This window comes from Denticeps clupeoides, chromosome 6, assembly GCF_900700375.1.
Source record: "Denticeps clupeoides chromosome 6, fDenClu1.1, whole genome shotgun sequence".
Classification (NCBI taxonomy): domain Eukaryota; kingdom Metazoa; phylum Chordata; class Actinopteri; order Clupeiformes; family Denticipitidae; genus Denticeps; species Denticeps clupeoides.
The window spans coordinates 24,475,094-24,547,182 of NC_041712.1; the positions used below are offsets into that span (position 1 = coordinate 24,475,094).

The 72,089-nt window shown below is 45.2% G+C and overlaps 2 protein-coding genes and 1 non-coding gene across 6 annotated transcripts; all 3 read right to left on the reverse strand.

The window, feature by feature from the left end:
- Window positions 1–1,412: 1,412 nt before the first annotated feature.
- On the reverse strand, window positions 1,413–1,574 carry LOC114793221 (U1 spliceosomal RNA). Its single transcript, XR_003750218.1, has one exon. It is a non-coding gene; the product is annotated as a U1 spliceosomal RNA (small nuclear RNA).
- Window positions 1,575–5,492: 3,918 nt separating this feature from the next.
- postna (periostin, osteoblast specific factor a) lies at window positions 5,493–21,271 on the reverse strand. Its single transcript, XM_028984458.1, has 23 exons — window positions 21,140–21,271; window positions 20,747–20,845; window positions 18,511–18,575; window positions 17,994–18,151; window positions 17,288–17,452; window positions 17,045–17,191; window positions 16,819–16,960; window positions 14,962–15,174; window positions 13,935–14,063; window positions 13,707–13,855; window positions 13,344–13,480; window positions 13,059–13,189; window positions 12,017–12,147; window positions 10,016–10,118; window positions 9,855–9,922; window positions 9,724–9,769; window positions 8,675–8,716; window positions 7,515–7,643; window positions 7,358–7,423; window positions 6,303–6,362; window positions 6,126–6,212; window positions 6,013–6,048; window positions 5,493–5,931 (listed from the first exon to the last, which is right to left on the reverse strand). The coding sequence occupies exons 1-23, from the start codon at window positions 21,253–21,255 to the stop codon at window positions 5,876–5,878; spliced, it is 2,475 nt and encodes an 824-aa protein (XP_028840291.1). The 5' UTR covers window positions 21,256–21,271; the 3' UTR covers window positions 5,493–5,875.
- Window positions 21,272–36,506: 15,235 nt separating this feature from the next.
- On the reverse strand, window positions 36,507–51,123 carry trpc4a (transient receptor potential cation channel, subfamily C, member 4a). 4 transcript variants are annotated; one of them, XM_028982968.1, is made up of 11 exons: window positions 51,046–51,123; window positions 49,740–50,134; window positions 47,395–47,913; window positions 39,787–40,123; window positions 39,429–39,568; window positions 39,023–39,345; window positions 38,693–38,888; window positions 38,371–38,565; window positions 38,087–38,128; window positions 37,880–37,969; window positions 36,507–37,778 (listed from the first exon to the last, which is right to left on the reverse strand). In XM_028982968.1, exons 2-11 carry the CDS (start codon window positions 50,118–50,120, stop codon window positions 37,245–37,247), a joined length of 2,757 nt encoding a protein of 918 aa, XP_028838801.1. In that variant the 5' UTR covers window positions 50,121–50,134; window positions 51,046–51,123; the 3' UTR covers window positions 36,507–37,244. The 4 variants fall into 4 exon arrangements, with proteins under 4 accessions (XP_028838801.1, XP_028838802.1, XP_028838800.1 ...); XM_028982969.1 differs by having other exon boundaries at window positions 49,740–50,137; window positions 51,046–51,104; XM_028982967.1 differs by having other exon boundaries at window positions 50,692–51,104.
- Between the last annotated feature and the right edge of the window lie 20,966 nt (window positions 51,124–72,089).

Sequence of the window (72,089 nt, forward strand, 5' to 3'; positions counted from 1 at the left end):
GTTTCTGCACGGATCTGAAAAGAGCTTCATTGTTAAGTTAGATCACTTTCCATTTTTTCATTATTAAAAGCAACAATCGATCTAAAGCATAAACTGTGCAATTAATTGTGAATAATATTTAATTTCAATGTAATTTAATTACATTGCTTGTTTAAATATTTACGATTAAATGTACAAAATTCGACAACCATTAGATTTAACCAACAACAAATCCTGCGAGCTCTGACACAACTTTATTTCCACCTTCATTATTCATCTTCTCACATTTGGAGGCCACATGGTGCTGAAGTTCTTAACACACACAACAGCGCACAACTGCACATGAACTGCAGCCATGATGGTTCCTCTGCTTGGCCAGCTCAGCTCTATAAAATCTACTGGCAGGGGCTTCTGGGTAGAAGGAGGTGGCTGGAAGTCTCTCCCCTCCGAATTATATGGGCCTGATGTTCCTCCAGCAGAGTACCTGGCAGGTAAAAGCAGGGCTGACGTACGTCTCCTTTCTTTCTTTCCCCCTCGTCCCTTCGTCCAAACAAGTCTGATTCATACAGCTAATAAAAATCTGTCTATGCACAGGCTCATCTACTATTAAGTACAGCTGCTGTTATCCAGAGCAACTTAATGCTTTATGATCTCTATCATTAGCTTCAGTAGAACCCGATCTGCAAATACCACTAGATTAAAAAATTTAATGTATATAAGATATTATTACATTAAAATGTATTATTAATTAAAGTACACTGCTCAAAAAAATAAAAGGAAAACTTAAACAGCACAAGTGACTCCAAGTCAGTCACACTTCTGTGAAATCAAACTGTCCACTCAGGAAGCAACACTGATTGACAATCAATTCCACATGCTGTTGTGCAAATGGAATAGACAACCGGTGGAAATTATAGGCAATTAGCAAGACGTCCCCAATAAAGGCGTGGTCCTGCAGGTGGGGACCACAGACCACTTCTCACTTCCTCTGCTTTCTGGCTGATGTTTTGGTCACTTTTGAACTCTAGCAGTGTTTTCACTCTGGTGGTAGCACGAGACGAGTCCAGAACCCACACAAGCGGCTCAGGTAGTGCAGCTCATCCAGGATGCCACATCAATGTGAGCTGCGGCAAGAAGGTTTGCTGTGTCTGTCAGCGTAGTGTCCAGAGCATGGAGGCGCTACCAGGAGACAGGCCAGTACATCAGGAGACGTGGAGGAGCAGCAGGACGCTACCTCCGCCTTTATACAAGGAGGAGCAGGAGGAGCACTGCCAGAGCCCTGCTGGTATGAAGTGAAGTGAATGTCATTGTGATACACAGCAGCACAGCACACGGTGCACACAGTGAAATGTGTCCTCTGCATTTAAAACCCATCACCCTTAGTGAGCAGTGGGCAGCCATGACAGGCAGTGTGTGGTGATTCGGGATTCGAACCGGCAACCTTCTGATTACGGGGCCGCTGCCTTAAACCCCTAGGCCACCACACCACAATTTGGGGAATTCGCAGGGGTCAGCACAGCCGGAGTGCAATGGCTGAGTCTCGCCCTGGGTGAACCGCCCTCTTGATCACGGTATCTCCCCTGCCAGGTAGGTATGAGGGCCCGATGTCCACAGGTGGGAGGATGTTGCACCTTGTTGCACCATGCAGCACGTTTGGCATTTGCCACTGGTGCTCTTCACAGATGAAAGCAGGTTCACACTGAGCGCATGTGATAGACGTGATAGAGACTGGAGACAAGAGTGGAGAACGTTCTGCTGCCTGCAATATCCTCCAGCATGACCGGTCCTACAGGCACATGGAGGCCACACACACTACTGAGCCTCATTCTGACCTGTTTTAAGGACATTCCATCAAAGTTGGAACAGCCTGTAGTGAGATTTCCACTTAAATTTTGAGTGTGAATCCAAATCCAGACCTCCATGGGATGATAAATTGGATTTCTATTGAGAATTTTTGTGTTGTCAGCACATTCAACTCATATTAAGGTCAAGATTTTAAGAGAATATTCTTGAAATCTTGAAATATTCTCTTAAAATCTTGATCTTAACATAGTTGAATTCAGCTGTAGGGTGTCTAATTTTTGTGTTTTTATTATTTTATTGAGCAGTGTATTTTTAGCATCTTTAGTGACAAGACAGTATTCCATAGGAGACGCACAAGCATAGGCGAAAATCCGGGGGGGGGACAGAGGGGACATGTCCCCCCCTGAGATAAATGTGTCTTCCCAAAAAACACATAAAACACAAAATAATTTTTATTTGAACACTATATTCATGTTTGTTAAATGCACAATGCAAGTTGTGCTACTTAAAAACACACTGTTTTAAAGATTTACAATTTCAGGAGTAACTTTGTCCTGGGATCTGCTGAACAATTAAAAATGTCCTCAACACATCCAACGAATACACGTGGTTAAACACATTTTAATGTGTTATGGAGAGTCAGAACAGCAGAGATCAGTTAATAAACGGATGGAAACATTCATTCATCAGTTAAGCGGCCAGTTCATTAAAGCCCTGCGTGAGTTCCAGACTTGGCCAGGAACCTATACGACCGCTCACTGTCTGGCCAGATGTGCTGCGTTCTCTGAATATGTCCTTTTTATGCCAGTTGACATGTATATCATGCAAATAAGCATGGATGTGCCTCTCTTTTGATGTGTGTGTGTGTGTGTGTGTGTGTGTGTTTAATGTGTCTTTTTTTTCATATGGCGCAAATGGTGGCATAAAGGAACAAGAATGAAATCTGGACAATTTCATCCCGATTTTTCATCCGTTTTTTTTTTACGTCTGCCTTTAAATGGATGGAAATACCAGAGGGTCGTGAGGAAAGTCATTCGATTCCACGACTGCGTCCGATTCAGGTGCAGCGACTGGTTGTTCAGTAGAAGAGACGAAAATGATTGCTTTCCTTTCACGCGGTTATTACAAATTCTTTCCTGCTTTGGTTTGTAAAATTTATACGAGCCACTGTTATGGCTTTTCACACGGCTCGTTTAAAATGATCAATTCGATGGCGAGCCTGCACTTCTTAATTGGGAACAAAATCACCAGCAATTCATCTTCTGCCCCAGTTGGGGACAGGAAATGTTTTTTTTACATTTCCCATGGTCTGTGCAGTCAGTGCTGTTTTCTGTAAACCAGTATGTGCGTTGGGATTCTCTGCCATCCTGGCTGATGGAGATGTGGGGATGCCCTCGTCCTCGTTTTGTGGCCCTGCGGTTTTTCCCACAGATGTGTGAGGTTTTAGAGTACGAGCTAGAACCACCACTGGCTATAACCCCGAACAGGGTTCTAAAGAAATATAGAAATGAACAAACAAGTGTTTTTCCTTCAGAGCCCCTCGCTGGGATAACGATTACCATGTGGACGAATCCTGGAACCATGCTGAGGATCCCTGTCCAGATTTCCTCAGTTCTCTTCGTCTCAGCCCACCTCTTTGGTTTCCTCATGAATGAAACCTCTTAGTTGAAGCTATCTAATAACCAGTCAGAAAAAAAGCAGCTTCCCCATGGTACAGTAAATTATGGCCGCTCACATGGGTTCACCTGTTTGTGGTTAAGAACTGGCAGCTGATGGAGCAGCATGGCTTGGTGCAGAAGCAACCACCCTTCTTCGGTCCATTATTGTGTCTGCATGCAGAATATGTTTTGTGAGTTGTGATCACTCCACATACAGTATGTGTGACTCTATTTTAGAATGAAGGGTGACGTGGGGCCCAAAGAAGAGCTGGAGGTCAGAACATTGCTGTGCACATGCTGCATCAAATACACAAAATACCTGGAAAGTGGAAGTGATTGTTTTTGTTGCTTAGTGAGCAGTGGGCAGCCATGAAATTCGCCACGGTTCAGGATTTAAAGCAACCTTTGGGTCCACTTCCTTACCCGCAAGGCCACCACTGCCACTTTGCATCAGAATTGACTGAAACGCGAAAGAGTATGAACACCATGAAGCTCTGATATTTCCCCACTCGGACCCTCAGCGCACCTTTAACTACTAACAGAAAAATTCATAAACAAAAGCATATGACTTAATGTTGAACACACAGAAGCAGTTGGTGCCAAAAAAGAGATCCTGCCTCATTTTAAATTTAAGAAAAATGTCTTGTGGTTTCAATATCAGATGCGTAACCAAAGTGACCTCACATGAACAGATTTTTGGCATGATGTAGTTGCTCCTGTGCAGCTGTACCCAGAAAAATGATTTGAATGGTCCTATCTGCCTGCCTATTTGGCAGCCTTCTGACTACGGGGCTGCTTCCTTAACCGGTAGGCCACCACTGCCCCTGCACCACTGCCCCTACAAGTTCCTCCGGCTGCTGGGGATTGGCTCATGTCATGCAGGTTTGCATTTATTTCATCTAGGACGCATTTGGGGTTATACGTTTTTCACAAAAAAAAAAAAAAATTCACACAGATATGTGGGAAAAAAGAAAATGACTATGGAACCAGTTTTAGACAAGCGTTCTGGGTCCCTCGATATGCCGTTTCCCTGTGAACTCAAGGCTAGATCGGATAGAGACTTAGAGACTAGGCTTCATCCATATACTGGTGTTCAGTTTTTATGGAGGAATCACTGAAAGAACAATGGTGGTGTCAGTCCAGCAGGTTTGGCCCCTGTAATCCAGGCTCATTATGTCTTCAGTGTCCGGGCCTTAATAAATTTGGAACCCTATGGAAGATTTTAGGTGGTGACACTGCTTTTTACGGCATCTTGGGTGACACTTGATGGCGTTAAGGGGTCTCTTTTTATGACGGTTGTACACGAATGCTGTTTTTAACGCCATTTTACTACTAAGTGGCCAAAAAAGCGGCATTGTGGAGTTTTTCTATGCAGTTTTTTTTCCAACAAAATGCCGTTTTTTTACAGCATCACCTTTAAAAATGCAGCGTAAACCTGGTAATTATTGTTTGTGGCACCCACGGGATGGGTGGCACACTTAGCATTAGCCTATATTGCCTATGCCACAGACTGGCTCTGGTCACCATAGTACTTTGAAAAGTCCTCCTTCAGATCTATTTGACTTTCTGACCACATTTGGCCTAAAGGATGTCCAGAGAGATCAGTTCTTGCTCCACCTTTCTGCAGATCAGAGAATTCTGATCCTCGTTATAGCACTAAAGGAGTTAAAAAACTGTTACAGGCCTTTTAATGCTGTTATGAGATTCATAGAGAAGCTGACAACTTCAGTAAAACATGGCTTCCACCTCCCTCACGCTCATAAATGTCTCCCATTAGACAGAGAGTTATGCGATTTAAAAGAAAAGCCCCCGGAGGTTCAGTCTATCAGCGTGGTGAGTGGCGTGACAGCTAACCTCATGCTGCTGGAATGCAAAAGCTGCCTTCCCGACAGCGGGGTACACCGGATGGGGGACCATGATGAAGACGAGAGTTCAGTGCACTGTGAGCGCGCATCTATACGTGCCTGCATGTCATCACTGCGTCAAGAGAACAATGAAATGCAGCACATGTGTCAGGATGTCACTCATACTTAAAAAAAATACAAGAGAAGGTTTTCCAGGCAGTGGTAACTTGTATTGAGCACTTAAGGGAGACACACCCCAGCAAACTGCCACACAAACAACGGAACATCTGGAAAGATCAACTGAAGGTTGGATCATTTACAATGAGGTACAGATATTACATTGGAAAACACAGCATTCAAATGTGAATGTAAGCACCAAAACATGACATGCACCCCAGACCGTGTCCACTACATTATAACCCCACTTGCCAATCCTCCATACACAAAAAAGGCGCGGTTTATAATTTGGTTTTCATTGCTGTATTCCAAAACACATCATTTCTTCCTCCTGAGCTCTCCAGTCGGCACAAAGGGAATTTGTCCAGTGGCTGTTATGGTCCTCCTCCTGGTGAACGTCCAGTCCCTTCTTAGTCACTCTTTAGGTTTGGGGTGGCGGCGCACCAGGCGGCCTTTTCTCTTCATTCCAACTATTCGGGCAGAGCGACAGATGTGTGCTACGTGGTTTATGTCTTCAGAAATAAAACGAATATTTAATTATTTCATCATACCTGGAGATCTTTTGGCCTGAGATCTTCTGCCCCCCTCTAAAAAAAAAAGAAAGATTAAGTCAGAACTTGGGCCATGCACATGTGATGCGGTGTGTGAAGAGAACACCTCTGACCTTGGATGAGTTTGGTAATCCTTTCCGACTCCTCAGCGACCAGCTCAGGGTTTCCCTGGAGGGAGGAGATTTTGGAGAAATCTAGTCCTGTTAGACAGATTTGCATCCAGATGAAAAACACAGATTGGGGATGAGGAGGATTAGATCGGCATATGTTCTCAGTGTAGGTCTCCCTACCTTCAATGATCTGAGGTTCAGACTTGATCACCTTGGTTATGGTGGTGAGTCCAGCCCCACCTGCAGCAGACCAAAACCATCATTCAGCATTTAGAAGAGCATAACATCTGGCCAAAAAAGTACTCTTGATTGGAAAGTAATCATAGACCTGAAGTAACAGGGTTAGGGTTCCATCCATTTCATCTAGTTTTAAGATGAGTTTATGACTTCAGAATTTTTTGACACTGTGGACAGATTATGTGGACAGTATCCAAAATGAAATTTTTAAAAAATGTTTTCATCGACAGACCTTTCTGATGTGACAAAGACAAGACAAGACGCAATGTAAATTCTGGAAATGTGAAGATAACTAAATCATGTAATAAAATCACGAATAAAAATATGGTTAACAAAATAAAAACCTGCCAGAATTTTTGACAAATCAAGATGAGACGTTATTTCCTTTTGTTTAATCACGGAATTATTATTATGCAGTATTTCTGTTTCATGTGTCTTTCATCTGGTCACACAAATGACATCACTTTTTCAGTTCCCATTTCTGCATTATTTACATTTCAGAATGCCTGTGGTGGGTTATAGATATATGATGTGGGTTTTCAGATGAGTGGGAGAAATGCACTAAGCAACGTTTGGACACTTTCTTTACAATGCAGTGAAAAATTCCTACTCTGTACTTGTATTATATTGACTGGGATGAATTAGAATTGCATTACTAAAAAGACTAAAAATACAAATTTTATTGACTCACTATTAAAATTTTCATGGATAATTCTGCCTAAAATAAGACTAAAACGCTGAGATTTTTAGTTGACTGAAACTTGACGACTAAAATGACTAATAAACGACTTTTTGTTCCAAGATGGCGCCGGTGAGGTCGGCTGCCGTCGCGACAGCTCCGACTCCGTTTAGTTTGCAATACTGTGGTCTGTAGCAGTTGCTTAAGCATTTCACTGCATATCACACTGTGTATGACTGTATGTGACAAAATTTGTATTTGAAATTTGAAAACTAACACAACAGATGGACGCAGATACAAGACTAAAACTAGTTCACACCTTCTTCAATCATCTTCCTTAGCTGTCCTTCTGGATCCAGCTCGCCATCAGAAGACGTACTGTAGCCTGACAGAACACAAAGACAGACCAGAGATGAACAACATTTTTATGTGTGTTTATGTAGTCCCAAGTAAACTATAATAAATGCCTGGTGTACCTTCAATGACCCTGGTGACCTTTGTGACAACGGGGTCTCTCTCAATGACCTTTGTGAATTTTGTGACTGTAGGTTCCCCTTCGACAATGACCTTGGTAAGAATGGGCACAGATGCATTCAGCGCTGGGCCTGGGGGAAGACATAATTAAAACCATATTTAAAACCATATTAATGTATTAGGAGAACAAATCAGACAACAGGACCACTAGCCAATAACAAAGTTTCAGAATCACATATTCTCCATTTCTGCTTGGTCGGACTGCATGGAAATAACCAAGTTAAACTGAAATAACACACGCATCTGCTATCCAGACATCATCAAGACATGCAGAGCTGCCGATGGAACTTTTCAGGATTTTTGTGTCAGTGACTGATGGCTCCTCTGTCATTGGTGTATTGGTCACAAGTTATTTGGTTGGTTGTCACGAGCGCTGCTTAAATTTGCTTAAATCGGAACTAGAAATGTGAGGGGATGATGTATTTGATGGCAACAGCACTTTTCCTGGTTTTTCATACTCTGATGTACCAGGTTGGCTGCCATTGTTGATTTTTTAAGTGGACACAATATATTAGTTCAAAGTTCCGATTGTAATTCTATAAAAAAGAACAATTTTGCACCATAGAACCCACATCCCATAATCACCTCCAGAGTAATTGCAACCCTGGAAAAAAAACACAGTTCACAATGAAACACATTTTCATTTCCACCTGTTTATTAAATATACGAATCTTTTTTCACGCAGCTCTTTTCCTTTGAAATAAATAAGTTAAAACCCCTCGTTGGCCAGTATCCAGCTGGAATTAAAGAGGGGAAGCTATTATAAATTAATTGTATACCAGCATACTGTTACACGACCCACAATCCACTTATGCTATTAAATAAAAAGGCCACAGAAAGGGTAGATAGTTAAAGGCAGAGGCCAATTATGCCCATAACTACTAGCTATTGTGCAGAGTGGCTTATCTGCAGCATCCTCTGGAGTAAAGGCTGTGCTGATCCTGGCCAAAGAAATGTCCCGATTGGGGCCAAGCTGCTGGTGCAGCAAACGCACTCCACAGCATGTGCACCACAGCATAGGGCCAAAGCAGCCTTTTTACAAACCACGGCACCATGGTATATTGATTATGAAAAGGCTGCGTGATCGCCACAATTTACTCACCAGTTTCCACAATTCTGGTGGTTGTGGTGGTGATTGTCCTCTCTAGAGAAAAGAGGGGCAGAGAAGGTAACAGGGTGAGGGTGAGTTTACGAGAAGCTGCGGTAAACTCGGTTTACAAAACCACTAGACCTTAACTGTAATTTGTATAAAATAAGTTTGTTCGTTTTTGTGAATATACAGTCAGGATGGTAGGTTAGTGAACTAAATGGAAAAAACAATACATATCTTCACAACAGCTTTTTAGGTGGTGGTCTCCTAAATACCTGTAACTAGGAGTTTTAAATGGCTGGACCAGGGGTCGGCAACATTTAACACTCAAAGAGCCATGCGGACCCGGTCACCACAAAAGAGAAAGCACTGGCATGTAAAATGAAGATAACACGGCACATATTATTTTTACTTTTATGCTATGGGGGTGGGTGGCATTTTTATGACGTGATGCATGTTTAATCACCCAGACAAGTCTAAAAACCCGGGCGGTCGTCCTGACTCTACAGTCTAAACCATTAAACATTGTTATATTATAATCGTTATATTTTTAACTACAGCAAAAAATTTTTATTCCAAAGCCACGGGGAGACGCAGTGACAGGGTAAAGAGCCGCATGGGGCTCCAGTGCTGCGGGTTGTTGACTCTTGGACTAGTGACTAAGACACTTGCCTACGAACAAAGTGACTGCCTTTGTGAAACACTGCAGCACAGCACATGGTGACACAACAAAATGTGTCCTCTGCTTTAACCGTTTCCTTACCCACTAAGCCACCACTGCGCCAAAAATCACAAAGACACCAGTTGAAACCCCACTGAGCAGGACACTTAACCCCGAGTGTCTCCAGAGGGACTGTCGCATGTAAATACTGACTGTAAAGTTCTGGATAAGGGTGTCTGATAAATTCTGTAAAGGTAATTTAAAAGAAACCCAACACTAATCTACATTATGTCGGTATGTAGGAGTGATATTAAATTCATGAGTAATCAGTAGTAATTTGTTTTTGTCGTACTGTTACCATCATGCAGTGGGCCTGCCGGAAAATACTCCCCGTACTTACTGATGAAGGTCAGTGGTATCTCACCATACGTGTATCCAGCCACATACTACAAAAAAAAAAAAATAATCAGGGTGTGATTGTGACTCCCCCCCTCACCACAGGAAAGATTGCACTCCAGCAGGGAGCTATACCTTGACCTGAAGGTACTTGATGAGCTTCTGCAGCAGAACTAGCAGGTCCTGGCGGCCCACCGGCAGGTCTGAGAAGCAAAGGAACGAGCATGTGAAAAACAGAAAATATATGTAATAGGCAGGAGAGATAGCTTTCTTTTGTGCATTTAATAATGGCTCACCTCCAGGGTAGAGCATGGTCTTCACCACATGGACCACACCATTAGAGGCCATGATATCACTCTCTGGAACATTTATGGAATTCACACGGATGGAGTTGTTCACCTGAGAAAAGCGGACAATTATTACTATTACTGTAATAGCTGCGTTTAGAGATAATTACCCATCAAAATGACACCAGTGGTGACATCTTTATGTTTCTAAGACAGAAGACAGTGCATCTATAGACAGGCAGAGCAGTGTGTCACTTGAAATGGCTGCAACAGGCAAATTTCAGACGGAGTGTGTACAATAGGATTTTCCATTTCTTTGGAAGTGAGTATAATTTGGCGGCCTGCTTTAAATCTACTTTTTCAGTCCAGATATCTTAGTCTTAGTCACAGTTTTAGTGAAATAAAAGTCAAAAGTCTGAGCATTTTAGTCAGAATTATCAATGACTATTTTAGTCTAGTTTTAGTCAAACAAAATATGTTTTTTTTAAATGTAGTAATTTTTAGTCATTTTAGTACATAGTAGAGCAAACCCAACCCATTTAGTCAAACCCATTCCATAATTATTAGCATATTACTGATACCTTATATACTCAAGAATACGCTAGATCCATTCGAGACATGGAAGATGCTCTGATTTGTTCCATGTTTTTCGACAAGTATCCCGAAATTAATGCCGCTATTCCGTATTGTAGAGTGACGTAAAATAATGGGAGAAACAGAAAACGTGATATAATAATGCAATGAAACGAGAGGAAATAAAAACAAAATTGAAGATATATTTTCGTGTATTTTTTATTTAGTCTTGTTTATTCGTCAACAATATTAAATGGTCTATTTTGTTATTGTTATAGTCATAGTAACGACCAGCATTTATGTAACGTCAAAAAGGTTCATTAATGCAGATATTTCGCCATAAATTTCGTTGACAGAAACAACACTAGAATTGAGACTCTGCAATTACATTTTATCTCCCCACTCCCCATAATTCACTTTTAAATATCCATCGTTCGTTCGGAAGAGAGGAAAACTGCCTTTCCTGCGAAGCTGCTGAAAAAAGCTGCTGAAAGGGAGGGGGGGGGGGGGGGTGTTAATTAGGTCCATATCACTGCTCCAGGATATTAAATATAGAACTGGCTGTACACCGGGAAACAACCAGCACAAAATCATTCATTATTTCTTCACTATTTAGAAGAAATACACGTCTGGCTGTAAGCAGGAGAAGAAAACTCCACACGGAGTTTTAAGAGGAATTTTGATCACCAAATTAAGTACCTGTGGCCTACGAATGTTAAGCGTATCTTGTAACTAGAAACCTAGTCAAATATATTGCAAAAAAGTATGCAATTGGATGAAAATACATTTTTACACCTGTATAGCATCCTGGATTAAACATAAAAATATTGTGTGAGCCAACAAGCACTGGTGTTTAAGAAGCAGACTTGAAAGGAGACTGGCCCGCCTTCACCGACTTTGTACTTTTCCTTTGTTCTTCCTTCCAAAATGCAAATTAAGTTTTCATATTCTTTTGAAGAACAGCATACTTCCAGGAACCAGAGCCCTGTTGCAACACAATAGTCTTCTAAATCCTTACATGCTCTACCATGGCTCATTTGTCATTGTTACAGTGGATGAGTTTAATAAAAGACAGGCTTTCAAGACAGGTCCAACAGGAAATGTTAGCAGAGGCTGGATGTCTTTTCTAAATGTGTGTCAGAAGACATCCTTAATCCACCTGCTTCCTTTGATGGGAGCTACGTGTTCCAGTAGTTTCCGATTGTTCCCAGCTCACATAGACACGGCCAAAACTGTCAGGCTGCAGTCAACCCCTGATTAAACCAAGCCTTCTTGTGCTAAAGACGAGATTCAATTCGCGGAGAATTCTGGCCATTGATGGAATCGAAGGGGAACTTTTCTGCAGCATTTCCAATTGGTCTGGCAGCAAACCACATGCGTCACATGACAGGATTTAGGCAAATGAAAATGAAGGAAATTTTAGCAGCAGGTGCTTACCGAAAGCAGCTGGAGGTTTTTGCCCTGGATGCTCTTGAGAAGGTTGGTGACCCCGCCCTCAAGTCCCCCGTTGATGAAGATGCCATTGCTGAAGTGGTAGAGCAGTATGGCTCTCAGGGCATTCATGTCATCTGGTAGAAAAAGCGAACGCTTTCATCATGTAGATCACATCGTAGCACAGCACACGGTGCACGCAGCAAGATTTGTCCTCTGCATTTAACCCAGTAGAGGTGTTGAAATGAATCTCATAATCAACGCATCGTGATGCAGACGTGGACGGTTCTGAATCAGGGCAGTGCGGAACATAATCGATTCCATCATAATTATTTAATATATATAACGTCTAGTTAAAAAGTAGAGCTGGTAGTGACCGTGTCGGCCTGAGTATAGCACCGCTCTGGGTACAAGTTTGGTCTCAGCAACACGGACCTTCGCAACGAACGAATTTACGTATTAACGTTTTTGCCGCGCTTTGTTGCGCGTTCGGATGCCGTTTTGCTGGTGTTTGCTTGAAGTAGAAATTGACACCATAAAAACCATTGCATGCCCCTTCACTTCGATGTAGTCCGAGTATGCAGCCGACCAAATGCTGGTGCTGAACGCCCGCGTGGGCTCTCTGAGTGGCTCCGAACAGCAGGAAAGAAAGGGGCTGCTCACCTCGTAATTGAATTGTGAGACCAGTAACAATTTGCACCTAGTGGTGAACACAGACCTTGATGGGCAGTGGTGGCCTAGCGGTGCCTTAGTGATGGCCTAGCGTTTAAGGAAGCGGCCCCGTAATCAGAAGGTTGCCGATCCGCCAAAGGCGCCACTGAGGTGCCACTGAGCAAAGCACCGTCCCCACACACTGCTCCCCGGGCGCCTGTCATGGCTGCCCACTGCTCACCAAGGGTGATGGGTTAAATGCAGAGGACAAATTTCACTGTGTGCACCGTGTGCTGTGCTTCTGTGTATCACAAGTGACAAGCACTTCACTTTCGCCGCTAGGCCATCACTGGCGGCCACATGGGGATAAAAGTCAGTGGACTGAGATGCCACTCACTGGTAAGGAGGCCGATGTCCTCTTCAGTCAGTCCATCGAAAGCCTCGTCTGTTGGGGCAAAGACCGTGTAGGACCCCTCTTGCTTGAGAAGGTCAGCCAAACCGGCCTTCTCCATCAGGGAAAGGAATATTCTACGGATAAATTCAACCCGCTAAGTGCGCACTGTCCTCTGTGACAACTATAATAATCAGTATAACATCTTATAATCACCTTAAATTGTCAACATAACTATATGTAATGAGGGCACTATAAAGCATGAGCATGAAAATGAAAGACTTTCAGTACTTGAAGCGTCCATCTGACATGAGCAGCTCGTAAATGGAGCTCTCCGCGGCTTTAATCAGCCCTTGCAGGAGGTGCAGAGCACCATTGCTGCCCTCTTTACTTCCCCGGATCATACAGGCATTTTCAATGCAGGCGGCCTACAATAAAGACAGACAATGAAAACAGATGTTTCAATGCTTCAGCCATGGACGATTAAAGAACGGGAGACTCTAATCCAGTTTGACAATCCTGTTAACTAAATATTTATTTTAAATAGGAAACACGTTGAGGACCACAAACTCTGGCAAACATGACTGGCGTCATGATGTTGACACAAACCATTTATCTCACGGCTTCATCACACACGCGTGTGAGCACACTCACGGTTCTGTAGATGAAGACCCTCAACAGTTTCCCTCCAAGGGTCTCCAGCAGCTGCCCGTTGTAGAGTTCGTTGATGGTGACCTTCAGTTTCAGTATGTGGTTCTCCAGGATGAGCTTCAGGACTCGCTGGTCCAACGACATCACCTCATCTGCGTGTCATCGCAAGCCGTTACCACCATTACCATACCATTGCTTTTCTTTGCCATGCTTTCAAGTAGTTCAACTCACCGGTGAAGGCTCCGTTGAGGGGAGCAAGGAGGGTGTATTCTGTCTGTGGCCTCATGGCAGCAGAAAGGCCGAGCTCAGAGACCATGTCTTTAAAAGTGCCATCGGCTACCAGCTCCATCACCTGCTTAGCTTTAGACATAAAAACATGATACAATTATGGTGGATTTCTTGGAGAAGAGTGAAGTCGGATTGGAGCCCTGTGGCGGCTGTGGGAGTAAGTGAGTGAATAAAAAAATTATTTTAAACAGAACATTTAGCGTGAAGCCCATTTATAAAAGAAATAATAATGATCGGCGAATTCACTGGCCTCCAGTGGAAATGTACACGCTGCACGTGTGACCTGCGCCTGATTAACAGGTCCTGATCAGTCCCACCTGACACCAATGAAGTGGGAGTGATCAGGACCTGTTAAATGCACTAGACCGCCACAAGAAGTGGCTGCAACGTTAATATGGAATAATATGGAATTCTTGCCGTTGTGCTTTGTTAAAGTTTCTGTCTGAGGCCCCATCCACACGAGAACACTTTTCTCTAAAATCGATTTTCGGTTTCTAAAAATCTTATCTGAAATGTTGTTGTCCACACAGAGATTCAGAGAACGTCCCGAACGCTGTTTTAAACCCCCTCCTCTTCTGTAGCTGGCGCTGTAACTAGTTTATAGGTCAGGTTGGCGGTTGGGATAATACGTCAGCGTTTTCACAAAAAAAGACACTTTGCCGCCCCCACACAGAAAAGAGAAACTCGATTAACATTTACATTTACATTCACAGCATTTATCAGACGCTCTTATCCAGAGCGACTTTTAGAAAATAACCGTCCCCTGAAACGCTGTCTCCGTGTGGATGCACTGCCAGATTGGACTCAGCTCTCTTTTTCACGTGTGGGATTGCCAGCAGACGCTCCACCAGAAACCGTATTGGTGTGAGTGTGTGCTGCAATGGTGCATTAGTTGGTCTTTCATATGAAACGCCCAGGTTTTCACTGGTAATCACTGGATGCAAAGCAAGACCTTAATGAGTGGCCTCACCTGAGTCTGGCATGAGAACCTGGTCAATCATATGGATGACGCCATTGGTTGTCACAATGTCTTTCCTGAGCACCATCTTGATGCCGTTCACCGTCAGGCTTTGACCATCACAGCCAATCTCAATGTTGCTTCCCTCCATGGTCTCATAGACAGAGCCAGACATGATGGCCTCAGAACATTGCACAGAGTTCACAAGGTGGTACTTAAGAAGAGCTGGAAACATATAAAAAAACATACATAAATAGAAAAAAATATCCTTTTCAGCAACTTTTCAAGGTGCTCCGGATCCATGTTTCATGTAAATTGTGCGGGTTCCTAATTTCCTGATTGTGTGAACCTGTATGTTTGATATAAAAGTATACTTGTTGTGTCCTTTACCCGCCCTGTCATTGTGGATTTTATGGTGTCTTGCTTACTGATGTGAGTGACCACTGTACCACGATTATCGTCAAAAAGTAAGGGACTGTCATTGTGAAACACTGCAGCACAGCACATGGTGGCACGGTGAAATGTGTCCTCTGTATTTAACCATCACCCAGTGGGCAGCCATGAAAGGCGCCCAGGAAGCATTGTGTGGGGAAGGGTCCTTGTTCAGTGGCATTTTGGCAGTTCGGGATTAAAACCTGCAACCTTCTGATTACAGGTTCTCTTCCTTACCCACTAAAAACTTGTTATTGTTAGTTATGTAATTGCATTTATTTCTTCCTGCCCTACCACAGCCTGTGACAACTATTTATTTAAAGCCTTTTGGGTGGATTGGAAGACTAACAAAAAAAACCTGCTGTTTTGTAGGCAGTGGTCTTCCCGCTGCCTGTTGATGGCAACAGCAGAGCTCCTGCTGTGACGGTCCCAGGAGCCTCGCCTTGTTCTGCCAAATCTCAGCATCTGTTAATGCTGTTTGCAAGTGCTGCTGCTATCCCAAATCCTATAGATGACCTCATGATTTTCTCAAGCTGTTCAAGATGCACGGCAAATGATGAGAATACTCTGACTTCTACTGCTGTCTTTCATCTTCATGCATACGTCTGGGCTTTCTGATGTTTCTGTTGGGCTCAAACTCTGTTGGACCAGGCTTACATCAGCCCTCTGCTGCAAGTTGCTTTCTCTGGCTGTGAGATGGGACAGGGCACACATTTTAGACCACGGTGCCATTCCATTTCCAAGGGTTCTCGATGGAAGCAGGAAGTCTAAAATCACTTCCAAATATAACCTTTTTCAAATCAAACATGCCATCAACCACACTAGTGTTTTGTGTCCAGAAGCTACACAGCAATATTCAACATCTAAGCATTGCAACAGTTCGACGAGCCTCGACCGTGCCACACCGTCTGTGAATGTGGCCTGGCCTGGTTGTACTGGACCGAACTCAGCCTGTCTGTCTGGAGAGAAGAAGTCGGACGTCAGAGTAACTCCCACGCTCTTCCTGTTGGGGAACTGTTTTATTTGCTCTAGAGCTGTTACTCTTGGCCCGATTTTTATCATTTTAGTCGGGCTTGGGTGTGATCGGGCTATAGTGATTCCGTCCGCGTGACTGGGAGCAACGCGTCTCCTATAAATAGCCAAGATGTCCGTCAATCATTGCTCAGTCATTATTAGCTGTTCCCAGTGTTTGCCCAGCTTGAGTCTAGCGCTTGTAGTGGGGTTTTAACGAAACTGATTGATTCTGTCTGACTTTCCCAACATCTCAGGCCTTGCAACTCTAGTTGGCACCGTACATTCTTTACAAGTAAGTCAAGATCTGTACTCTAGCTGCTTGACTTAGTGATGTCCAGTTAAATGGACTCTTCTGTTAAAATATGTCTCACTTTGAACTTTCTCCTCCATGAATGGCAGCTTTCTTCTCAGTAAGAAAATTACCTTGTCGGATCGTTGGGTCACTCATGATTCGCTCTAAGACGTCTTTATCAAGCTTTTCAAAGGCATCATTGGTGGGGGCAAAGAGAGTGTAATGCCCCGGCTCCCCCAGTTTTTCCATCAGCCCGGAGGTTTCAGCAATCGCCTGAGAAAAGAACAAATGTTGAAAAACTCGCTTATTGTCAACAGGGCGGTGTCCATATCTGCAATTCTGTGGACGAGTATTAACTCGAAGGGAGGTGAGGTCTGCTTCGGCCTCCATGACATTTTTTATTGAGCTTCCAACGGCAGTGATGACTCGGTCGACGACATGCACCACGCCATTGGTGGCCACCTGGTTCCCATAAATGATCCTTGCGCAGTTAACTGTGACCACCTGTGAGAGCAGAGATGAGACGGCATCAATAGCAGCAATTAGCAAACTGTCTCTCAGAGTGGCTTACAGCATAGACGAAATTCCTGGAAGCCACACCCCATTGGAGTAGTGGTTGATGTACAGGCTGTGGTCGTTGAACATGGACTTGACACTCATGTCGTTCTTCAGGTCTTTGGTCAGGAGGCGTTTGTTGACCATGTGGTAATGGAGGGCGTTGTACAGCTCGATGTTCACGTTGCTCACCAGCGCGTCCCGCTTGCTCTGTGCGAAGAAGAAAAATATTAATTAAGCTGATTTCATAATTACGTTGCTCCATTTATACTGAATGAGCTACACTCATCTGGGATGCTGTTAAAAGCTTCTTCTTTATATGTTTGTCCTCTTCTCTGTACTTTTGTAACAAACGTTTATTTGACTACAATAGTTTAATATAATAGTAGCCAAATACTAATAAGTATTTAAGTAGCCGAAAGAACACACCAGATATACACAGCACTATCCCATTAGCCAACTGGACCAGGAGAACCAGAAGAATGATACCCTGATAATCAAATGAGTATGGAGGACCAACGTGAAGCCATCTTCGGAAGAAGGAAAAGGGGTATGTCTGGCGATGTAAGGGTGTAAATCAGCCCAAGGGTAGCTTGAAAATTTGGCTATTTGAAGACTATGCGTCATACCACAGTTTGTCCAAATTGTGTTAGTAATGGCTCTTAATCGCTTTTACTTTAAACTGAGTATTCAGATGCGTATTGTGTGGCGATATGGAGTGCTGGGCTGGGACCAACTGTGACAAACTCACTGGATCCACAAGGTTCCAGGCATCGTCGCTTGGGGCGAACATGGTGAAGGAACCGTGTCCTTCAATCTCCTCCTGGAGCCTGGAGATGCTGCTGTAATTCTGTGTGATCTTTGCGTTCACCAGGCCAAGAGTACCGTAAACGTGGTCGATGGGAGCCACTGGAAGAGCAGGTGAGGATATATCTATACAATCATTAACTTCGAGTTTCCCATATTCTCAAAGGATATTCCAATCTTAGAATTACAATATCTGACAACAGACATCTGACATCGTTAACACACACATATACTGTATATATATATATACATTCTCACTAAATATGTAATTAACAACCCTGATTTTATAGCCTTTCATTTTTTTTTTTAACAGAGGCGTTAACCGCTAGAACAAGATTATTGTTTCTAATTATTCGATGAGAAAGGAGCAAATAAACACTCCACACATCTGTCCTTACTACAACTACTGCTGTGCTTTTCTTTCTACTGAAATTCATGAAATCAAGTCAGCAAAGACCAACCTGCAGGGCAGCCACGCACGCCTTCCAGCGGCATGTACCCTGGACAGCACTGATAAAGCACAGTCCTGCCGAAACAAACATGGACGTGGACAAGTCAGAAGGTTCATAGATCATAAACGTGACTGCAAAGAAATGACATTCACGGTCATGAGATATAAAAAACGTGCTCCCAAGCCGCTTGCATTACAGCACTGATAATGTACATGTCGGTGTGGGTAGTGGCCGTGGTACCGAGTGGTAGGAGGAGTTGGACGTTGCGCTACACCTGGACAGGAGGGGTTTTAAACCGCAGTTAGATCCTCCTCTCTAGCATACAGATAGCCAGCAAGCAGGCACGTTATTTCTGTAAATTCAGAATACAGAAACACTAAGTATGTAAAAAAAAATAGGGCCCAATGTGGAATCACCTGGCTTACTCAGAAGTGTGTGCGCGATAGGTAGGGCTGTTTCATTAGGTTGATACAAAGGACGCAGTGTGCTACAGGCATTAAGTCAGAGCTGGGCCCCTTCTGACCATTAATGAAGTTCGAAAGGAGCCCTGACAGTGATTAAGACGAGGGGGTCTGTCCGTCTAAAAGGGCCACATGTGCAAATAATACCCCTGTAATTACAGTCGCCGCACAGTCCCTGGCGTGGAGCGTGCAGGGTGGTTGGAATGCCGGGGTGCTGAAGGTAATTGCCAAGGTCGATTGACGTCTGCTGTCGACTGCGGCGTGTCGCTGATGCCTTTGGGGGACCTCGGGAGGTTGGCGGGGCATCTTCTCAGGGGGCCGCGGCATCTGCGGTTTGTCAAGGGAGCGTTCCTGTATCAGCACAGCTGCGCGGGCTTCCTCCGATGCAGCGGAACAATGTCCTCAGTGTCACGGCGCGAGACGGGAGACAGGGCCTGAGCCCTTCCAGGGCCTGATTGGGCTGACTCAACTTTTCCTGCCTGACTCCAGCCTCCGCAGCGGCCAGGGCACCGAGCCGTGTGTGTGTGCGTGTGTGTGTGTGCAGGGGGAAGGGCGGTGCGCCGCGATTGTGGGAAAATTGTGTTGTTTTACACGCCCCCAAACACTGTGACTCCCATAAACGCACAAATGCATTAACTGCTAAAACAAATGTGCACACACACACACACACACACACACACACACACACAGTACTGAAGGGGACGGGAGTCTGGGGACTCCCAGCGCAGTAAATAGTGACTTGCTGGTGATTCTGTCGTCTCTTGGCAGCGTGCGTCTTCCCCCTTCATGCGAAATGGCTGTGATGCAGTTTCACAGCAAACATCAACTTGCGCGCAAGATGAAAGAGACACTCGGCGGGCGAGTTCAACATGCCGCGTGTAAAAAAGCATTTTGTTCCCAAACAGCTCATAAAAAACGAATGATTTCTTTTCTTAGTCTATGGAATTCTGACAAACGACAAATGCAACAATCATTAGTTAGATTACATTACATAAGGCTTATAAAGGCAAATTACAAGTAAGGAATAATATTTAAGATGAACAAACAATTAAAAAAAAAATTATCTAGTAGACAGGACATTGTGTCACAAAAAGTGTGAAAAGTGTGCAAATTAGGGTGTAGCAGTTTGAGAGAGGAGGTGCTCTTGGGGCACAAGAGATTCAAAAAGATCCAGATATACTGAAAATAATCTGGACTGGAATTACTTTCTGTTAGAAGAGAGGTTGGAATAGAGCAGAAGCCAGAATAGACGTTCATCATGACGGCAGGAATGATGTGGGGACCTGCTGCTTCCTGTCCAATGTGACTGATCTATTGATCTATTGTTATTTCGCAGAGAAAGAGACAGGCAGCTGTCTGTGTGCGTGCGTTTGTACCTCTCAGTTAATCATACTGAAGTACAAGCCATACACACACCCCTCCAGTGCCAATATGTCCCCAAGCACACGAGAAGGAAGCAGGCATTTCCTGAACTGACACATGACAGCTTCATATCGACCCAAACAGCACCGAGACCGTTCATAACCTGCAGGTCCACGCCACGGTGCAGCAGCAACACACCAAAACAGACCTTTATTAAAATTAATAACCACCCACCTGGCCCCGAATCCTCCCCGCTGCCATAATTCTGTTTCAGTTGAATTAATAGGGCTCATCAGATTCACCAACACTGAATTCTGCTCTTTCATTTAACCACACACACTCTTCGTCTTATAAACGTTAGAACGTTACGGCGAAGCTCTGCCTCTGCATGCATTCCCATAAGTGAAAGAGCAAAAACTCACGCTTTCTTCCCACAAATGGACCCTTTGTACCAGTTCCTACATGTGCTGAAGTATTTCTTTTCGGTCCCCATGACCTGCTGGAGGGCACACATATTGGGCCTGGGAAGAATTTATATTCAGATATTACAGGTGTAATGGTTGCTGCACATAATAATTACACAGTATGAATCATTAACAAACATTAATGATTAAGATAAGATAAATCATTGAGATAACTTACCTATTGTTACTAATTACTAATATGCATACTATAATTAATAAAATGGAAAAATCATGCAAGTACATTTTAATGTAAAAGTTAAATACTCCATGCATTACCATTAGAGTAAAAAGTAAAGAAACTAAGTAAAAAGAATAAAACATTTGGTTATAATAGTAATGTTAGTGTCTTACCCCTGGTTTTTGGCCCGTATGCGGCTGTGTGCGACGATCTTGTCATACGCCGAACAGTCCACCATATCCAAGGCAGACAACAGCAGTAGACAGGAGGCAGCCAATAGAAGCTCCATCCTGACTTACCCTCTTCAGGAGAAATGGGAGTGTGCTCCACACATCCAGCTTATATACCAAACCACCCACCCCCACCTTCCAACAGTAGGCGAGATCAGTAACCTGCCCCCCTGTGGACCCTCACAGATCCTAACAGAGCGCACAGTATCTGAGAGCACATTTCACACCATCAAACTGTACATCTCACACCGTCTCACTAAACATATTACAATCTTCCTGTCTTACTCCTGTCTCACACCGACTCCCACTGCACGTCTCACACCAACACACCGACTCCTGAATCTCACTGCACATCTCACACCGACTCCCGAATCTCGCTGTGTGTCTCACAACGACTCCCGAATCTCATTGTGTGTCTCACACTGACTCCCGAATCTCGCTGTGTGTTTCACACCAACTCCCGAATCTCGCTGCGTGTCTCACACCGACTCTCGAATCTCGCTGCACGTCTCACACCGACTCCCGAATCTTGCTGCACGTCTCACACGACTCCCGATTCTCACTGCACATCTCACACCGACTCCGGAATCTCGCTGTGTGTCTCACAACGACTCCCGAATCTCAATGTGTGTCTCATACTGACTCCCGAATCTCGCTGCACGTCTCACACCAACGTCTCACACCAACACACCGACTCCTGAATCTCACTGCAGGTCTCACACGACACCTGAATCTCACTGCACGTCTCACACCGACTCCCGAATCTTGCTGTGTGTCTCACAACGACTCCCGAATCTCTCTGTGTGTCTCACACCGACTCCCGAATCTCGCTGTGTGTCTCACAACGACTCCCGAATCTCTCTGTGTGTCTCACACCGACTCCCGAATCTCGCTGCATGTCTCACACCGACTCCCGAATCTCGCTGCACGTCTCACACCGACTCCCGAATCTTGCTGCACGTCTCACACGACTCACGATTCTCACTGCACGTCTCACACCGACTCCCGAATCTCGCTGTGTGTCTCACAACGACTCCCGAATCTCATTGTGTGTCTCATACTGACTGCCGAATCTCGCTGCACGTCTCACACCAACGTCTCACACCAACACACCGACTCCTGAATCTCACTGCACGTCTCACACCGACTCCCGAATCTCGCTGTGTGTCTCACAACGACTCCCGAATCTCTCTGTGTGTCTCACACCGACTCCCGAATATCGCTGTGTGTCTCACACCAACACACCGACTCCCGAATCTCGCTGCATGTCTCACACCGACTCCCGAATCTTGCTGCACGTCTCACACCGACTCCTGAATCTTGCTGCACGTCTCACACGACTCCCGATTCTCACTGCACGTCTCACACCGACTCCCGAATCTCATTGTGTGTCTCACACTGACTCCCGAATCTCGCTGCACGTCTCACACCAACGTCTCACACCAACACACCGACTCCTGAATCTCACTGCAGGTCTCACACCGACTCCCGAATCTCGCTGTGTGTCTCACACCGACTCCCGAATCTCGCTGTGTGTCTCACACCAACGTCTCACACCAACACACCGACTCCCGAATCTCGCTGCATGTCTCACACCGACTCCCGAATCTCGCTGCACGTCTCACACCGACTCCCGAATCTTGCTGCACCTCTCACACGACTCCCGATTCTCACTGCACATCTCACACCGACTCCCGAATCTCGCTGTGTGTCTCACAACGACTCCCGAATCTCATTGTGTGTCTCATACTGACTCCCGAATCTCGCTGCACGTCTCACACCAACGTCTCACACCAACACACCGACTCCTGAATCTCACTGCACGTCTCACACCGACTCCCGAATCTTGCTGTGTGTCTCACAACGACTCCCGAATCTCTCTGTGTGTCTCACACCGACTCCCGAATCTCGCTGTGTGTCTCACAACGACTCCCGAATCTCTCTGTGTGTCTCACACCGACTCCCGAATCTCGCTGCATGTCTCACACCGACTCCCGAATCTCGCTGCACGTCTCACACCGACTCCCGAATCTTGCTGCACGTCTCACACGACTCACGATTGTCACTGCACGTCTCACACCGACTCCCGAATCTCGCTGTGTGTCTCACAACGACTCCCGAATCTCATTGTGTGTCTCATACTGACTCCCGAATCTCGCTGCACGTCTCACACCAACGTCTCACACCAACACACCGACTCCTGAATCTCACTGCAGGTCTCACACGACACCTGAATCTCACTGCACGTCTCACACCGACTCCCGAATCTCGCTGTGTGTCTCACAACGACTCCCGAATCTCTCTGTGTGTCTCACACCGACTCCCGAATCTCGCTGTGTGTCTCACACCAACACACCGACTCCCGAATCTCGCTGCATGTCTCACACCGACTCCCGAATCTTGCTGCACGTCTCACACCGACTCCTGAATCTTGCTGCACGTCTCACACGACTCCCGATTCTCACTGCACGTCTCACACCGACTCCCGAATCTCATTGTGTGTCTCACACTGACTCCCGAATCTCGCTGCACGTCTCACACCAACGTCTCACACCAACACACCGACTCCTGAATCTCACTGCAGGTCTCACACCGACTCCCGAATCTCGCTGTGTGTCTCACACCGACTCCCGAATCTCGCTGTGTGTCTCACACCAACGTCTCACACCAACACACCGACTCCTGAATCTCACTGCAGGTCTCACACCGACTCCCGAATCTCGCTGTGTGTCTCACACCGACTCCCGAATCTCGCTGTGTGTCTCACACCAACGTCTCACACCAACACACCGACTCCTGAATCTCACTGCAGGTCTCACACGACTCCCGAATCTCGCTGTGTGTGTCTCACACCGACTCCCGAATCTCGCTGTGTGTGTCACACCGACTCCCGAATCTCGCTGCACGTCTCACACCAACGTCTCACACCAACACACCGACTCCCGAATCTCGCTGCATGTCTCACACCGACTCCCGAATCTTGCTGCACGACTCCCGAATCTCGCTGTGTGTCTCACACCAACGTCTCACACCAACACACCGACTCCCGAATCTCGCTGCATGTCTCACACCGACTCCCGAATCTTGCTGCATGTCTCACACTGACTCCCGAATCTCGCTGTGTGTCTCACACCGATTCCCGAATCTCGCTGCAGGTCTCACACCGACTCCAGAATCTCAGTGCAGGTCTCACACCAACACACAGAATCCCGAATTTTGCTGTGCGTCTAACACCGAATCCCGAATCTCGGTGCAGGTCATACACAACAACGCTCACACCACCACACCGAATCCCGAATCTCGCTGCGCGTCTCACACCAACATCTCACATCAACACACCGACTCCCGAATCTCGCTGTCACAGTGCATGGTCAGGCCACCATGAATCCCAGGCCTCTTCATGGTTTCACAATGCTATTCATGTTTGACCTTGAAAAATAGAACAAGCCAAATAATAAGACATCAGGATTCCTCACAGAGACGTAAGTCCAAGTCAGATGGACACACAGGTTAACACTCCCACAGAGCTAAACTCCACTTATCTAATTCTCCTAGGAAGCTAAACCAAACAGGGGATCGGGGCCAGGAGGTGCTGGGTGAGATGATGGATTTGTGAGGTACGAGGTGCTGGACAAAGATGGTCCTCTAGTGGCAGAAGGAGACCAGCACACCTTAACAACCCAAAGTGAAGGTTTCATCCAGATTAAAACTAAGACTGGATTAGGTGATCTGATTTCAGTATCCGTCTTTTCCCTGTAAAAAAATATTTTTCAAGATTCAATCCAATCTGTTATCCAAAATCCCACTGATTTATATTTTTTGCAATTTAAAGATGTGCTTTTAATCAATGTGACTTTCATCTTTAATTAGTGAAAGTGAAGTGAAACACAGCAGCACAGCACACGGTGACACAGTGAAATGTGTCCTCTGTATTTAACCATCACCCTGAGTGAGCAGTGGGCACCATGACAGGCGCCCGGGGAGCAGTGTGTGGGGACGGTGCTTTGCTCAGTGGCACCTCAGTGGCACCTTTGGCGGATCGGGATTCGAACTGGCAACCTTCTGATTACGGGGCCGCTAGGCCACCACTGACTAGACACTGAACATCAGGTGCACACGATCAGGAAATTAGGCTGACAGCATTGACACCATTGAAACTCCGGAGCGGCACACGGAACTATGACACTCGTATAGAATAAATGAAAACATTGAGAGCTATGGGACCTAGCTCTTTCTCGTTCCTATAACTGTAGGCCACGGTCACATTTTCATATACACTGCTCCAAATAATAAAGGGAACGCTCAAAGTCAAATCCCACTTTTATTAAATCAAACTGTCCACTCAGGAAGCAACACTGATTGACAATCAATTCCACATGCTGTTGTGCAAATGGAATAGACAACCGGTGGAAATTATAGGCAATTAGCAAGACGTCCCCAATAAAGGCGTGGTCCTGCAGGTGGGGACCACAGACCACTTCTCAGTTCCTCTGCTTTCTGGCTGATGTTTTGGTCACTTTTGAACGCTGGTGGTGTTTTCACTCTGGTGGTAGCACGAGACGAGTCTAGAACCCACACAAGCGGCTCAGGTAGTGCAGCTCATCCAGGATGCCACATCAACGTGAGCTGCGGCAAGAAGGGTTACCATGTCTGTCAGCGTAGTGTCCAGAGCATGGAGGCACTACCAGGAGACAGGCCAGTACATCAGGAGACGTGGAGGAGGCCGCAGGAGGGCAACAACCCAGCAGCAGGACGCTACCTCCGCCTTTATACAAGGAGGAGCAGGAGGAGCACTGCCAGAGCCCTGCAAAATGACCTCCAGCAGGCCACAAATGTGCATGTGTCTTCTCAAACGGTCAAAAACGGTCTCCGTGAAGGCAGTATGAGGGCCTGACATCCACAGGTGGGGGTTGTGCTTACGTTTCGCAATCGCCAGAGAACACCATGATTGGCAAATGTGCCACTGGCGAATTCACAGATCTCACAGATGATAGCAGGTTCACATTGAAACATGTGAGAGTCTGGAGAGACCGTGGAGAACGCTCTGCTGCCTGCAGCATCCTCCGTAATGGTGTGGGGTGGCATCTCACAGCCCTCCATGTGCTCGCCAGAGGTAGCCTGACTGCCATTAGGTACCGAGATTGCGAGACCATATGCTGGTGCGGTTGGCCCTGGTTCCTCCTAATGCCAGACCTTGTGGCTGGAGTGTGTCAGCAGTTCCTGCAAGACGAAGGCATTGATGCTGTGAACTGACCCTCACACTACTGAGCCTCATTTAGACCTGTTTTAAGGACATTACGCCAGTAGTGTGTTTTTCCACTTTAATTTTGAGTGTGACTTCAAATCCAGACCTACATGGGTTGATAAATTTGATTTTAATCAAAAATGTTTATGTGATTTGCTTGTCAGCACATTCAACTTTGTTAAACGTTTAATAAGAATATTTTATTCATTCATATCTAGGATGTCTTATTTTTGTGCTCGCTTTATTTTTCACCTGGTTTCACCCGCACACACCGCACCAACTCTGAGGATGATCCTCATGATCTGAGGATGGTCCAAAAGCAATTTCTATTTCCACCACCAGGCGGCGGTGATCCCACTGAACCGATCATGGATTCTGTGGGCAGTTACTCCAGCTGCCCCTCACAGGCAGAATTTGAACTGAACGGCCATGGTCTCTTTCATCAGCTCTCAAATTGATGCAAAAACTCCCTCCACGGGGTGCTACAACCATATTGGCATTATTGGAATTATTATCATCTTCACTTTCGTATGAAGCCTGATGTCACGTGGCGCAAGACTGGCATGCTTGTAAATCCTGTTGCACATATTTAGAAAGACAGGGCTCCCCACATAAGAAATGGACATAAAGGGCACGATCACCTCTCGTGTACTACGATAAATCAGACTTTTGTGTTTTTAAACAACTATATTAATAGTGTGTTATGCAACATGAAGCAATTTGCTGTTATTACTCCAAAGAAAAGTTTTTATTCAAACTCAACACTTCCATTAGATCAAAGTGTCACGGCCGTGGCTCGGGGAGGGGAAATGGCGCAGAATCCGGAAATCAGGACAAAGGCCTTCTAATACAAACTCAACACGAAAGCCACGATGGCCGAAAAGGAAACAAAAGGAACTCAAACAACCTCGTTCCGTGCATGTCCATGTCAATGCAGCAGCGCCCACTGGGTGCTGTTGATCCAGCTTTTAAAGAAGTCCCGAGTAGTCTCGCCAAATTGGCTTCAGCTGAGATCATTCAGGTGCCTCGGTACTGTCACACAAACCAGAACTAAAACCGTGTAATCAACCTTTCTATGAAACATTTGTGATGCTCGTGAAACTACAACTTTACAAGCATAGGTTAACCTATTTGTACTTTGCTTTATTTTGATAGGAAAAGAAAAAATGGTGTATCCCCTGTTATAGCCCAAAGGTACAAAATAGTAAAAAGAAAATAGAAATAAAGAATTTCCAATAATCCAACAGTCCAGTTTCCATCACTTTTTGAAATTTTATCAGACTATGAATTTCAAACATTGCTTCAATACCAAAAGAAAACCAATGTTTTGGAACATTTTGCTGTCAAGTACTGCAAGAAAACTCAAGGCGCTGACTGGGGGCTTCCAATCTGGGATAATGCCTTGTAGGGAATGGCAGGGCAATTCCAAATAAATGAAAATGTAATAAATAAAATTTAAATCCCTTGGTGGTCGCCAGTTTTAACCTTTAGGTAGTGAGGCAACAAATACTATCTTTGCAACATGAACACACTGAACACACTTCCTCAAAACACGGCCCTCCCTCGAGCAACGATGCGCCTGTCATGGCTGCCCGCTGCTCACCAAGCGAGCAGAGGACACGTTTCAGCGTGTCACCGTGTGCTGTGCTGATGTGTCTCACAATGACAATTCACTTCATTTCACTTTTACAACAGCCAGGTTGGTAAGTGAGCGAGCGAGGAGCTAATGTCATAACTGTGTTTTTATTGGGGTTAAGTGTTCGCTCGGGGACGTCCACGTCCTCTCTGCTGGAGACAGTTTTTTCCTCGCCAAGTTTGCAGTTTAAAATATGAACATCAGTATAAAGGCAATCAAATCAATTTATGAAAAATGAAGATAGTCCCGAGTGTGGAACAAGTGTGATTCCACTCAGGCGGTCGGGCCAGACAAGAACACATTAAAGTTCTTGCAAGCCACTTGTTGAAGTGGTTACTATAAAGGGAGTTATATATATACATTTGTCATATACATATATATGCATAGTGATTAATGTAATAAAATATAAATATAAACAGATAACTGACAGTTTTGAAACTTGAATGTGCCAGACTCAGCCATGATGTCCTGTATCTGAAGCAACGGATAAAGTCCCTGCTGATAAAGATGGAAACTAGCTAGAGTCAGATGAAATACATTAAAGAATTTTATCTTGAGAGTTTGAAAGACTTGCGTTGGCGAGTGGATAGCAATCGATGCACGGCTGCTTAATACAGAGACCTTGCATAATGGAGGAAGGAAGAGCTTAAAACGTTAACTGACAACTATGATACGGTTTTGAGAGAGGCTAATGACTTAAATGACAAGTTGGGTGACCTAGAGGAACATCTTGACATTGCACAGATTAGAGAAGACACACTAATAGATAAGATTTTGGAGAATGAGAAGTGCATCAACAATCAGAGGACACGTTTGCAGAATTAAGAGTTATCAATTGGCAGACTGAAAGATCAGTTGGAAAGAAAGGAAAAAACGCTCATTTTAAAGGACGAACAGCTCCAGCTGTGCAATGCTGAAAGAGTCACACTATGGCAGCAATGTTGTCACGCGTCCAATATCCTGGCGAATAACAAGAACGAATTCAGAAAGGAACTGGAAATTGAATAGCATGAAAACCAGAAAGCGAAATGGACAATCAAAGCCCTACGAGAGGAGAATGCGAAGCTAAAAGCTAAGATCTCAGAATAGGATTGAGGGTTATAATAAAAAAAAAGTGTGCCTGTGATCACTGAATAAACTCAACACAAAACTGATGTCACATTAGGAAGCCTCTAGCATGCATTTCAAAACGGTTGAAGGCTGGTTTGAGGAACTCAGTGTCCCGTTAAAAATTGCACCCCAAAAAAACACTGAAAATAAACAAGTGACGAGGTCTGAGAAGACCACTCACATGCTTCCTTTACCACATTTCAACAGGCGCAATCGTTGCGGAAAGCTGGGTTTCCCGAACTGAAGACATGTTCGCGTGAAGGGTTTATTGCATCACAGAGGTAACGATCCTCCCGTTTGGAACTGTTGAGCAGTTGCTGTGATTTTTTTTTTTGTTTGTTTTTGGTATTTTTTACGTATAATTATAAAAAATCATCGTGACAAAGTGCTGGGCTGTCTTGGTGGTGGAGGTGGAGTTAAGGCTCCAGGAGACCTGTCTGTCATGTGCACACCCAGGAACTTCTCAGCAGCAGATCCATCGAGCCAGTCAATACTGAGCATTGTCTTTTCAATATATTCATCATATTCTTTAGTATATTTCCACATTAAGAAAAAAAAAATCTTCAGCATATTCTTTACAATAGTGTCATTTTCTTCGTGGGTTTTGAGGCCTATCTTTATAGTTTCTTTCAGGGCTTATTTTCAAGGTAAACAGCTGGAGATCCTCCAGGCTCACCATGAATAGAGGGAGAAGAGCAGAGGACACATCGTTGAGGGACACCTCATGGACCAGGTTCGAGAAGTGGTCTCCCGCGGCCTTACTGGCTGCTTCCTGTCTGTCAGTTTGGTGACGAAACAGAGTGGGACCCAGCTCCGGATGCTCCAACTTGGGAGCCTTCCCAAGGACTACAGATTTTCATATATTTAGACACACAAGTACTGTAACATTACGCAAGAATTTTCTAAAGATTTTTTTTTAAAACTAAAACTGTAAAGACTATAAAAAACAAGAAATTAGTAAAACTTTCTGTACACTGAACAAGGACAAACTGGACAACATCGTGTAAGATTCTTGCATTGCCGAGTTTAACAGCATTTTGGTGCTGGCAGTGAGAAGAGCGCTCTGACTGCTCGGGGGAAGAAGCTCCTGCCGTGTCTGGCAGTTGCAGTTTTGATGCTGTGACGTAGTGTAGAAGAAAGAATCCATAAGCCCAGACCCTCCAGGTGTTTCACCTTCCTTAACCGCTAGGCCACCACTGCCCCCACGTGTTGGAACAGCCAGAAAACAACTGTATCTCACTTTAAACCTTGGTGATGCACAAGGCTGAGATGTTTTCCTTGTCCAGGCGCCAATGACGAAGCTGGCGTGATCCTGTTTTCCAACCCTTCGTTACCCATAATGGTCCATGTCCATGGTAAATAAACTTGGACAATCAATTCAATTGACTTCCTTTATTGCAGCTCCCCAGACGGGGAATTTCCCACCACAGTAGCAGCAGAGAACATCTCAAAGGTCCACTGGTAGAACGATGTGGGGATGGGAGGTCCCTCCTCCTGCCATCCTCCCGTTGGCCTTCTTCAACTTTCGGAGAAAGTGCTGGGCTTTCTTGGTGGTGGAGGTGGAGTTGAGGCTCCAGGAGAGGTCGCCTGTCATGTGCATACCCAGGAACGATCTCAACAGCAGATCCATCGAGCCAGTCGATACTGAGCATTGTCTTTTTAATATATTCATCATGTTCTTTACTATATTTCCAATCTTCAGCATATTCTTTACAATGGTGTCATCATCTTCTGTAATATCTGATCTGTATATCTGAACAAAGTCCCATGTTCAAACACCACTTACTACCATTGTGTCCCTGAGCAAGACACTTAACCCTGAGTCTCTCCAGGGGGACTGTCCCTCTCACTAGTGATTGTAAGGTGCTCTGGATAAGGTTGTCTGATAAATGCCATAAAAAATCTACCGGAAATGACAAAATAATAAAGAATAATGCATTTCTCCTGGAACAAATTTCAGTTTTTAATTCCTGCTCAAGAGGTCTGGTGGAATTCACACTTCCACTGATTATGGGAGGTTTTCCCGACGCAGAAGTTCCCCCTTTTTTCCAATGCAGAAGGTCGTCGGCTGAACAGTCTTAATCTTCATTGCATGAGCGTTTTGGCGTGAGAATTCTTCACTAAATGCGTATACAGAGAAATATTTATATGTTTTCGGTGGTACATTAAGGAAACCGATGGAAAGAGATGAGACAACGCAGCATAGTCAAGATCCACATGTGTACCTATGTTCTATGTTGAGCCAGGACAGGGAAATGCCGGAAGGCGGGCACGGAATTGCAGGGCTGAAGGAGCGCTGTGCCCATGCAAAAGCCTGCGTGGCATAACTTGAGAGTGACAAGCCATCGATGGAACGCCAAAGTGCTCTTTTAGTCAAGCAAGTGGAGTACTATCTAGACATGATGACTAAATACTAAGAACTCTTTCTCGTGGAGAAAGACACGGTCAAGCGAATGGAAAATGAGATTAAATCGTTGAATGATGAGTAGAAGGAGCTTAAAAACCACTTAAACTCCTTGCAAAAGATGTATGACGACAACGAGAAAATGCTGATAGAATACGAAGAGCTTGACACACGAAGGAGCAGCGAGATAGACATTCTAAATGCGGATATAGAGATGGTAATGAATGAAAGGTTCGAGATAGAGGTAAAAGCGGAATATCTGCAGAACCAAGTGTCGCTCACGGAAAGGCGCATCAGAAGACAGTGGTACACCATGGAGGAAACTGGCAAAAAGATCGTGAGGCTGAACGACCAAATACATGCCGAGCAGGAGGGAAACGAGAACGCGGTGAAGTGCTTTACCGAGAACTGCATGCAGATGAACAGGGAAAATAGCGATATGGAGACCCTCTGTGTGAAATGTTCCGAAATCATAGAAGAAATGTATGTGCATCTGAATGGAGCATAATAACACAATAGGAAGGTGCTTACGGACCTGGAGAACGCCGCCATCGCCATCCGAACTCTTGAAGAAGAGAACGGCCGGATGAAAAAGCAAATAGACGAGATGCAGTCCTGCATAAGAGAGGTGGAGGCAAATAAAACCCAGCCGCCACCCAGCCCTGCGCTGAGGGTGTCCATCCGTACTCTGTAGGCACCTCAGACAGAGCAGATTGTTAATGACCAAGACGAGATCCAAAATATCTGCACCCAAATACCCAAAACGGAGTCGACTGTGAAAGGGCATCATTCCCTGTTTGCTTAAATTCTGCAGCTTCACGTTGCTAATGATGCAGGAGGACTATCGGCAGCATTGGAAACATCCGATTTTGTAAAGTTGACTAGAACTGAGCATGAAAAAGCACCAGAGCATTGAGGGATCCTGTTAGAGAAGATGAAAGGAATGGGCAAAATAAAGAAAATCAGGAATCAAAAACCAATATATTTGTCACGTGTCGAAATGTATAATGTTGTCAGGGTGGCCTAGCCAGTGTTACTCAGCCCGTGACCAAATCTTAATAGCAAGGGACACTCGGAGTGGCTTGGGTGGCCTTCCGTGTGTGATGGAGGGACTGAGAAACACTTGCAATGGAGGTCACTATTTGAATTTGTGTAGAAGTTTTTCTACAGCTACTTTTAATTAACATGAACAATATATAGTATATAGTCACGTACAGACTCAAAAATGAACAGAACGTATACGGGTAGTAGTAGCCTAGTGGGTAACCAGAAGACCCAGGTTCAAATCCCGCTTACTACTATTGTGTCCCGGAGCAAGACACTTAACCCTATTTTGCTCCAGGGGGGACCGTCCCTGTAACCAATGAACTATTTGTAAGTCGCTCTGATAAATGGTGTAAAGGTATATGGATCCGGATATGGATGAGTCACGTCCATAATTTTATAAGGGTTCATTTATTTGGTTTGTGGCCCCTCGCCACTGACCCCTGGCGGTAAGGAGTACACACTAAAGATTCCGACGCACAGGACGGACACAAGCACATCACGGAGGTGCTACGCGACAATATTAACCATTTGTTGAACCGTTTAGTCCCTGCCTCAGAGGTCTAGAGGAATTCATAAAAATTCTTTATTCTCAATTTATAAAAAAATCTTTAGTAATAACTCTGCACTACACGTGTATTCATCGCATATTTATACAGTTTAAAAATTGAAACGTTTACAAAATTAAACCGATGGAGAGAGATAAGAAGCAGACGACACAGGATAGTCAGGAACCAGCTGGTGGCTCCATATCGACTACGTTGAGCCAGGACACAGAAACGCTGGAAGACGTGCACGAAATAGTGCGGTTGAAGGACAGCTGTGGACGTGCTGAAGCCCGTTTGGCGCAACTGTAGAGCGACAAGTAATCGATGGAGGACAAAATTGGTCTCTTACTCGTTCAAGCGGAGGACACTCATGACATGATGACTAATTATAAAGAATGTTTATTCATGGAGAAGGACAAGTTGAAGCTGTTAGAAAATTAGGTTATAACACTGAATAATGAGAAGAAGGAGCTTAAAGACTATATGGACTACTTGCAAAAGCAACTCGAGGAGAATGAAATCCTACTACAGCAACATGAAGAGTTTGACAGTGAAAAGAGAAGTGAGATTGAAACCCTAAATGCACAGAGAGCCGCATTGACGGATGAAAGGGCCGTGGCACAGGAGAAAGCAGAAAATCTGCAAAGCACACTGACTCATAAAGAGAGGTGCATTAGAAGTCAGAGGAGCACCCTGACACAAAACGATGGAATAATTATACGCCTGAAAGCCGAGCTAGAGACCAAGCAAGTGGAACATGAAAGCACGAAGAAATGTGTCGAAGACACCTTCAGCGATATGACGGCGCTTATGCGTGAACTGGAGAACTTCTCAACTCAACATTCAGAAAAAGTCGAAGAAATTAATAATTAGCTGAAGGAAGAAGAACAATAAAATTGGACAATGCTCACAGATCTACATCAGGCCAACAACAAGCTCAGAACTCTTAAAGAAGAGAATGGCTAGTTGAAACAGCAAATGGAAGTGTTGCGGTCACGCATTAGAGACAAGTAGGCAAATGAAAACTGAGGGAGTCCAACCATTGAGCGGATTGTTAACGATCATGAGAAGTTCCAAAGATATCTGCAAAAGTTAGTCGAAAGGGCATCATAACCCGTGTGCTAAAATGCCGCAGCTTCATGAAACCCTTTTACCGAATGTTTTCACGCGTATATCTAGAGTGGTTATAGTGAAGCCCGAGCTTTCTTGCATGCCAGTTGGCCTGGCCTGGATGTCCTCTAATCCTCCGATGAGATCCTTGCCTTGCACGCTTGTGAGATTCTGCTCATCACACTTTCTTCCAACCTCAGCGACAAACTTAAACACAAAATGTCAGAGTGCATCATAGATCAACTTAATGTAAGTGGGCAAGTGGAGCTTAGTGAAAGAACTAACTTTCCCCTGTGACTTATAGCTAGTGGTGCAAAATTAAATACACTCGAAACAAATCTTAAATTCAAGATTAAACCACTTTCCAAACATTAAGAACAAGAACCAAGATTAACATTCATTCTATTACACTTAAGGGTTACGATTTTTTTTTGGTGTTACAAACTCATAGTATATTCAAGAATCAAAAGATTCAAGAGAGATTTATTGTCAGTACAACAGCATACACGGTATTAACGTGTAATGAAATACTGTTTCACACAGACGGCCCATAGTGCGATCGTAAAAGAATTACACAAGAACTTTTTTAAAGATTTTTTTTAAACTTAAATACTGTACGGAATAAAAAAGAAAATTGTAAAGCTTTCTGTGCACTGAACGAGGACAAATGTGGTGCAGGATTTTGCTGAAGATCTGATCAATAGACTCAAGCAACAGTAAACTATTGTAGACAAAGTTGTTTATTGCAAATGCACAACGAAACCAGAGTCAGCCAGTCCACACATCTGCCCCTTTAGCCCCTCCAAGCCATCGCTCTTATACATCTTATACATATACACTAGTCACGTCATAAAAAACACCAAGAGGACCATAAAGACTGTGGCCGCGTGTGTCTGTGTTTGATTGTATCTGCCAGCTGTGGCGGGTTTCAACGATTCGCGCTCACTCCGAAATTCATATTGCATTTGCATTTTGCCAAGGACGGACCTCTTCTGTGTGCTTGTGCGTGTGCATAGTATGTGTGTAAAATTCATATTACATTTCTATGACCCCGGCTTGTGATGGTTGGGCATACCACCCCTCCCCATAATTTATTAGGCCTTATCTCAGTTCTTCCCATACCTCCCAAGCCTTGGTCAGCCTTCGACCGCCAGCCAGTCTTAACACACTGGAGGAAGCTGGTTGCTGCACTTTCTCGTGCCTCCAGAGCCACTTCTCACACGCCGCTGGTTCCTCCAGAAGACTGATGACCTACGACCTTCTCTATTCGCCCCTCCCAGCCCAAATATGCACTCATCCAGCCAATAGACCTTCCTTTAAGGGCGTATTGAGAGGTGTTGGGTGCCTCGCTTTCTTCTCCACCCCGTCGCCGTTGTCACTCCCCGTTGGCGGAATCATTCTCGTCAATGTTCTCCCAACTCCAATGTTCTCCCCACTCCTTCTCCCAGCATCCTCGGCTCCTCATGACGTACACGTATAATCCACCCAGCGAGGGGAAAAACGGAAAAGCATTCCGGCAGTATAATCCGCCCAGCGAGGGGAAGAACTTGTTCCGTGGCGTCACCTTGTGGACCGGAAACACGATTTGGACTATGCATGCGGTTAATGTTAGGTTCAGGAGTAGAGTTCGGTTTAAGCCAGTGGCTTTCGAGGAGTGGTGGTGTGCGCAGTCCAAATTGTTAATAGTCTCTTAGTGACCGTTAAGCTTGCATAACAGCACCAGAGTCACCCCTGGAGATGTATTAGCATCTTCTTCCACGGCTACTCGTGTTGAGCAGTTCTCACTGTAGCTCCTGTCATTTCTACATGCAACCCGAGGTCGGTGATTTAAACACCTTTTCTATAGCTCACCATATAAGAGCCACAGATAAAACAAACTGACAATGCGAGACACGTGCTACTGTCACGGCCCTGACTCTAGGGCATTACTCCGGTCCGGGTTCCGGGCCCGTGTTTTCATGTTCCGTGCATGACTACCTGATTACCCCATTGTGTTCCCCTGATGTTTGTGTATATATGTATCCTGTTTCCGCCCTGTCCCTACATGATCATTGCGTATGTATCGTGTCTTGAAATATGTGTTCCTTTGTGACTGACTTTTCAACGTACTACAAAATGCCGTTTTCTCTTAAGAAAGCAATTTTATTCAGGATTACATATAGTACTCATAATTGAAAAAAGATCATAGAGAGAATGATTTATGATCAAGTTGATCAAATTTACAGATAATAATACAGACAACAAATCAGTTCATCAATATATGTTCTACAGTATTGGCCACTGATCATTTCAGTGCTTGTATTTTTTTTAAATATGTTGGGATGCTTGTATGTGTCATTTTCAAGTTGATAGCATACATAGTTGGATAGAACATAGACACTCTACCTGACGTATTAATGCAGTACAAAGAAAACTAAACTTTAAGTGTGTACATTTCAAACTGGACAAAATATAAGTTACAGGTTACATTTTGCTACTGTGTTTGCATAGAACTGAAAACATTTTTTTACGTCAAGATCTCTCACTTTCCTCTATAGAGTGCTCTTAAATATGCCAAAGCAGATTGAGTAATACAATGAATTTTATGATTCCTTCTGCATTATGATTGATATGCATGAATCTTTACACAAAAGGTAGACGATAGTAGAAAATACATGGTTGAGAGTGTATACAGGAGTGAATAGTCTTCATTGATGGCAGATTGTGTGGGGAAATATATTAGGCATGGATCGACCAAGATTCTGGAATGATAGTCCCTGAGTTTATATGATAAAGCAATGTGCTGTCATTGTCACAAACTAGACATCATAACAGCATAAAAGTAAAATGGTGGCTTCTTGCTTAGGCAGGACTGCAGCAGGATAATACGGTGTGGGTTTGAGTGAAAATATTGTGGGGTCTTCAGATGATAATATGGTCATTTGCCCAATCCTACCTTTCCTCATCCGTTCTCACTTATTTTCCTGTGAATCTAGCTTTGTCAGTTCCTCTTTCTCTCTGCTAGCCTCCTCCTGCTCCTGTACTCCGTTCTCCTGATCCTTGTTTTCCAGAGTCTCTGCATCATCTGACATGCGGACGTCTGAGAGTCCAGCAGGCTCCTCCAGTTCCTGTCCATCCCGCTCCACTACTTCCTCTGACACTGAATATATCTTTGAAGATCTGTGGTGCAGCTGGAGAGCGTTTAAGTCTGAAGAGTCCTTGCTCCTCACATGCTGGTCCACCACCGCTTGGGGGACCGAGCCATTGGCAAGGCCATTGAAGGCCTCAGCAGCTCGCCGGGTTCCTTTGCATGCGGTGATGCTAAGTTGCATGAGCTTGCTCTTCAGCTGGCCTGTTGGAGACGGCTGAGCACATCTGAGCGGGCGGTCTGGGTATGCCAGGCTGGAAGAGCCAGCGCTTCCTTTTCCACCTTGAAAGCCGGGCTTCACACCTTTCATCATCCCCAGCACCTCATATCTGAAGCTGGAGATGTCCTGCTTCAGTTCCTGAACAGAAACATAGCCACCAGGAACATATTTTACACACAAAGCAGCATAAAAAACTCAAACTCCTGAAAAGTGTATTTGAATAACGCACAGTTCCGTACCTTAAAATTTTCTTCTGTCAACCCCTCCTCTGTCTTTGCATCTCTAATCATGGCAGCTACGTAACGCTTCACCAGATTTCTGAGAACTTCCTGGGACGAGGCAAGAAGAATTTTCGTTTAAATGATTGGCTGTCAAATTACCAGACAGAGTCCAGGCCCCAGAGGAAGGATAAGGAATGCATTTTAGTATGAAAGAGGCAGGTTTACCTGATACTGGTGGTTAATTCTGAGGTTTTCCGCAGCTCTTCTCTGAGAAGAGGAAGCTTATTAGACTGGATTCACACCGTGAGAAAGACGTTATCACCTGTATGATGTGGCTGTGGTCTATTGCAACATGATTTACTCTGATCAGCCGTGATTGTCTTAATGTTAATGTTGAGGCTACAAGAACAGGTCATAGCATCTGCAAAGCTGCAACTCTTTGGATTGCTCTTGGTCCTGCTACTGAAAGTGGTTCAATGAATGAAAAATGCTGATATACATTCCCTTACCCCAAGGGAACCAAATGTTCCTGATGTTTTCACAGTCTTCTCGCTGCAGACTTGGTTTTTCATCCATTTGAAAAGATACCAAGACGATTTTGGGCTGGGGACGATGTTGAAGGGTGACGGCAACGTACCCCCTTCTTCAAAGTAACTCATCCAGAGCTTAGTCCTCGCAAATTTCCACTCGATGTCAGCATGATCCTGAGACAAAGTCAGAATATTTCACGCATTACTAATAATTACACATTTTTACGCAGAGAGAACAGGGAAAAGAGGAACCAGTGCATTACAGATGGAGGAAGGAGGGGAGTGACCCTGTGCATCTTACCGCAATGTGCTGGTAAGAGTTGTTCATCATGGCAATGAGCATGTTGAGAAGTACCACCAGGGAAATGATGTTGTAAGTGCCGAACATGGTCGCTCCAACAAATTCGGTGAACTGGTGGTCCGGTTTAACGTTGGTCACATACAAGCTGATCAGGCCAAATATGGACCAGAAAAGCGACTGCAAGGTTTCAAATAACCTACATGAATAAAATACAGAAAGTAAATGGGATTAATCACCAGAATCGAGCCAACAGGTTGTTCAGTAACTCTTGTTAATAATGTTAATATTGTGCCGTATTTTATTTTCCCGTAAAAAGACACTTGCGCTCACGTGGAAAACGCATTGTTCTGCTCCACACAGCGAATCCCTTTGCATTTATTTTTCTCGTCGCTTGCTTGCGTCTCGTAGTAGAAGTAGAGCTGGTTGAGGCCGTTGGCGAAGGCCAGCAGCACCAGGCAGTAGATGAAGAGGAACTTGAGAATGTCCAGCAGCATCCGGCCCAGCGAGATCTGTAGTGGGCCCAGGTGGGAGTTGGCCGTGAAGAGGGAGATGAGGCGCAGGGAGCTGAAGATGTTCGCGATGGCAAACAAGGCCTCTGCCACCAGGGTGGGGTGCCACATCTCCCACTTGTCCCTGGCTTTACAGCCACTGTACTGCAGAGACACGGTGATCAATAGAACGACATGGCAGATTAGGGAGAGAGAGAACAATCCCGACGCTCGATATTGCCGGTTACCTTTGTGTAGGCAACAATCTTTAGGGAAATGGTAGCCAAGTACAAGGAATTCATCACAAAATCCATCAAGTTCCACCAGTCGTGAATGTAATCTTGAAAGCCACCATCCCACATCTGCTTAATCTCTGTCCAGATGAATCCTACAAAACAAAGCAATACTATGGGACTTTTGGAGGCGTTTTAATAGCCAGAGCCATATAAGGAAGCTTCTCTAGATGAAGCACTTTGTATATCCTGCAACTCTAAGGTGATAAAGGCACCCCACCCACTTCCAGACTAGATTAAATGGAAGGCTGACAGAATGAACTGGAAAGCACACAGCCATATTATACGGAAACATATCGTATGACATCCATACCCAACACCCAGGGAAGGATCATCCACTCGACCGTGGTGGGTGCGGGACCCTGACGATCAGGCTCAGTGGTGACGATGTGTTGGGAAGCCAGGAGGAGGAGGAAGAGGAAGGTCAAATAGGATGCTGTGTGGCAGATGAACTTGATGAAGGGCTTGCGAATGAAGAGGCCGTAGCGGCTCTTGGGCACGATTAAGTAGCAGAAGGAGAAGAGTGGGAAGAGGAACCCGATGAAGACACAGGTGAGGAACTTCCCGGCCCAGTGACGTTTCCTCCAGCCAGGAAACTCATCGTACCAGCGAGATGCCAGGAGCTGCTGACAGTTGGGCTGTGCCACAAACTGAACCCGTCAGAGGGAGAGAGCAGAGACAGGTTCTGGTCATTATTGGCCATCAAACAGAACACAATGCATGGTCAATCTTAATGTCGTCAACATAAAGTGTTATGTTACTCAATGGGTGTTAGCGATACTGCTGGTGGGACTTTGCATCCATTGTTGGTTGAGTGATCGGAACCGCACACAAGCAGTTGGAACAGAGAAGTAAATACTGCCGGGACAGACCATCCACACAAGACCAGACCCCTTTGAGAGAAACGTTCTAGTGTATCCTGGGCCTTAGTGTTTCTTTTATCAAAGAAACATTTACAGCATTTATCAAACGCCCTTATCCAGAGCGACTTACAGTCAGTAGTTACAGGGACAGTCCCCCCCTGGAGACACTTAGGCTTAAAACCTGGGTTCGAGTGTGTTACCCGCTAGGCTACTACCACCTATTAGCAATTAAGACCATTAGCTGTCTGTCACATCTATTATGTTAGGTTGACAGTTATGGCTAATAACAAATATGTCTAATAATAAAACAATAAGAGAACAATATCCAGTGCCTAGTTATAAGATAATATAAGATAATAAAGCATAATCTGATCTTATCTTATAACTAGGCAGCGGATATTGTTCTCTTATAATAATAATAATGTTTAATTATTAGCCATATCTGCAACTTTTGTGCACTACAAAGAGAAATAATAACCATCAAAAAATATATATAAAGGATATTGTCTCACATTGTGTAATCCACAGTCGTCATGACCCCCACAAAAATCAGACCCAGCCGATATAAAATTCATATTGCGGTATAAATTGAACTGCAGAAGGTAGACAGTATATCATTTGATCTGTAAATTTAAATATAGCTATTTTTGAAAGGGTAGCGTGTCCATAAAAAAGGTACTGCAGCAGGAAGTTGTGTAATAAACCATTTATAGATGCATCAACATATAGCATAACCATATACCAGATAAAATGATATCTGGCCAATTCTACTGAAAGTGGACTTCCTGTCCACCCATTAAGGCCAGTGAAATACCAGTTTTTTTTTTATGATGCGAGTGATTCTATAAAATGTTGCATCAAAAGATTTTTTATCATGTAGTCCTTCCAGGATTCCAAGATTTTTTTTTTGTGATTTTTTTTATTTTTTTGGCCTCACACAGGGCACCAAACCGGCTAGGACTGCCCATAGTCATTTCCATAGTGTCATGATATAACATCCGACCTGCGAAAGATCACTGCCTGTTTTCCAAAATACTGCAAGTCAAGTCCACTTTATTTCTAGAGCATTTTAACAGCAGTTCCACTGCACCAAAGTACTGTACAGGCATAAAAGGACATACAAACATACATGAGAAGAATACATGGACAGTAGAAGCAACAAATAGGGATAAATAAATAAAGAAAATAAGTATTAAAAGTATTTTAATAGGATTTAACGTTTAAAAATTAAAAGTTAGGGAGGGCTGAAGAAGGCAAAATAAAAACACACTGAGGGAAAACTGGGAAAAGCTGAAGAGTACAGATGAGTTTTAAGCCTGGTTTTAAAAGCAGAGGTTGTGGGGCCAAATGTCAAGTGGCAGCTGCTTCCACAGGCGGGGCTATTGCGGAGGACGTGGAGGAGGGCTTTGCCGCTCGATCTTAAGGATCTAGGAGTTGGCTGAAAATGAACAAGATCTGCTATTTTGGGTGGGGCCTGTCCATTTAGGGCCTTAAAAACCATCAATGAGATTTTAAATTGAATTTGAAAATGGACGCAAGAACTGGGGTAATGTGTTCTCTCTCTTTAGTGGCCGTCAGCAAGTGTGCTGCAGTAGTCTGGACCTGCTGGAGCCGTGATAACAGTGACTGCGGGAGACCAAAGTAGGTCTTTACACATTCAAGAACTATCGTTAGTTCTTCAATAGTAGCTTTTATAATGCAAAAAGAATTTAAACACAACATCTCATGCAGATCGAAAGTGTCCCGAGTCGGGCCAGACAAGACCACTTTAAACTTCTTTAAACGACTTTGGGCCAAAAGGCGGTTATATAAATACAATACATTTACTCACAACGCGAGAGAAGAAACTAAATGATATCGAATTTAAACCGACAACGGACTATTTTGAAACTTGAACGTGCCAGAACGAACGATGAAAACCTGCTTCTCCGGGAACAGAACGATTCGCTGTTCCACCAGGTGGAAAGTGACTAGAGGCAGTTTGCAAACGCCAGGAACTTCTTTCGTGTGATTATGGTAAACTTTGTAATGAGGCTGCAGAGCAACCAAAGCAGGTTCACTCAATATAGAGACTCCGTCGTCCAGAAGTGTAAAAGACTACGGGACAAATATTATAGGGCTTTTAGGAGGGCTAGTAAATTGAAGGAAGATCTTGACTATGCCTACATTAGAGAATACATACTTATAGAGAAGACGCTGGACACCGAACGGTACATCAATAAGCAGAGGAGACGTTTGAGGCGCCACAAGTTAACAATCAGCCGACTGAGGGCTCGGCTGGAGAGAGAGAAGCAAGCGAGACTCGAAGCGGATAGACAGCTTCAGCAGCGCGACGCTGAGAAGGCAATGTTGTCAAGCTGAGCGCGGAAGCGTCCAATTTCCTGACGAACAGTCATTATGAACCACAAATGCAAATCAGAGCCCTCTGAGGGGAGAATGCACAAAAGAAATCAAAACAGGATTGAAGGAAAGGAGAAAGATTTTAAAATGTGCTGGGATCACTGGAAGTGTGACGATTCAACACTGCATTACACTGTTCTCAGGCGGCTAAAACTGGAAATCGTGTGTGCGATAAGTCTTCACAGCCTTTGCCATGAAGCTCAAAATTGAGCTCATGTGCACCCTGTTTCACCCAATCATCCTTGAGATGATGCTGCAACTTTAAAAAAAAACTGTTGATTGGACATGATTTGGAAAAGGCAGGTTCATGTCAGAGCACAAACCATGCTTGAAGCCCAGATGACACATTCCGTCACCGTGTTCTGTGCTGTGTATCACAATGACAATCACTATACTTTCACTTAGTCAGGAACGTGACAAAACCCGCAGGTCAGAGGAGAGCCTTCTAGAAGCACAACCATCTCTGCAGCAACTCACCAATTTGGGCATGTATGGTAGAGTGGCCAGATGGAAGCCACTCCTTAGTAAAAGGCAAGTGTCCTTTGCCAAAAAAAACTATTATTTTGACAGTGGAAGTATAGCGGTAGTGTGTCAAAAGGAACAAGCAGAGCTAAAAGCCCTCACTGCAAGTTGGCTGAATTCCAGACAGTAAACATTTATACACGATTTCGTACGATTCCCTACACACAGAAGTCCCGTATCTCTATACTACGCAAGCTATTGTGCCGGAGTTAAATGGTTACACTAGATTTATAAGTATATTTCTTCTTTCCTGTGTCTTTTATTTTCTAAAGACTTTTATTTTGTTTTTGAGACCTGGTTCAGGTGTCTTGGACACATGGCGTGAGCTGTGAGAGAGAGAGGTGCAGAAAGACGCGATGTGTGACGCGATGTTCTGACGCGACCTATTGGGTGTCAGCTCATCATTTGTGGTTCAAGAAACAATCAAAGTTAACAATCAAGAATCAAAAAGTTACACAACGCAGAAGAAGAACCGCTACACTATGATGACTTTCACCTTGATATTTTAGCGCGGATGTATACCTAGCCGAATTGCACTGAACGAGTCATCGAACTGTGAAATTACCACATCAGACGTGACGTGGTAACATGGATTAACTGAATAAACAGTTGGTAAACACAAGTACATCTTATTGAACATAATTTATTTTCATCACCAATTATCATAGTAGAACAGCTTTCTCAAGCAGTTTGTGATGCATTTTGGAAACAGGAGATGAGCCCCTGGTCTAATGCGCCACCCGGCTTGAGAAACCGTTCTCAAAGACTTACTTTTAGTAATTATTTGGGTATTCTGAATGCCTTCGGCAGAATTCAAATGAGCCATTTTAATCTAGATTAATCTAGATTAATCTAAAATATAGATTATCTAGATTAATCTAGACTAATTTAGATTAATTTAAAGATTACAGTGAGATTAATCTAGACTAGAAGCCAAAATTCCAGGGGAAATTTTGATGGGTCTGTCCAGGCATTGGTCACAGCTGCGGGCATGGAATTTGTAAAATGGGGCTTCTTTACTGTGGTACTGCAGTATCACTTCAAAGAAGTTTTATTTTACAAATGCTACCAATGCTAAAATTAGCGATCAATACATTCGAATGGGAAATGACCCTGTTTCAGCGTTAACAGCTCGGCCAGGCCCAGTCCGATCGCTTATAAAAGTAATAGCACACCTCACACAACAAAGTTCTAATTTTTGATATATAGCACGCAGGTGTGCGTGCTTCGGTACGACCCGCATTAATTGCAGAAAAAAGGCTGAAATAAATAATAAAAAAATAAAAAAAATTTTTTCGCGCATTTACACTTTTTTGTTTTCCCAAATTTGTGCATGATTCGTAAGTCAGACGGCGATAAACCATACGACAACCATATCGTCGGCCATATCTACGAGACGACATCAAAATCTTCTTTGTATGTCAAACCGTCTGGACACAAAGTCCAAAAAAGTACAATTTTGGGCTAGAATAATAAACGCGTTACGAAAACGCTTTTTGGCTAATTGCGCGCGGACCGTAAATCCGTCCGAGCCGAGCCATATGTCAAACCGTGCGTAACGACAAGCCGCACGATTTGATATGAGATTCGTGTGTGTGCTGTGAAGCGTTTTATTGCAAATTCTTGGAAACCAGATTTTTTTTAACTTTTAATGTTTTGGACATGATTTGTGGCCCTCCTGTAGTCCCCACCGAAGCAACCAATATGTCCGTTTTTTTGTGCGTCTCACGGCCTTAGCGTGGCAGCCACAAATGCGAGACATGGCCTTTTTGGCCTTCTTCCCTATTTCCCATGTTTTCCTGACCACTGTTGGTGGTAGCAACACATCCAATATGTCAGATCGTGTGTCTCCCGTGTCTCTAGCTTTTACGGCTGGTCACAGGGAGCTGAAAACCTCTTCCTCTGCGCAACAGTAAACCGCACTTTTTACGCTTTGAACCCGATTTGTGGACGGGCCGTGCGACCTACCAAAACAAACAATATGTCATAATGTGCGGAGTGGTCAGGCCGAAGGCCCGTTGTTTCTGTGCGTTTCACGGTCTTATCGTGGCGGCCTTGGACGTAAGACACGTCCTTTTATTGCCTTTTTCCCAGTTTTCCGGCTTTTTCCGGGTTTTCCAAACCCCCGTTGGTGCCACCTTCGGCCTGACCACTCCCTTGTTTCTTTAAGTTTGACGGTCTTCGCGTGGCGGTCTTTAACGTAAGACATGTTCTTTTTTGCCATTCTTAGCACAATAATAAATGGTCTGTCTTCCTGACAGACCCAATTAAGAAAATTAATCTATGCCCACCTCTAGAAAAAAATTATACACAATTTCGTATGATTTCCTACGCACAAAGTCCCGTATCTCGCACAACGATGTTGTACGATTTCCTACACACAGAAGTCCCGTATCGCGCACAACGAGTTCGCGGCATCACACACATTGGGAAATTCCAGACAGTAAAAATGTATACATGATTTCGTACAATTTCCTACGCACAGACATACCGTATCTCGTACAACAGGTTCACGGCGTCACACACATTGGGAAATTGCAGACAGTAAAAATTTATACATGATTTCATACAATTTCCTACGCACAGAAGTCCCGTATCTCGCACAACGATTTCCTACGATTTCCTATGCACAGAAGTCCCGTGTCTCGCACAACAGGTTCGTGCCGTCACACCCATTGGGAAATTCAAGACAGTAAAAATGTATACACGATTTCGTGCAATTTCCTACGCACAGACATACCATATCTCGCACAACAGGTTCACACCGTCACACACATTGGGAAATTCCAGACAGTAAAAATTTATACACGATTTCGTACAATTTTCTATGCACAGAAGTCCGGTATCTTGTACAACGGGTTCACGTCGTCACACACATTGGGAAATTCCAGACAGTTAACATTTATATACAATGTCTTACGATTTCCTAAGGTTCCCGTATCTCGCACAACGATTTTGTACGGTTTCCTACGCACAGAAGGCCCGTATCTCGCACAACGATTTCGTACGATTTCCTACGCACAGAAGTCCCGTGTCTCGTACTACGGGTTACATGTTTTGAATCATAGAAATCGGGGAATTATTAACTGTTTTGATTTTTATTGTCATATTGCAACTTCTCCACGAAATGCCTCTCCTGGTTTGTAGTATTTGTAGATTCTTTCTTTGGTGTTCATTATTCTGTTTCATATTGGCAATTAATGGAAATGGGAATGGAAGGGAAGGAAAGTGATGGATTCTAGCAGTTTTATCTGGCAAAAGGAGACAGTATATCTCACACCATCACCCTGGGAAGTCCAAGCAGGGGGATAACGGCTGAGATCGACATCTCTACAATCTGCACTCCAATAAACTTAAACAATAAAAAGGCCAATCGAACATAATTTTTCAGGAGCAAAGTTCGACAGCCTTACTGTGATTGATCACTGACCGGTCAATGCATGTCAGGACACGAGCCAATCCAGCAATTTGTAAATACAAATAAACACCATTCACACAAGTATTTCGTTCCAGAAATTCTGAAAATAAAGCACTGTGGATTGAGAAAAATGAAACATCTTCGTCTCTGCAACCCAAAAGTATCTTTGTGCATTTGTGGATTTGGGTTCGTGCACATGTTATTAATGGCAGTGAACTAATTCCTCCTGAAGGGGGCGGAAGTAATCCGCGAAATGAAGCACCAGGACAAAACGACGATCGACGGGGTGCTGTTTTCGGGGAATTCAGTGGAGTTGCGGTTCGGAAATGTGGGACCAGTCTGGGAAACGTTGTTCTGTTGAGGGCCCACGCGATTTTTTTCATCAGCCTTGGGTTCAGGCCATGTGACTTCCTTGTCGTAACGAGACAAACATCTGATGGTGACACAAAGTTTCATTTCATCAAGCAGCTATGCACACGACCAGAATTCCAAGTGTGCATTTTGGAGGACTTATTCTTGCATGGGCTCAAATATGCAATGACTAAAGTTAATTAACCGTGATAAAATCGAATCAAGTGGATGGATGCCTGAAAAAAGAATTACTCCAAGCCCTCATTAATCTACAAATACATGTGCAACAAGATCTCCCACCAAGACCAGCGTTGAAACCTAAACGGTTCCTGCATTGGTCATCACCACAGCATCAGCGCTTCCTCACCTCCTTCTGATGGTACTTGATGGCGAGCTTCAGCCGCGCCAGGTCGCTGTTCCCCTCCTCCTCCAGCAGGTCGTCGTCGTCCTTGAAGTTGAGGATCAGCTCCAGTTCGCGCGAGCTCCGGGTCTGGTCCAGCAAGTCCTTGGCGAACTGCTTGCACTGCTGCGACAGCTCCTCGTACTCCGACTTGAACTCGTTCTCCACCTTGCTGAGCTCCTGGAGCTCCCAGCTCAGGCGGAACGCCGTGAGGAAGGGGTCCTCGCTGGACAGGGCGATGAGGGACGGCGCCGCCAGCGCCTTGTAGATGTTGAGGCGGGAGCGCGAGTGGCGCAAGCTGTCCACGTCCGAGCTGGACACGCACTCCACGCAGTTGCAGCGGACCTCGTGGGGCTGGGGCACCGACACGCCCTTCTGCACCAGCATCTTGATGATCTCGTAGTTGTTGGTGTGGGCGGCCAGGATGATGGGGGTGATGTCGGGCGTGAAGTCGGAAAACTGCTTGTCGAGTAAAATTGGCGGCACCTGGTGGAACGGAAGCACAGCAGCCGTGAGCAGTGGACGCAAACACCATGATGCACCATCTGAAAGCAACTGGTGGTCTGGTAGTAGCCTAGCGGGTAACACACTCGCCCAGGTTCAAACCCCACTTACTACCATCGTGTCCCTGAGCAGGACACTTAACCCTGAGTGTCTCCAGGGGGGGGACTGTCCCTGTATCTACTGATTGTAAGTCGCTCTGTATAAGGACGTCTGGTAAATGTTGTAATGTAGAATGTAAACTGGTGGCCGACATTTGTAGACCACGAGCCTCTTCTTGAAACCAGTCCTTTGATTTGCACATGTGTTTGATGTCTGAAAGTTGAGTCCTGGCGACTGGAGGTCTTTAAGGTGGAGACGTTTCTTTCTGCTCAACTTTCAGACAAGTTCACCTGGACGACTGAGAATCTTCACAGACACATTAGTTTGATGTTCTAGATTAACGGGAGGGAGACGTCCAGTCTCAGGGCGGCAAGGCTCAGACCCGATTGACTAGATTTCACGTCTGTACGGTAACTGTACAGACAAAAATGGATTTTGCATGAGAACATACTCGTAGATTCTTAGAAGTGAAAAGGTTGGACTGTGAAAGAGATCTTCTGAAAATAAGTGCAGCATTTTACTTTATTTGGCCTCAACCACCTGTGCCGTTGGGGGTTAGTTCCCTAGTTCACAGGTTCAAAGCCCACTTACTACCATTGTGACCCTGAGTGTCTCCAGGGGGACTGTACAGCGCCACCTGCAGCGTTCGGGACGTTCTCCGCGTCTCCGTATGGACGACAACGTCCCAAATAACGGTCCCGTTTTTTTAGAATTAGACTCACAATCACACATCAACCACTACCCACTACATTTCCAAAAGTATAGAGGACAAGGACAAGGACAATGCCACTTCCTGTCCAATTCTTCCACCTTCTTATAGTGGCGATAACCGTGGACCCCGGAATACTTTTACAAACGGTGCGATGCGGGAATTCTCTTTCCCCGTCCTTCCACAAATGTGTCCCGATGCGGTCTGCACGCCAACAGTTTACGCACCCGTGGGTGTGGCCATTTTGCCAATTCAGTAACGTTGGGATGAACAAAAGTACATTTACGGCATTTGGCAGTAGCTTTTTCTAACATTTATGTCCTATCTGTGTCAATATAATATCCATAAAATTACTATTTTTATAGAAATAAATTGGTGCAAATGAATCGGACAGCTCAGGATCAGAAGAAGGCGAAAAAAACCCACATCCATACTGGTCGGCCGATCAGCCGCATATTTCTATATATTATATATTTATATATATTTATACGCATGTATTAACTGTATGAGGTATTTTTGCCCGCACCTTATTTAGCAGCCGTTCGAGCCTTATTTATTTGAAGTGAAGTGATTGTCACATGTGATACACAGCAGCACAGCACACGGTGCACAAAGTGAAATTTGTCCTCTGCATTTAACCCATCACCCTGAGAAAGCAGTGGGCAGCCATGACAGGCGCCCGGGGAGCAGTGTGTGGGGACGGTGCTTTGCTCAGTGGCACCTCAGTGGCACCTTGACGGTTCGGGATTCGAACTGGCAACCTTCTGATTACGGGGCCGCTTCCTTAACCGCTAGGCCACCACTGCCCCAGCCTGTGAGCCTGTGCCCACAATATTAGAACCGAGATTGTCCCCATCTGCCATTAACCCCCACATGGAGCCGATTATTGCGTTGGGCTGCTGTACAATAACGGCGAACGGCGTACGCGCGTTTTGACTGGGAGGAGGGGACGGGGGACGGGACATGTAATCTGGAGGTGTCCGGAGATCCGTCGCCCTACCTGCATCCCTCCACTGGGCTTCTTGTGGTTGAGCAGGAGCTCCACGGCGCCCACCACCTCCTTGCGTATGGCGTGCAGCAGGGCGTCCCCCACGTACACGTTGAAGCCGAGGAGCAGCTCGGTGATCTCCAGGTTCTCGTTCTCGATGGCGATGAGCAGCGCGGTGCGGCCCAGCGGGTCGATGCAGTTGATGTTGATCTTGAAGTAGATCTCGGCCTCCTCGAGGGCCTGCTTGACGCTGCCGTAGTCGCCCCGCTCCACCGCGCTCAGGTAGGCCTTCTCCAGCGGCGACAGCTCCGACTCGGCGCGCACGATGCGCAGCGGGATGCGGTCCCGGTACGACGAGCCGTCCGCCCGCCGCGAGTAGTACAGCTGAGACATCGCTGCTAGGCCACCTGCTGGAGTACAAAGTCGCGCATTATAAACCCGAGAAATTTACAACGCGAATTTACCAACTTTTTACGCCGCTCGGTGAAAGTGAAGTGATTGTGAGACACTGCGGCACAGCACACGGTGACACGGCGAAACGTGTCCTCTGTATTTAACCGTCACCCTTGGTGAGCAGAGGGCAGCAGTGCGTGGGGACCTCGGTGGCACCTTCTGATTACGGCCACCACTGCCCCACCACTGGTGGTAAAACACCCCTCATAGGGTGGTAGTGACCTAGCGGGTAACACACTCGCCTATGGACCAGAAGACCCAGGTTCAAACCCCACTTACTGCCATCGTGTCCCTGAGCAGGACACTTAACCCTGAGTGTCTCCAGGGGGGGACTGTCCCTGTAACTACTGACTGTAAGTCGCTCTGGATAAGACCGTCTGGTACATGCAGTAAATGTAAACGCAGCTCCGTCGTGAAATGTGACCCCACCTCCGAGGTTCTGGGGTGCCACCTAAAACGTTGACCAGGGCTCCAAATTTGAAGGGTCTAACGCGGATGTCACTCAACTCACCTCATTTGTTCCCAGATTAAAACAGTTCCGAGTTCGATCCGTGTTGGTCCGGCGTCATTATGGAACAGACGAGAGGAATTAAGCGCAAGTTTTATCCTCCTTCATCTCCGGAATTTTACTCATTTACATCCACGCACTTCTTCACGCTTCCGTCGTTAACGTCTGACGACGGACGAAATCGTCACACAGGTCGCCGCTGCGTGTGACAGGAAACTTTCGCTCGTCGTATCATCCAGACGCGGGCAGAAAAGACGCCGCGTCTCCAAAAACGCTGCGCGCAAATGGCCCAGAACGGCGACAAAAAAAAACCCCGCACGTCGCGGCCGGCGTGGCGCACGGCTCCGGTAAACTCACCCGCGGCAGGAACAGGTGGTCCGCGGCGGAGACTGCGGACCGCGCGTCGTTCCGCACGGCGCGACTTGTCCCCTGCCCTGCGCCGGCGGCCACTGCCCGACAGGGGGCGCTGCGGCCGTGTCGCTCCCTGCGCCCCTCCTCCGAGCTGGAGATGGGCAGGGATGCGCAGGCTGAGAAGCCCCCCTGAAAACTTCTCATGCTTCGTCTTTTAGTAAAATGTCCCTCACTAGTACGACACTAACGTCTATTAAAATGATCGGACGTAAAAGTGTAATATTTGGTTATGTTTGCAATATTTGCATATTGGTTCATTGCATACATGCAACATTTGCAATACTGTGGTCTGTAGCAGTCGCTAAAAGCATTTCACTGCACATCATACCGTGCATGACTGTGCATGTGACAAATAAAATTTGTATTTGATTTGATCAGGAGCACAAAACAAGCAGATCAAGCAGAATCCGGAGGCCATGAAATAAAACAACGTGGGGACTTTTCAGGTTCACGGAAGAACGTTACCCTGCACTTGCATCCTTACATTTACCCTTATCCAGAGCGACTTACAATCAGTAGTTACAGGGACAGTCCACCCCCTGGAGACACTCAGGGTTAAGTGTCCTGCTCAGGGACACGATGGCAGTAAGTGGGGTTCGAACCTGGGTCTTCTGGTTCATAGACGAGTGTGTTACACACTAGGCTACCACCACCCCAAAAGTGAAGAATCGGAGGCAGCATGAAGCTGCCTGAGCCTTAAAACCGAATCCGTGTCCTTGATTCCCAGGAGTGTTGGAACATGGCGAGGTGAGAAGTGTGCAAATGCAGTTCAGATGCCGTCCACACCTCTCGTCCTCTTGTCCATCGTCCACCCCCACAGCGCTAATGGAGGCCCGGCCCCTTCAGATCGGCGCACACGCCCTGTTTAAAGACAATTAACCAGCTGCTCCACCGACATGGGTGTAAAATATTCATGCGAAGCCCGGCCTGTGTCGGATCTGCGGTTCTTAATGCAGTGAAAAAACAACGGAGATTCTACGCGAGGCAGGAAATGGCCCGTTTTTCTTTCTGGCCCTTCTGTCCCCTACCAGATAAATTGCAATCTCTGTCTTCAGGAACCTCACATTCACTAATGCACTGCGGCTTCACGTATTCCGACCGACACGATTATCCAGATCTCTGCGCATTACAGAAACGAATACAAACCTCCCCGCTCCCTTCTTACCACGCGGTCACGTTAGACGCGGGAAATTATTAACGTGTTTATTGGCCAAGTAAGTGCGAGCACATGCGGAGTCTCTCAAGTACAGAGCGTGAACAACAACAGCGTGCAAGGACGTGTGTACGTGTTATTGTACAAGTTGTGGAATTTGTTTATACTGTTTATAACTATATCTATAAACAAATATATAGGGTGGTAGTAGCCTAGTGGGTAACACACTCGCCTGTGAACCAGAAGACCCAGGTTCAAATCCCACTTACTACCATTGTGTCCCTGAGCAGGACACTTAAACTTAAGTTGCTCCAGGGAGACTGTCCCTGTAACTACTGACTGTAAGTCGCTCTGGATAAGGGCGTCTGATAAATGCTGTAAATGTAAATGTAAGTATGTAGGAATGTACATAGGTCTATAAATAAATAGGCAAAAAATGAAATCCTATATAGAGAGTGCTAAATCCTATTTACATCGCTACTCCCTCCACGGCTGGTAAACAGATGTTTTTCATTTGGCGAGGGGTTCTTTGCGGCGCAGTGGGAGAGAAGTGAAGTGATTGTCAAATTTGTCCTCTGCATGTAAACCATCACCCTGAGTGAGCAGTGGGCAGCCATGACAGGCGCCCGGGGAGCAGCGTGTGGGGACGCTGCTTTGCTCAGTGGCACCTCAGTGGCACCTTGACAGATCGGGATTCGAACCGGCAACCTTCTGATGACGGGGGCTGTTTCCTTAACCACTAGGCCACCACTGGCCCTCACTACTCCAACGACCAGAGTTTCCAAGTTCAGCGTCCCTCGCCACTCGCGTTGGAGTGTGACGGACAGGTGCCTCGGGCCCCGGGCTCCCGCCGCAGCTTTTCCGATCACCTCCGAGGGACCCTGGTAATTAGTATTGATTGGCTGTTTGCTTTGGCGAGGCGCTCGGGTCGCTGCTGAAGAATTTGGGCCGCCTAATGAACATTTGAGGGCGGGAGTGGGGAGAGAATGAGAGAAAGCTGAGGCAAAGGTCACAAATGAGCTCTGGTCATTTTAATCAAATGCCTTCAGTGTGGAGGATTGGTGTCGTGGAGGGAAAAGGTCACCCCGACAGAAAGAAACCACGACACAATTTCTGAACGCGCCGAGTTGTTCCAAAACATGCTGCCACAGTAAGGTCTGGAAAGTTGGGACGGAACATATTCTGTCATGTCGATGCCTTAATACTGTATGCAAGGAGAACGTCGGACTAGCCTAGACGATACCCAGAATGCAATTCGGTGTCCTTTTTCCGTGCGTTTACTGCGCTCATATCACACATTTACTGAGTAATACAGTGGAGCGCATTCCTGGGCCATTAAGGAATTTTTAATTGTACATAAAGACGCTGGCAAGGCAATCAAGACTTTTTATCATAAATTGATCATAAATTACAAACTGGTATTAAACTGGCCAGACTAGAATGGTTAAATAAACTTTTTTCTTTAATTGTTGGTTTAGCGTTAGGTGATGTGCTGATGTTCCTGACGTGCTGTAGCCAGGTGTCATGGTCTCCAGCCGTTCTCTCGGTGGAGATGGTCCAGACTCCATATCGCGTGCGTGGATGAGTGGTGGAAGTTGCAGCAGCTCCTCTGCAGTCGGCCTCAAGGTTGGGTCTTCAGTCCAGCATGCCTGCAGAAACCCATCAAACAGCCTGCCCAGCATCATTGACAGGAACATGGCCAAATTTTATGTCCCTTATGTAGATCTGCAACGCCAAGTAGCACCTCTCTGGCCACAAATTTGATCTCCTCTCCAGCGAAGACCCCTGTTTTCTCCATCATGCTGCAGAATGATCCACCATCACTAAGCTCCATGAAAATGTAGAGGTTTCCTCTCCAAACGTATGTCTTCAGAAGTCCATCTGTATCACTAATCCTATTTCTTTCATGGCAGAAGGTTCATACTCCACAATCTTAACTGCCATCGTCAGCAACCAATCATTGTCAACTTAACTCGTCATAAACCTGGCTGATTGGCTGGCATTTGCACCAGGTAATTTCCATAAATGTGATTGATTGGCCAGAAGGTTTACATGGAAATGAAATAATGCATCATAATTAAGGTCGGTGATGCCTGGAAATCGTCTCCATGGAGTGTGAACATATTTCTTCCAGACAAGTGGCGAATAAGATAAAAGATAACTCTTATTACATTACATTTCTTACATTAACAATGAATAAATGAACTGTTCTTAGCTGTATACAGTGTAGATCATTAAAATTATTAATTGCATTGAGTGGAAATATGTATACTTTTATTAAATGAACTGAGAGACTATACAAACCACCTCCCCACAAAGACTTAACAAGACTTCCACACTTAACACTTCTCATATTTCATTTATATTTACAGCATTTATCAGACGCCCTTATCCAGAGCGACTTACAGTCATTAGTTACAGGGACAGTCCCCCCCTGGAGAGACTCAGGGTTAAGTGTCCTGCTCAGGGACACGATGGTAGTAAGTGGGGTTTGAACCTGGGTCTTCTGGTTCGTAGGCGAGTGTGTTACCCGCTAGGCTACTACCACCATATTTCCTATTTATCACCATATTTCCTCACACGTCTCATATTTCTCCTTTACACCTTCTCTTGTTCAGAGCAATTATTAAATGTGGCAAATGGAATTTGTCGCTGCTGCGTAATACTTGACAGTATAATATTCTCATGAAGGTGAAATGGCAGATGTTTATGTGCTGGATCAGTTATATCATAGAGAACTTCATTAGCCTTTGTTTCTCATTTGTACCTCAATCAATGTATTATATTAGTGTAGGATGAATTAAATGCAATGAGTGATGCGTATGATCGGTTTTGTATGGGGAGCCGAGTGTCAAATGAATACTTCTGTGCATAAAATGACTTACATAATGACTAAATCAACTTGCACCTTGATGCCTTTATAGAATCTGTATTCTGTGAAATCTGTATTCTATGTCGTTCTGTGGACAGAAAGCGGCAAGATGTAAATTGATTCCATCATTATTAAAATAATTTTGTGGCACAGAATTAAAGTATTTAAAGAATTAAGCCTTTGGTGCTCAACCCACAGTGTTTTGGCCACTATTTGTTTGAGCGTACTCAACCAATTCATATAATTATTTTTATTAATGGGTAAATACTACATAAGACAGAAGAAAATGACATTAGAGAGATGAAGACAATAAAAAAAAATATTTTTACTTGGATTTATGTGCTGTGATTCATAAGATGAATCATGTGCATTTGCACAGTATACATATATACATCTCCTGCATTTTTGGAGATTATTAATAACTGCACCCAACCTGAGGCTCTGTTCATTTTTCTGCATTACACTGCTGCACGGGGAAACTGTGAAGAAACCTCAACATGATGGGGATGCTCATTTATGTGCTGTGGTTTCATTTCTCTGTGACTCGGTATTGGTGTTTATCTCACCCCCGGAGTGGCGGCAGTAATCATTTCAAAAATCTTAATTAGAAAAATAGCTAATGGGTTGTAAAAACCGACAGTACAGGTTACCCATCCGTGCACAAACACCACTGGACGAAGTTCACGTCATGAACATGCACAACGTGTTCAAACTGCCAAATCTGCTACAGCCAAGCTCTCACGTCAGACTTGCTCTCCACAACACCGTCCTGCAGAATTTGTCACAGTGATGACAAGCTCCCGACACCAAACACATCACCCAGGGCAAAAGACGAAAAAACACACCAGGAGGAAAGAAGCGAGAAGAGCAAGCAACACAAATTAGACAAGCGAGCGAGGCTGGGAAGGCAGTCTGGCCGTACCTCATGTTGCCTAGGCTACAGGCCCTTGGAGACGGGCGCCGGTAATCCCTCAGCCGTGGCCTGAGGGGCGTGTCCAGGTGTCACCTCACACTGACCCAGCCGCAGCTCGAATCTGAATCCTGTTCATTCAACTGTGAGGTCTAGGATGGTACCAGGAATCAAAAGGTCCCAGGTTCAAACCCCACTTACCATTGTGTCCCTGAGTAGAACACTTAACCCTGAGTGTCTCCAGGGGGGGACTGTCCCTGTAACTACTGACTCTGGATAAGGGCGTCTGGTAAATGCTGTAAATGTTAATGTAAATTTGTGTAATGAGGCGTTTGTGGGGACAATTTTTACAGTCCCCACAAGGAGGAAAATGTTCAAATTTAAAGAGACAAAATTAGACATATTTTGCATTATTATTAGTCTGAGTCCCGACAGAAAATAATGTGTATGTGTGTGTGTGTGTGTGTGTGTGTGTGTGAGTATGTGTGTTTGCCCACAGATCAGAAGAGAGTCGAGTTTTGGGAGCAGGACAGACGTGCCCTCAGGATCTGATGGCTGAGCTTTGATGGTATTAAAAACTGCTTATTGAAAGTCGCTCTGGATAAGAGTGTCTGCTAAATGCTAATACACAGCAGCACAGCACATGGTGCACACAGTGAAATTTGTCCTCTGCATTTAACCCATCACCCTGATTGAGCAGTGGCCAGCTATGACAGGCGCCCGGTGGGCTCAGTGGCACCTCAGTGGCACCTTGGTGGATCAGGATTCAAACCGGCAACCTTAACCGCTGGGCCACCACTGCCCCACTGCTGCTGTAAAGATTTCTCGGCCGTGGTTACATGGAGAGCGTGGTAAAAAAAAAAAGATCTCTCTCGCTGTTCTTAACAGCCCGTCCAGCTGTGTTCGAGGTCTGGGATTAAATCAAGGCTTTCCGGGAGAATTGTCCTGATTTTCTCGCCGTGCACCGTTCTGTGAAACGATCCTATCATGGCATCACGTTGCTCATCTCACATAGGATCGTTTCGCAAAATGGTGCACGGGGAGAAAATCAGGACAATTCTCCCGGAAAGCCTTGATTTAACCCAGGACCTCGAGGCAGAACGCTTTTTGCCCTCCGTCAAAAAAAAAAAAAAAGTCTTTATCTGAAATAAATGCGTGTGTTTACAGCTCATGTCTGTTCCTGCAGTTCACGCACCAGGAACTCGACAGTCTCTCCTCTCTTAAACCGGCCGAAAAACCGGTGAAAATCACAGCCCTCAGGCGCCATCAGATCAATCCCTGTGAAATCTGACCTCCGTCAGCGTGAAGTAATTACTGCTTCCTGCAGACTTTTCCCCCGCAAAGCATGAAAACTCGCGGCTCCTTCTTCCAATCAGAGCTGATTGTCCACCAGGTAACGATCGATATCCGTATTGATGATTTAAACTCGGTACTGAAAGAGAATATGAACGTCCTGGTTAAATTTGAGGCCGGCGTAGCTCCGAACCGGAATGGTTTGAATACATTTGGAATCTGATTAGGACAGCAACGCTGTATTGATTTCTTCACGTTAATCCCATATGTGCAAGATTGGGTTTACTCCGTCAAACGAGATTAATCTGAAATCTGCTGAAATACGCTGCAGTTAAGGTGCAGGTCACTGTTCGCTAAAAGGCTGTGAGGATTTCTGGACTGATATTTGGCTTTAGTCTGACAGGGGAGACTCCGTGAAAAGGCTGAAAGAGCAGATAAGACCTCTGAATAAACAGAGTCTGCAGTGCAGGGAATATTCTAGCAAATTCTTCTCTGACAGGCCATTCAATTGCACAAAAGATAAAGGGGATTGTGTGTTTTGTCTCATTTACTTTAGATGATTGCTGTGGGAAGAGATAATAGTACCTTTTTTGGTCCAGGAGGACATTGTTTCATCTCGACTATGTGCTTAATGTATATGGCTGTAAATGACGATAAAGTTCGGTCTGACCTGAACCGTGACAAAATGTGTCCTCGGCATTGAACCGTCACCCTGGCGGCCCACTGGGTAAGTCTGTTCAGTATATACTATACTATGTGTATTAAAATCTGCACTTGTATGAAAAACAAGCCATGAACTGAGATCCGTGTTTAAGAGGGTGTGGCTTTAGCATGGGACACATCTGATTGGTGAGCATAACTGTCTATCAATGCCACACGACGGCCTTGTCAAGGTTAAAATCGGTTGAACTTTGTCTGCTGCGTGCTGGGATATAATAACTGATAAACAAAAACAGACACCAATCGCGGGGTTAAGTGTCAGGAAATATTCACACAGCAGCTTATGAAATGAGAACATTGAAAGCGTAGCGTTTTAGGGGTTTAAGGGGTTTAAACACCATCTGAAAGTCAAGCCGGGTGTGGCCTTCAGGTCAGGAGCAGATGTCCTTCTTCACACATCGTATTTCGCTATGGCCCCCTGATTACATTTCTGATGAGGGCGACTGGCTCACCTGACTTTAGTAGCTTCATTAGCATCCTAATTAATGGCTGTCCACTCTTCAGAATAATGGAATAACCTGGAATGGAATAACCTTTTCCGCTCTGGACGAGGGGATTGTTTGTTTTGATGGAAAAATATTTCAAATTTGGCGTTATAGTTTCCATTTCAACAGAAGGTTGTCGGTTCGATTCCCGATCCGCCAAGGTGCCACTGAGGTGCCACTGAGCAAAGCACCGTCCCCACACACTGCTCCCCGGGCGCTTGTCATGGCTGCCCACTGCTCACTCAGGGTGATGGGTTAAATGCAGAGGACAAATTTCACTGTGTGCATCGTGTGCTGTGCTGCTGTGTATCACATGTGACAATCACTTCACTTTCTATTTCACTTTCTTCACTTTCTATTTGCCTTCGCTGAAAGGAGGAGGACCCAGGCGGTATACCACCTTATTATGTTAAACGTTGAGGAATCTAATGTAGGACAGGCGACATGGAGACACACCACCTGAAATGCAAACTCTCCTGGCTCCCCTAACTCAACATATGTAAATCATTAAGCACCAAATATTACAATCAACTGATTAACAGCTCCGGTGGGCGTGGCCAGGCGGGTGGTGGGCGCATAGTCATAAAGGACATTTGTGACGCATATTTTGAGTGGCAAAAAATTGAACACATTGCATTTGAATAATAATCTTCAAATTTCAAACTACAAAAAAAAAACACTCAATATCCTGGTTATTAAAAAATAACACAGCAATTTTTCTCAAGACCAATTGTTTTGTCTTGGTGAAAGTGAAGTGAAACACATGGACCCAAATTTTCGATGTTTTGTTCCCCGAGCCACTTAGTTATCACTTTGGTACTTTGTCCACCATGCTGGAAATTGCGTTGTTCTTCACCGAACTGTTCTTGGATGGTTGGGAGAAGTTGCTGTCGGTCCCTGGTATGAGAGACTTAACATGGTACTTTCCCTTGATAAGGTCTGATAAAATGGTTATAGCAGAGGGCTGCTGAGATCTTAATTTTCCATCAGGCCATGGATGGAAAATAACATATGACAGATCTTGGAGATTTTATTTTATTAAATGAGAGACATGTGATTTATAATTTAACAGATAACATAAATTTGAATTTTAATGAGTAATGACATTTTACAGCATTGCCTTTTTTTGCCTAGAGTTGATCTGAATAATGTGATGTGATGTTGATTATAGCCCAAATCTTTTTCCGGTCTTATTCTTGGTCTTGATCTCACCTACATTTACATTTACAGCATTTACCAGACGCCCTTATCCAGAGCGACTTACAATCAGTAGTTACAGGGACAGTCCCCCCTGGAGACACTCAGGGGTACGTGTCCTGCTCAGGGACACAATGGTAGTAAGTGGGGTTTGAATCTGGGTCTTCTGGTTCATAGGCGAGTGTGTTACCCACTAGGCTACTACCACCCATGGTCTTGGTCTCAGTCTTGCTCTCGGCCCCTCCAGTCTCTGCAATGTCTTGGTCTGGGTTTAGGCGGTCTTGACTAAAACACTGCACAGCGGTGAGAGTGAGGTGTTGACTTGGCCTATACATTCCTGAGATCTCAATCCATCATCATATTCAACATCAGATTCACGGGAGCATCACTCCACACTTTCAGACACCTGCAATCTGAAGTACTACAGAGGATTAACAATTATTAATTATTAATAATGATTAACAAATAACAATAATTATTAAGAATAATAATGAGACATCAGAATTTTGGGAGGAACTTCTCTGAAGAGTTCTGCATCATCTTTTGATTTCCTGTTCTTCCACCTCGGTCTTCCACCTCGGCAAAGTGTTCTGCTGGAACGTTGCATAACAGGGAGCAACTGGGATCAATAAAAGTCTTCACTTGGCTGATTCAAGGTCCAATATCTCATTACTTTTAGAACAAATCAAATATTCTGAATTAAAGCTCATAATAAAAGCTTTCTCCTTCCCACTGGGAAGAAACAATAAAAATATACGCTTTATTGTGTCCTGTTCATTGCTGTTTTTTTGGATTTAGATGCCAGATCTTTGCAAATCTGCTTTGCGGGAATGTCCATTGGAAAACGCATTATCTGACTAGAATTTAATTCAATAACATCCTTTAACCATAAAAGACTGAACGCTGCTTCCCCAACAAGCAATATTCACATTTCACAAAAGCCACAAAACAGACGTGCATTTCGCTCCCCATCGCCCTGTTTGATTTGTTCCTTTATTACTTCTGAGTTGTGGCAATGGACTGGTACTCCCCGCCATGTTCCCGGCTCCCATCATTCACACCCCCCCGCCGTCTTAACCCGTCCTCAGCGGCGGCGAGGCAAACAATGTGCTGGAGACAGATATGCAATATTATGCCAGATAAATCCCAGGAGGTTGAAGCGCTGGGCTTAATTGAACATTCAAACCGAACAGTGACCAAGTTTACAGCCATGACAACAGCCTGCAGGGTGAAACAATTAATCACCAATTAAATGATACATTTTGCTATTTAGCTTCTTGCATCTACTTTTAATATGTCTGTTAAAAAAAGTCCACAGCACATCTGGGTTAACATTAAAATTATTTTATTAACCATAAAACGATTAGTATAGAAATAATGAACAAGTATAATGAGTAGTTATAACAACATCTCACTCATAGAATCCCCAATTATTAAAATAATCTTATTATAAATGACACTGTGCTCTTGTGTCGGGGTTCCTCAGACCTCTCTTCACTGCTCAGCTTGTGCATCACCCCCCCCCATTTAAATGTTTTCTTTCCGTCCTGCCTGCTGAGGTTGGATTTCCTTTGACAAGGCTTCCTAGGGAAGCCCTGAAGTCAATTTCGTTTGGGAGATTACGGGCTTTCAATGGCATGTGCTGCCATCAGCTCAAAGGCACCACCGGTTTGGGCTGCTGAGCAGCATTTGAGGTCCAAACCGCCCGCGGTGATCACCCTGTATTCCGGAGTCAGGACCGCTCTGCTTCTGGGGAGCCAGGTGAATTCTCAGCGAACACCGAAACTAGAACAGATGATAGTAGTGGCTTTAAAGTGTAGACCTTGTCTTTTCACGAGTTTCGAAGGGACGGAAAGTTCTTGAGGATCTCGCTGCTGTTCCACATTTTCTCCGTGGTATGTTCCATGGTTTATGCAATCCCGTGGATTTCTCCCTTTGATGCTTTGAACCACGGCTTTTGCTGTAGCATGTCAGGAAAATCCTAGCAGAACAGCTGAACTTTTTCTGGAGTTAATCACAGTCTCTTTACCTGATGGCAAGTGTGAACCCAAGTAGACCGAATGCTGTAATGAAATAAAAAAACGTGCATCGAACGAGTATAAGTTTAAGGGCGTCCTTTGCCGTGGGGACTCGTCATGGCCGGGGCTGAGGCTCATAATGCATCCGACCTGTACGTTACCACATTGGTTGTCGTGGTTAGTGCAGAAAGCAGCGGAACAAAGAAGCTCTCTTTCCCCGCAAGTCGCCAGAAAATCCTTTTATACTCTCCACCCACACATTTTCATATTCATCGCCCACACAAGTGCGTTTCTCTCTCTCTCTCTCTCTCTCTCTCACTCACACAGATCGGCTGGATCTGATGTGGCCCAGTCAGGCCTGCAGATCAGCGGACCGAGACTGCAAATTAACACAACGAGGGTCATTCTGTCTGATTGTTCCAACCAAGTGACCACTGTCCCTCGTTTTTTCCCGAGAGACAGAGGTGACTTACTCTCACTGGCCTGTATATACCTGACACACGCACATGGTGGAGGGGTATGTAACTATTGTTGCTTTTGGCGGCATAGTTCTCATTGTACAAACCATATTTAGTCTTTTATTTACATTTACATTTACAGCATTTATCGGACGCCCCTTATCCAGAGCGACTTACAATCAGTAGTTACAGGGACAGTCCCCCCCTGGAAACACACAGGGTAAAGTGTCTTGCTCAGGGACACGATGGTAGTAAGTGGGGTTTGAATCTGGGTCTTCTAGTTCATAGGCGAGTGTGTTACCCACTAGGCTACTGCTCCCTACCTTGTCTTGTTTTTATTCATCAACAAATATATTCATTATAGTTATCATTACATGAACACTTTAAGTCTCGTCTTGTTTCTATCACGTCATGACATGATATATGATGGCAATCAAGAAGCCCCAAAAGATTGTTGGACATTCATCCAGGTTTTTTGTGCTTCTCACTCATTCCTGTACACAGCTGCTGAACTCTGACCTCAATTTCCCTTCTTGGTGGCAGGTACATTGGAGCTCCAACCTTAAGTCAGACAGGAATCATTTGAGACGGGAGACGGGAATTTTTCCCCGACTGCAATCACATGTCTCCTCCATCTATTCATAGAGGAGACAAGGTCACGGACATGAGTGGGGAATCCCTGGTCACTGGAAAATAATGAGCAGGAGAGCAATGGTATTAATCCATTTCAATAGAATAATTGTCCATTTCTGAAATAAGGTTGAAGTAAAAGTGATTGTCATTTTGATACACAGCAAGCACAGCACACGGTGACACTGTGAAATTTGTCCTCTGTATTTAACCATCAGCCTTGGCGCCCGGGGAGCAGTGTGGGGGGACGGTGCTTTTTGCTTGGTGGCACCTCAGTGGCACCTTGGCGGATCGGGATTCGAGCCGGCAACCTTCTGGGCCACCGCCGCTCAGCAGGTAAGGAACATTTGACGTCCCCCCCCCCCCCGACTCTGAATAAATGAATTTCACTGGCCCAGATTTAAATAAGAAAAATCCCTGAATAATCCGATACTGCAGCAGTATTACTGATGATAACTCTATTGAGATGTTCGTGCAGTGGGGTGTGATTTGTGTACGAGGTATGAGTAGATTTTTGTGCCGTGTTCCTTCTGAAGCACACACCTGCACCCGGACCAGAATAGCACCATGATTCACTCTGTTCCCCCGGTGATGCAAGCGTTTTGGCTTTTCACCGTCTCTCCCTCTCTCCCTCCCTTTCTCTCTCTTCGTCTCCTCTTTGTCCGTCTATTTTCGACACTTCCCGCCCTGCAACACAAATCTCGGCAGGTTCCTTAAAAGCCCCCGCTCCACCCGCAGGTCCAGGTCACGTCTCTGCACCAAGAAAACGTTAAAAGGGCGTCTCCGAACCTTCTAAATGATGCGCAACATCTGCACCCCAGAGCTGTTGTCTACCGGATAAATAATGCGGCTGCCCGTGTGTCCCTACCGCAGTCTGGTAGACCTTCTAATTTGTCGGTAATGAGGAAGTTACCCGAGAGAACTCCTCCTCCTCTTCCTCCTCCTCCTCCTCCTCCGTTTGATATGTGGGCTGCCGCTGTAAACATGGATGGGTGGACGATCTAACTAACTTCTCCCGCAATTTTCTAACTAACGATTCAAATAAAATATCTCTCATTTCAAATGCAAATGAGGAGCTGTGTTGCAGCAAACCCATTCTTGAAATGCAAATACGCATCTTGATTACACCATTCATCTATTCTGCTCAGTTTTCTGTACCTGGGCCCTTTCAGGCCATCGAGCCTCTGTGTTCCCGGACCTGAAGCCGCTTCAGCTGCGCTGTTGATCGGCGTGAAGCGGAGCTTCCTTTTATTCTCCCCGCTTTCACCCAGTTGTACCTCTGCTGGACCGCGCTGGCACTTCCTATTCCTCTCTGAAGAAGAAAAACGAGTAATGCACCGACTGATAATGCACCCCGACAACCGCGGGGCTGCGGTTTCGATGGCATTTTGACCAGCATAGCAACACCCTGATATTAACCCGTTTCTCTCCCTATCACGTGGACTCTGTCACAACTCTGTCACTCCCTGCCCTGCGGTTTATAGAGGCAGATCAATTTTCTGACAAAAGAAAAACTGCAGTCTGTAAAAGTCTTCTAAAAAGACGTTTTCAACGTTATTCACGTCACGATTTTCCAGCCTTCCCGTGGATTCTCTGACTCGACCCCCTTCAGCCGAGTTCCCCTTCTGCTCAGATGGAAGTGTAGTGGATGTTTTTATTTAAGGCCCGTCTCCAGAGGCCGAGTGGCACTGCGCTCTTTACTGAAATTATTGTGCGCAGACGCAGCAAATCGGCAAATGGCCTGTGACGGTGCCGCTTGGCTGCGGAATACAAAAGACCAAATATTATGTTGGGGACAGTCGGCAGTTGTGCGCAACACAGACCATTTAACATTTGCAGCTTTGTACGAGGTCTTGTGTTCTGCATGTGAGGAACAGAACGTATTTGTAGCTTATTTGTTAACAGTATTTTCTTTTACGTTCCCGCTGCGCCTCATGGCTTCAAAGTCACATTACAAAGCTCTTCTTCAATTTTTTTTTTTTTTGGGGTGCAGTAAGAAGACTTACTGCACCACACTGCTTCACTGTGCCAAGAACCACTTCAGAGCAGGAATTAGGATGTTGTGCATCAGCCCATCAATGGCCACTGACATTTAAACCCAAGGTAATAAGTAATTCAAATGTAAAAATAATATTTCAAATTTACAGTATTTTGAATCCATAAATCATGTTCTTGGATTTAAAATTGAACATTTTAATACATATATCAGTTTCACGTGTCATAACTTATTTATTTGAAGCGACAGAAAATCTGCAGCTCCTCATATGGAGACAGATGTGTGTTATGAACTAAAGATAAGAGCCGATTCCTGAGTTCACGCCGCATCCAGCCCGCGGTGCTAATTAGCGAGTCTGTGATCCTCTCTCGAATTCTTCCTGCCATCGCAGCCTGACGCTGAAATCTATAAAGAGCAAAATTCATACGTGGCTAATTAGCATCTTCTAAAGAGGGGGCGCGGTGCATGTGTCACATGAATTAGCTGAAACACACAAAAAGGCAGATTCCTCGTGACGAAGGGCCTTCATTCGTTATTCATTAACATCTACATTTACATTTACAGCATTTACCAGACGCCCTTATCCAGAGCGATTTACAATCAGTAGTTACAGGGACAGTCTCCCCCGGAGACACTCTGGGTTAAGTGTCCTGCTCAGGGACACGATGGTAGTAAGTGGGGTTTGAACCCCCGATGCATTGAGGGGACCCCACGTGGTCAGCAGTTATTCTCCGGACAGAAAACAGACCCCCAATAAATGCGGGTCAGGATAAACTGTGCAGAACTGGCCGGAGATATAATGTAGTGGACACACACACACACACACACACACACACACACACACACCATTTCTCAGTGAAGTTATAGCTCAATGCATCGCTTCATTTTGTACCCATTACCTGCCAGAGAAGATTGAGGGTGCACTGCCTGCGCTAATTCACTTACACAAACCGCGGCCATTAGTCAGCGCATTTCTGCAATCACGGAAACGCTCGTTCGTCGCAGTGCTCCACTGCGCCTTCAAGATATACGTATGGCTGTGGGCCACCAAAAAGCCGCACTAATCACAGTAATGTGCGGTAATGCATTTTATATAAAGGGGCACTAACAACGTTAATATAAAACAACACGTCTATAACCTGAGAGCCACGTGGTCTCCATGGGTCCATCTCGAATTTTATGCCACACTGAGGAACAACTGCAAGAACGTAGGTTTTCATCGCTTTTTGTCACGGTGGCTGGACGTGGAGAGAAAGGAGGACGTCATGAGACAGGGGGTTTATTACATGGAGCACATGACAAGGGAATCATCACCAAAACAATGACCCAGCGGTGAACAGACGCCAACAGGTCAGCTTTATACAATCATATACAGGGAAGCACAATCCGGAAACTCAGCAACAAACGACTAACATTAAACTCCGGATCGGATCCGCACTTTTCTTTACAACTGAGGTCCTGTCCCAACGAGAAGGCTTTATTTCTAAAAAAAAATACTTGCATCTACACAAGAGCATTATCTGAAATGTTGTCGTCCCCATGGAGACGCAGAGAACGTCCTAAACATTGTTTTACCACCCCTCCACACCTGTAGGTGGCGCTGCAACTCCCTGCTCTCCTCCGTGTCTTTTCATTAGAAATGTGCAGCGTAGAGAGGATTTCTTGTAGCACGAACAGGAGCGTGTTATCCGCCATTGTTGTATGTAGGACGAGTTTGGGGTCAAAGGTCAGGTTGGAGGTCGGGCTGATACGTCCGCGTTTTTCACAAAAAAAGGTGTTTCGCCGTCCACACGGACAAGAGAAATCCTCTCTTGAACTGAATGTCAGCACAGCACACGATGCACACAGTGAAATGTGTCCTCTGTATTTAACCGTCACCCTTAGTGAGCAGTGGGCAGCCATGACAGGTGCCCGGGGACCAGTGTGTGGGGACGGTGCTTTGCTCAGTGGCACCTCAGTGGCACCTTGGCGGATCGGGATTCGAACCGGCAACCTTCTGATTACGGGGTCGCTTCCTTAACCTCTAGGCCACAACTGCCCTTACGATTGTTTTAGAACACAACCGTTCTGGGTCGCCTGAAACATTTTTTTCCCGCCGTTAACGCAAGGCCAGATGGGACAGACGTTATCCCGTTTTATGGAAAAATGTTCCTGTGTGTTTGCGCACTGACATTCTACGCTTCCATGTCACTTAGTGCCATCGTGTCCCTGTAACTACTGATTGTATAAGGTCGTCAGATAAATGCTCTACATGTAAATTATACGTAAAGAGTTTAGATTGTGATAGTCGCTCTACAGCAAGTTATAAATATTTCAAATGCTGCAGCTGAAGACCCAAGCTGTTCCAGATTTCTCTCAGTGCAACACGTCCCTGCCGTGTCCCTGGCAGCAGCCCTGCATCCTCACTATTCCGTCTCCCAGTGTTCTAGTTGTTCTATTTCTGCACCTCCGTGAGGTCTCGCTCCCTGTCTGGCTGGGAGGCGGATGAGGTATGTCGGGACGCCATCAGTGTCACTGCTGTGTTTTCACAAACGGAACCATCGAACACAAAATCTCTATTAAGGCTGTAAACCGACACGCAGCTTAATCCCATTTACACGTTAAACTGCGGAAACAACGGCTCTCCCGCGGAGCTTTTTACATTTTCTATACCTAACAGACCCCATGTGAACACCAGGACGGGAGCGCCGGAACGGGACGTCTGGGATGCAGATGCAGGGGCAGTGGTGGCCTAGCGGTTAAGGAAGCGGCCCCATAATCAGAAGGTTGCCGGTTCGAATCCCGATCCGCCAAGGTGCCACTGAGCAAAGCACCGTCCCCACACACTGCTCCCCGGGCGCCTGTCATGGTGCCCACTGCTCACTCAGGGTGATGGTTAAATGCAGAGGACAAATTTCACTGTGTGCACTGTGTGCTGTGTATCACGTGTGACAATTACTTCACTTTATTTTTTCACTTTCAGAATTTTATCATGCAAAGCAGGCACGAGGGCCGAAAAAAGGAAAAGGGACCCCCAGGCGGCCGTCTTTTATGACAAAGGAAACACAAAGGTAAGGCTGCAAGTGTCCACGTTCATGTCGCAGCACCCAGTGGGTGCTGTTAAACAGTCCTGAGTAGTCATGCATGATTGGCTTCAGATGAGATTACTCAGGACTCGGCACCGGCTGTGATCGTCCCCCAGCGTCCCCCATTCTCACAACCACAAGGCGTTGGGTTTCTATTTACAGTGTTTCTCAGACGCGACTTATCCAGAGCGACTTGGCTTGGGTTGGGTTCGCAAATGTAATTCAGGGCAAACAAAACACACACACACACACACATTCCCCGAGTAACTAGTAATTTCTAAAGCAATCATGCCGAAAAGACGGGGTCGTGCTGAGCTGTGTGTGCTGAAAAAATGATGAACGAGGGTCTGCCTCACTGTTCCGGCGCCATTCTCCTTGTTTCCAGAGGAGTGACAGGTGACATACGAACTTCGTGGTTCGTGGGCATTAGGTGCTCCAGCAGCATGTTGGGGCCGCGACCAGGAGCGTGATGCTGGCCCCGGCTTCTCCGAGAAACGTGGGGAGCGGGTGAAGCGCGTGCTGCTACCGGAAGGCGGGGTCATCGGGGTCAGACAGAAGGCAGAGGGGAAAACTGTAGACGTAGTCGGGGTAGGGTGGTAGTAGCCTAGTGGGTAACACACTCGCCTATGAACCAGGGTCTTCAGGGGTGACTCCGGGTCGGGAGTTCGGACCGGAGTTTCATGTTCGTCATGTGTAATGTTCTCTGATCGTGTTCACCTGTAGAATTATATGATTGTATAAAGCTGCCCTGTTGTGTCTGTTTGCCGCCAGGTCATTGTTTTTTTTATGTTTCCTTTGTCAGTTTTTTATTATTATGTATATATATGTATATATTATGTATATATTAATGTACATATTAACATAGGGTGGTAGCCCAGCGGGTAACACACTCGCCTAAGAACCAGACCCAGGATCAAATCCCATTTACTACCATTGTGTCCCTGAGCAGGACACTTAACCCTGAGTGTCTCCAGGGGGGGACTGTACCTGTAGCTACTGATTGTACGTCGTGTGTATGCGTGCTCCCTCCTTGCTATGTCCAGCCATCGTGATGCCTGTGTTACTCCGTCATTTCTTTTCTTTTTTGTCTGTTTAAACGTCCTCCTTTTCCTGTCCCGTGACACCAGTGAGCAGGGGTGTGGCCACAGAGGTCACTGGGCCTTGAACCCAGCCTGGCCACCCCCACCAGAGCTGTTAATCTGTTTGTTGGGGTGAGTAAACAGTTCTTTAGTGCACAGTGTATTGAGTTTATAATTCTTTTTTACTAAGTTGTGTAGAGTTAGCATAGTGTCACTAGGGTAGGATGTCCGACCGGGTTTTTAAGAGTTGTCTGGGGTTTTGAGGTAATTAATCACCAGATCATGGTCTCCCTCCCCCAAACACACGTGGAAAACCTTTACGAGATTTAGCCGTAAAAAGGGGGCATTGAACACCTTACTCTGTCCCCCTGCCTGTTGCTAATAGAATTATACTGAATTATACAAAATAAAGACTTATTACGATCATTTATAAATAAGCTCAGCTCCTTCATTCTTGCACCCTGTTTTATAAAGAGGAGGCGTCCCAGTGGAAATGAATAATGTCCCGTCGGTTTTATTTTCTCAGGATTTGTAGGAGTAAAAATCTTTAAGAGAAAGGAACTGATCTGGGATCAGAATTGATTTGTACCGCACAGTTGTCTACATTTGTTGTTCTGATCGTTTCGGAGTGAATTCCAGACACTCCTGGTAATTTTCTCTGACAGAGAATGCAAAGCAGGGGCTAATTAATTTGCATTAAATGAAATGTAGCGGGAAGAACAGCGGTCTCCCCGGAGCTAAGCGGCCTTTTCTCCTTTGGCAATCAAGCGAAATGACAGCAATTAGCGTGATATAAATTATGCTGGACCATGTCCGACGTGACGGAGAAATTCAATATCGCTGTTTCTGGTGCACGGTGAGGGGACTTCCGTCTATTTTCTCAGCCCACTTATCAGGGTCCGTGTGGAGGGAAGATGGAGTCGATCCCAGCAATCATCAAGCCTCAGACGTGACTCCGGCGCCGGTTTCTGCTCCAGACCAAGAATTGAGTTTTTCATTATTACCCCTCGTCAGTGGAAAAACATATCTTTACATCCATCAATATGTCCCCTCACGGCGCTGAAAACGTCATTAACCTGCAAACGCCGCAATCTTCACTCCGACATTATAATGGTTTCGTCTGTCTGCCATCAAGCAGGAGCAGCTTTCATTTCACTTCCCTTTATTCCACTGGATGAATGTGTTAGAACCGTAATCCTACACATTATAAATCACCGAATCCAATTCAAACGGACATGAATGTTGCTGCATTGCGGCTCCTCCATAGTAAAGAACACACGCATCCGTTAAAATGCGCTGTGAGGTACCTTGTGGAAATAGTCACCAAAAAATGTGTCTTACATTTGTTGTCCCACTTTTTATGGACCTTTCTAGAATCTTGTTAGTCTGACGCACGGAATCATTGCTGTTTTCCATCATGCTCTTGTGTTGTTCTTGTCTTGTGCGAGCCGAGCGGTCAGACCGCAGGCCTTCCCACACTGCACCGTTCCAGGCAGCTGGGCAGATGAGTCCTTATCAAGCGGGAACAGGCGCTCTCTTAACCCTCTAAACTTGCTCAACTGTGGCGGAACTTTGCCCTCGACGTGAGCGTCTTCCTGAAAAAAGAAGGAAATTCTGCAATAAACACTTTTGGAATTCATTCATCTGTAGAGTTAATGGAGTCGTGTTTATTCGTGGTTAAAACACAATATACAATAATGTTCTTATTTACAGACATACACAATATACATGAAGTGCAATAAACATTTAATATGCAAATGTACAACCAATCAGTATTGTGAAGATGTAAGAGGATCTTCACTGATCTTTTCACGAGATAAGAAGCTGGTTCTGGTCTGCAGACTGCCAGAGGGAAGGAGATGTGAGGGTCCTAGATGATGCCCGGTCCCTGGACCTTGAGGGCAGGGGAGCATCAGTGATTCTTTCAGCAGTCCGTTCCCATCCTGCTTGGTGGATGCTCCACACCGCACTGAGATGGAAGAGTTCAGGGCAGCTGTGTGGAACTGTTGTGTCAGAAAGTACGTCCATCGTTCGGCCTTTTTTGGGGGGATGGAGGAGATGTTGACGACACGGGGCTGTTAGACAGGAGGAGGATGTTTTTTAAGGTCTGCTGTCATAAATAAATATATGAACTTTATTGTCATCCCTACTATACAACCTACAGATGCGTAGCTGAACACAACTGTGTATCTCTAGGCTCAGTGTGCAGACAAACATACGGACACTACAAACCTTTCACTTCTTACTCAGAAATTGGGTAAAACCACATAAGACAGCACAACACTAGCCAATGTGCAACCAAAAATATAATACGAAAATATAATACGAAAGAAATATCTTTTCACAGTGATTGTATTATTGCACTGTATAAAGAAAATGTACATTTATTTGTGGTAATAAAGTGAGTAAGAGATGAAGCATTGGCAGAATGTTTACTGTCCATTTGTGTGTTGGCGTGTGTGATCAGTCCATGTAGGTGACACGTATGCTGAATTGCTGTCAAAGTCTGCGTTCATCTCCACCGCTCCAGGTGGCTGTAGCAGCACCAGAGCCCCAAGCTCATCAGCAGCTCCAGAGGAACAATTTTAAAGAGCTGCTTCGTAGGAACAGTTTTAAAGAGCTGCTCCAGAGGAACAATTTTAAAGAGCTGCTTCGTAGGAACAGTTTTAAAGAGCTGCTCCAGAGGAATATTTTTAGAAAGCCGCTCAAGAGGAACAACTTTAAAGAGCATTTTTTCACTACCGGGCACACTTGACCCCCTGCGGTTGGGTCCACTGACCCACTGACCACACAGCTGTACAGACAACGCCATCTCTCATCTCCTCCACACAGCACTCGCCCACCTGGACACTCGGAAGGGAAATTATGTTGAAATGCTCTTCATTGACTACAGTTCAGCATTTAACACGATAATCCCTTCCACACTCACCACCAAACTGGAGCACCTGGGACTCAGCTCATCTCTCTGTCAGTGGATCTCCAACTTACTAACCGGGAGACCACAGGCAGTAAGGATGGGTGGACATGTCTCAGCCTCCATCACCCTTAGCACTGGAGCCCCCCAGGGAGCCCCTTGCTGTACTCCCTGTACACATACGACTGTACAGCCACTAC

Excerpts from the sequence above, each read along its gene's own strand:
- postna (XM_028984458.1), bottom strand. The coding sequence starts at position 21,255 with ATGGAGCTTCTATTGGCTGCCTCCTGTCTACTGCTGTTGTCTGCCTTG. Across the intron at positions 20,846-21,139 it reads ATACGGGCCAAAAACCAGGG|GCCCAATATGTGTGCCCTCC; the intron begins GTAAGACACTAA and ends AATTCTTCCCAG. Across the intron at positions 7,424-7,514 it reads GGTCACCAGGGTCATTGAAG|GCTACAGTACGTCTTCTGAT; the intron begins GTACACCAGGCA and ends GTGTTCTGTCAG.
- trpc4a (XM_028982968.1), bottom strand. The coding sequence starts at position 50,120 with ATGTCTCAGCTGTACTACTCGCGGCGGGCGGACGGCTCGTCGTACCGG. Across the intron at positions 47,914-49,739 it reads AGCCCAGTGGAGGGATGCAG|GTGCCGCCAATTTTACTCGA; the intron begins GTAGGGCGACGG and ends CCGTTCCACCAG. Across the intron at positions 37,970-38,086 it reads GAATTAACCACCAGTATCAG|GAAGTTCTCAGAAATCTGGT; the intron begins GTAAACCTGCCT and ends GCCTCGTCCCAG.